Source organism: Taurulus bubalis, assembly GCF_910589615.1.
Source record: "Taurulus bubalis genome assembly, chromosome: 14".
Taxonomy (NCBI): domain Eukaryota; kingdom Metazoa; phylum Chordata; class Actinopteri; order Perciformes; family Cottidae; genus Taurulus; species Taurulus bubalis.
Window position 1 is genome coordinate 21,718,559 of NC_136602.1, and position 72,089 is coordinate 21,790,647.

The window sequence follows — 72,089 nt, forward strand, 5'->3', positions numbered from 1 at the left end:
TTCAAGTTTCATTATAATATAAGAGTACCTGATGCTCTCATCACGTTTTACTGCTTTAAGTTGCATTTCCAACTGTTATGGTCCGAAAAGACGTTTCATCCTCAACAGAGTCCAAAATTGCATTTTGTTGTCGAACACTTAGATTCTATGATTTCCTGCATTTAATGCATCACAGAACACCAGACATTCAAGTTGTACTATATTGTAAGAGTACCTGATGCTCTCATCACGTTTTACTGCTTTAAATGCCATTTCCAACTTTTATGCTCCGAAAAGACGTTTCAGCCTCAACAGAGTCCAAAAGTGCATTTTGTTGTCGAACACTTAGATTCTATGATTTCCTGCATTTAATGCATCATAGAATACCAGACATTCAAGTTTCATTATAATATAAGAGTACCTGATGCTCTCATCACGTTTTACTGCTTTAAGTTGCATTTCCAACTGTTATGGTCCGAAAAGACGTTTCATCCTCAACAGAGTCCAAAATTGCATTTTGTTGTCGAACACTTAGATTCTATGATTTCCTGCATTTAATGCATCACAGAATACCAGACATTCAAGTTGTACTATATTGTAAGAGTACCTGATGCTCTCATCACGTTTTACTGCTTTAAATGCCATTTCCAACTTTTATGCTCCGAAAAGACGTTTCAGCCTCAACAGAGTCCAAAAGTGCATTTTGTTGTCGAACACTTAGATTCTATGATTTCCTGCATTTAATGCATCACAGAATACCAGACATTCAAGTTGTACTGTATTGTAAGAGTACCTGATGCTCTCATCACGTTTTACTGCTTTAAATGCCATTTCCAACTTTTATGCTCCGAAAAGACGTTTCAGCCTCAACATAGTCCAAAAGTGCATTTTGTTGTCGAACACTTAGATTCTATGATTTCCTGCATTTAATGCATCACAGAATACCAGACATTCAAGTTGTACTATATTGTAAGAGTACCTGATGCTCTTCATCACGTTTTACTGCTTTAAATGCCATTTCCAACTTTTATGCTCCGAAAAGACGTTTCAGCCTCAACAGAGTCCAAAAGTGCATTTTGTTGTCGAACACTTAGATTCTATGATTTCCTGCATTTAATGCATCACAGAATACCAGACATTCAAGTTGTACTGTATTGTAAGAGTACCTGATGCTCTCATCACGTTTTACTGCTTTAAATGCCATTTCCAACTTTTATGCTCCGAAAAGACGTTTCAGCCTCATCAGAGTCCAAAAGTGCATTTTGTTGTCGAACACTTAGATTCTATGATTTCCTGCATTTAATGCATCATAGAATACCAGACATTCAAGTTTCATTATAATATAAGAGTATCTGATGCTCTCATCACGTTTTACTGCTTTAAGTTGCATTTCCAACTTTTATGCTCCGAAAAGACGTTTCAGCCTCAACAGAGTCCAAAAGTGCATTTTGTTGTCGAACACTTAGATTCTATGATTTCCTGCATTTAATGCATCATAGAATACCAGATATTCAAATTTCAACATAATATAAGAGTACCTAAAGCTTTCATAACGTTTTACTGCTTTAAGTTGCATTTCCAACTTTTATGCTCCAAAAAGACGTTTCAGCCTCAACAGAGTCCAAAAGTGCATTTTGTTGTCGAACACTTAGATTCTATGATTTCCTGCATTTAATGCATCATAGAATACCAGACATTCAAGTTTCATTATAATATAAGAGTACCTGATGCTCTCATCACGTTTTACTGCTTTAAGTTGCATTTCCAACTGTTATGGTCCGAAAAGACGTTTCATCCTCAACAGAGTCCAAAATTGCATTTTGTTGTCGAACACTTAGATTCTATGATTTCCTGCATTTAATGCATCACAGAACACCAGACATTCAAGTTGTACTATATTGTAAGAGTACCTGATGCTCTCATCACGTTTTACTGCTTTAAATGCCATTTCCAACTTTTATGCTCCGAAAAGACGTTTCAGCCTCAACAGAGTCCAAAAGTGCATTTTGTTGTCGAACACTTAGATTCTATGATTTCCTGCATTTAATGCATCATAGAATACCAGACATTCAAGTTTCATTATAATATAAGAGTACCTGATGCTCTCATCACGTTTTACTGCTTTAAGTTGCATTTCCAACTGTTATGGTCCGAAAAGACGTTTCATCCTCAACAGAGTCCAAAATTGCATTTTGTTGTCGAACACTTAGATTCTATGATTTCCTGCATTTAATGCATCACAGAATACCAGACATTCAAGTTGTACTATATTGTAAGAGTACCTGATGCTCTCATCACGTTTTACTGCTTTAAATGCCATTTCCAACTTTTATGCTCCGAAAAGACGTTTCAGCCTCAACAGAGTCCAAAAGTGCATTTTGTTGTCGAACACTTAGATTCTATGATTTCCTGCATTTAATGCATCACAGAATACCAGACATTCAAGTTGTACTATATTGTAAGAGTACCTGATGCTCTCATCACGTTTTACTGCTTTAAATGCCATTTCCAACTTTTATGCTCCGAAAAGACGTTTCAGCCTCAACAGAGTCCAAAAGTGCATTTTGTTGTCGAACACTTAGATTCTATGATTTCCTGCATTTAATGCATCACAGAATACCAGACATTCAAGTTGTACTATATTGTAAGAGTACCTGATGCTCTCATCACGTTTTACTGCTTTAAATGCCATTTCCAACTTTTATGCTCCGAAAAGACGTTTCAGCCTCAACAGAGTCCAAAAGTGCATTTTGTTGTCGAACACTTAGATTCTATGATTTCCTGCATTTAATGCATCATAGAATACCAGACATTCAAGTTTCATTATAATATAAGAGTACCTGATGCTCTCATCACGTTTTACTGCTTTAAGTTGCATTTCCAACTGTTATGGTCCGAAAAGACGTTTCATCCTCAACATAGTCCAAAATTGCATTTTGTTGTCGAACACTTAGATTCTATGATTTCCTGCATTTAATGCATCACAGAATACCAGACATTCAAGTTGTACTGTATTGTAAGAGTACCTGATGCTCTCATCACGTTTTACTGCTTTAAATGCCATTTCCAACTTTTATGCTCCGAAAAGACGTTTCAGCCTCAACAGAGTCCAAAAGTGCATTTTGTTGTCGAACACTTAGATTCTATGATTTCCTGCATTTAATGCATCACAGAATACCAGACATTCAAGTTGTACTATATTGTAAGAGTACCTGATGCTCTCATCACGTTTTACTGCTTTAAATGCCATTTCCAACTTTTATGCTCCGAAAAGACTTTTCAGCCTCAACAGAGTCCAAAAGTGCATTTTGTTGTCGAACACTTAGATTCTATGATTTCCTGCATTTAATGCATCACAGAATACCAGACATTCAAGTTGTACTATATTGTAAGAGTACCTGATGCTCTCATCACGTTTTACTGCTTTAAATGCCATTTCCAACTTTTATGCTCCGAAAAGACGTTTCAGCCTCAACAGAGTCCAAAAGTGCATTTTGTTGTCGAACACTTAGATTCTATGATTTCCTGCATTTAATGCATCATAGAATACCAGACATTCAAGTTTCATTATAATATAAGAGTACCTGATGCTCTCATCACGTTTTACTGCTTTAAGTTGCATTTCCAACTGTTATGGTCCGAAAAGACGTTTCATCCTCAACAGAGTCCAAAATTGCATTTTGTTGTCGAACACTTAGATTCTATGATTTCCTGCATTTAATGCATCACAGAATACCAGACATTCAAGTTGTACTATATTGTAAGAGTACCTGATGCTCTCATCACGTTTTACTGCTTTAAATGCCATTTCCAATTTTTATGCTCCGAAAAGACGTTTCAGCCTCAACAGAGTCCAAAAGTGCATTTTGTTGTCGAACACTTAGATTCTATGATTTCCTGCATTTAATGCATCATAGAATACCAGACATTCAAGTTTCATTATAATATAAGAGTACCTGATGCTCTCATCACGTTTTACTGCTTTAAGTTGCATTTCCAACTGTTATGGTCCGAAAAGACGTTTCATCCTCAACAGAGTCCAAAATTGCATTTTGTTGTCGAACACTTAGATTCTATGATTTCCTGCATTTAATGCATCACAGAATACCAGACATTCAAGTTGTACTATATTGTAAGAGTACCTGATGCTCTCATCACGTTTTACTGCTTTAAATGCCATTTCCAACTTTTATGCTCCGAAAAGACTTTTCAGCCTCAACAGAGTCCAAAAGTGCATTTTGTTGTCGAACACTTAGATTCTATGATTTCCTGCATTTAATGCATCATAGAATACCAGACATTCAAGTTTCATTATAATATAAGAGTACCTGATGCTCTCATCACGTTTTACTGCTTTAAGTTGCATTTCCAACTGTTATGGTCCGAAAAGACGTTTCATCCTCAACAGAGTCCAAAATTGCATTTTGTTGTCGAACACTTAGATTCTATGATTTTCTGCATTTAATGCATCACAGAATACCAGACATTCAAGTTGTACTATATTGTAAGAGTACCTGATGCTCTCATCACGTTTTACTGCTTTAAATGCCATTTCCAACTTTTATGCTCCGAAAAGACGTTTCAGCCTCAACAGAGTCCAAAAGTGCATTTTGTTGTCGAACACTTAGATTCTATGATTTCCTGCATTTAATGCATCACAGAATACCAGACATTCAAGTTGTACTATATTGTAAGAGTACCTGATGCTCTCATCACGTTTTACTGCTTTAAATGCCATTTCCAACTTTTATGCTCCGAAAAGACGTTTCAGCCTCAACAGAGTCCAAAAGTGCATTTTGTTGTCGAACACTTAGATTCTATGATTTCCTGCATTTAATGCATCATAGAATACCAGACATTCAAGTTTCATTATAATATAAGAGTACCTGATGCTCTCATCACGTTTTACTGCTTTAAGTTGCATTTCCAACTGTTATGGTCCGAAAAGACGTTTCATCCTCAACAGAGTCCAAAATTGCATTTTGTTGTCGAACACTTAGATTCTATGATTTCCTGCATTTAATGCATCACAGAATACCAGACATTCAAGTTGTACTATATTGTAAGAGTACCTGATGCTCTCATCACGTTTTACTGCTTTAAATGCCATTTCCAACTTTTATGCTCCGAAAAGACTTTTCAGCCTCAACAGAGTCCAAAAGTGCATTTTGTTGTCGAACACTTAGATTCTATGATTTCCTGCATTTAATGCATCATAGAATACCAGACATTCAAGTTTCATTATAATATAAGAGTACCTGATGCTCTCATCACGTTTTACTGCTTTAAGTTGCATTTCCAACTGTTATGGTCCGAAAAGACGTTTCATCCTCAACAGAGTCCAAAATTGCATTTTGTTGTCGAACACTTAGATTCTATGATTTCCTGCATTTAATGCATCACAGAATACCAGACATTCAAGTTGTACTATATTGTAAGAGTACCTGATGCTCTCATCACGTTTTACTGCTTTAAATGCCATTTCCAACTTTTATGCTCCGAAAAGACGTTTCAGCCTCAACAGAGTCCAAAAGTGCATTTTGTTGTCGAACACTTAGATTCTATGATTTCCTGCATTTAATGCATCATAGAATACCAGACATTCAAGTTGTACTATATTGTAAGAGTACCTGATGCTCTCATCACGTTTTACTGCTTTAAATGCCATTTCCAACTTTTAAGCTCCGAAAAGACGTTTCAGCCTCAACAGAGTCCAAAAGTGCATTTTGTTGTCCAACACTTAGATTCTATGATTTCCTGCATTTAATGCATCACAGAATACCAGACATTCAAGTTTCATTATAATATAAGAGTACCTGATGCTCTCATCACGTTTTACTGCTTTAAGTTGCATTTCCAACTGTTATGGTCCGACAAGACGTTTCATCCTCAACAGAGTCCAAAATTGCATTTTGTTGTCGAACACTTAGATTCTATGATTTCCTGCATTTAATGCATCATAGAATACCAGACATTCAAGTTGTACTATATTGTAAGAGTACCTGATGCTCTCATCACGTTTTACTGCTTTAAATGCCATTTCCAACTTTTATGCTCCGAAAAGACGTTTCAGCCTCAACAGAGTCCAAAAGTGCATTTTGTTGTCGAACACTTAGATTCTATGATTTCCTGCATTTAATGCATCACAGAATACCAGACATTCAAGTTGTACTATATTGTAAGAGTACCTGATGCTCTTCATCACGTTTTACTGCTTTAAATGCCATTTCCAACTTTTATGCTCCGAAAAGACGTTTCAGCCTCAACAGAGTCCAAAAGTGCATTTTGTTGTCGAACACTTAGATTCTATGATTTCCTGCATTTAATGCATCATAGAATACCAGATATTCAAATTTCAACATAATATAAGAGTACCTAAAGCTTTCATAACGTTTTACTGCTTTAAGTTGCATTTCCAACTTTTATGCTCCAAAAAGACGTTTCAGCCTCAACAGAGTCCAAAAGTGCATTTTGTTGTCGAACACTTAGATTCTATGATTTCCTGCATTTAATGCATCACAGAATACCAGACATTCAAGTTGTACTATATTGTAAGAGTACCTGATGCTCTCATCACGTTTTACTGCTATAAATGCCATTTCCAACTTTTATGCTCCGAAAAGACGTTTCAGCCTCAACAGAGTCCAAAAGTGCATTTTGTTGTCGAACACTTAGATTCTATGATTTCCTGCATTTAATGCATCATAGAATACCAGACATTCAAGTTGTACTATATTGTAAGAGTACCTGATGCTCTCATCACGTTTTACTGCTTTAAATGCCATTTCCAACTTTTATGCTCCGAAAAGACGTTTCAGCCTCAACAGAGTCCAAAACTGCGTTTTGTTGTCGAACACTTAGATTCTATGATTTCCTGCATTTAATGCATCACAGAATACCAGACATTCAAGTTTCATTATAATATAAGAGTACCTGATGCTCTCATCACGTTTTACTGCTTTAAGTTGCATTTCCAACTGTTATGGTCCGACAAGACGTTTCATCCTCAACAGAGTCCAAAATTGCATTTTGTTGTCGAACACTTAGATTCTATGATTTCCTGCATTTAATGCATCACAGAATACCAGACATTCAAGTTGTACTATATTGTAAGAGTACCTGATGCTCTCATCACGTTTTACTGCTTTAAATGCCATTTCCAACTTTTATGCTCCGAAAAGACGTTTCAGCCTCAACAGAGTCCAAAAGTGCATTTTGTTGTCGAACACTTAGATTCTATGATTTCCTGCATTTAATGCATCACAGAATACCAGACATTCAAGTTGTACTATATTGTAAGAGTACCTGATGCTCTCATCACGTTTTACTGCTTTAAATGCCATTTCCAACTTTTAAGCTCCGAAAAGACGTTTCAGCCTCAACAGAGTCCAAAAGTGCATTTTGTTGTCCAACACTTAGATTCTATGATTTCCTGCATTTAATGCATCACAGAATACCAGACATTCAAGTTTCATTATAATATAAGAGTACCTGATGCTCTCATCACGTTTTACTGCTTTAAGTTGCATTTCCAACTGTTATGGTCCGAAAAGACGTTTCATCCTCAACAGAGTCCAAAATTGCATTTTGTTGTCGAACACTTAGATTCTATGATTTCCTGCATTTAATGCATCATAGAATACCAGACATTCAAGTTGTACTATATTGTAAGAGTACCTGATGCTCTCATCACGTTTTACTGCTTTAAATGCCATTTCCAACTTTTATGCTCCGAAAAGACGTTTCAGCCTCAACAGAGTCCAAAAGTGCATTTTGTTGTCGAACACTTAGATTCTATGATTTCCTGCATTTAATGCATCACAGAATACCAGACATTCAAGTTGTACTGTATTGTAAGAGTACCTGATGCTCTCATCACGTTTTACTGCTTTAAATGCCATTTCCAACTTTTATGCTCCGAAAAGACGTTTCAGCCTCATCAGAGTCCAAAAGTGCATTTTGTTGTCGAACACTTAGATTCTATGATTTCCTGCATTTAATGCATCATAGAATACCAGACATTCAAGTTTCATTATAATATAAGAGTATCTGATGCTCTCATCACGTTTTACTGCTTTAAGTTGCATTTCCAACTTTTATGCTCCGAAAAGACGTTTCAGCCTCAACAGAGTCCAAAAGTGCATTTTGTTGTCGAACACTTAGATTCTATGATTTCCTGCATTTAATGCATCATAGAATACCAGATATTCAAATTTCAACATAATATAAGAGTACCTAAAGCTTTCATAACGTTTTACTGCTTTAAGTTGCATTTCCAACTTTTATGCTCCAAAAAGACGTTTCAGCCTCAACAGAGTCCAAAAGTGCATTTTGTTGTCGAACACTTAGATTCTATGATTTCCTGCATTTAATGCATCACAGAATACCAGACATTCAAGTTGTACTATATTGTAAGAGTACCTGATGCTCTCATCACGTTTTACTGCTTTAAATGCCATTTCCAACTTTTAAGCTCCGAAAAGACGTTTCAGCCTCAACAGAGTCCAAAACTGCGTTTTGTTGTCGAACACTTAGATTCTATGATTTCCTGCATTTAATGCATCACAGAATACCAGACATTCAAGTTTCATTATAATATAAGAGTACCTGATGCTCTCATCACGTTTTACTGCTTTAAGTTGCATTTCCAACTGTTATGGTCCGAAAAGACGTTTCATCCTCAACAGAGTCCAAAATTGCATTTTGTTGTCGAACACTTAGATTCTATGATTTCCTGCATTTAATGCATCACAGAATACCAGACATTCAAGTTGTACTATATTGTAAGAGTACCTGATGCTCTCATCACGTTTTACTGCTTTAAATGCCATTTCCAACTTTTATGCTCCGAAAAGACGTTTCAGCCTCAACAGAGTCCAAAACTGCATTTTGTTGTCGAACACTTAGATTCTATGATTTCCTGCATTTAATGCATCACAGAATACCAGACATTCAAGTTGTACTATATTGTAAGAGTACCTGATGCTCTCATCACGTTTTACTGCTTTAAATGCCATTTCCAACTTTTAAGCTCCGAAAAGACGTTTCAGCCTCAACAGAGTCCAAAACTGCGTTTTGTTGTCGAACACTTAGATTCTATGATTTCCTGCATTTAATGCATCACAGAATACCAGACATTCAAGTTTCATTATAATATAAGAGTACCTGATGCTCTCATCACGTTTTACTGCTTTAAGTTGCATTTCCAACTGTTATGGTCCGAAAAGACGTTTCATCCTCAACAGAGTCCAAAATTGCATTTTGTTGTCGAACACTTAGATTCTATGATTTCCTGCATTTAATGCATCACAGAATACCAGACATTCAAGTTGTACTATATTGTAAGAGTACCTGATGCTCTCATCACGTTTTACTGCTTTAAATGCCATTTCCAACTTTTATGCTCCGAAAAGACGTTTCAGCCTCAACAGAGTCCAAAAGTGCATTTTGTTGTCGAACACTTAGATTCTATGATTTCCTGCATTTAATGCATCACAGAATACCAGACATTCAAGTTGTACTATATTGTAAGAGTACCTGATGCTCTCATCACGTTTTACTGCTTTAAATGCCATTTCCAACTTTTATGCTCCGAAAAGACGTTTCAGCCTCAACAGAGTCCAAAAGTGCATTTTGTTGTCGAACACTTAGATTCTATGATTTCCTGCATTTAATGCATCATAGAATACCAGACATTCAAGTTTCATTATAATATAAGAGTACCTGATGCTCTCATCACGTTTTACTGCTTTAAGTTGCATTTCCAACTGTTATGGTCCGAAAAGACGTTTCATCCTCAACAGAGTCCAAAATTGCATTTTGTTGTCGAACACTTAGATTCTATGATTTCCTGCATTTAATGCATCACAGAATACCAGACATTCAAGTTGTACTATATTGTAAGAGTACCTGATGCTCTCATCACGTTTTACTGCTTTAAATGCCATTTCCAACTTTTATGCTCCGAAAAGACTTTTCAGCCTCAACAGAGTCCAAAAGTGCATTTTGTTGTCGAACACTTAGATTCTATGATTTCCTGCATTTAATGCATCATAGAATACCAGACATTCAAGTTTCATTATAATATAAGAGTACCTGATGCTCTCATCACGTTTTACTGCTTTAAGTTGCATTTCCAACTGTTATGGTCCGAAAAGACGTTTCATCCTCAACAGAGTCCAAAATTGCATTTTGTTGTCGAACACTTAGATTCTATGATTTCCTGCATTTAATGCATCACAGAATACCAGACATTCAAGTTGTACTATATTGTAAGAGTACCTGATGCTCTCATCACGTTTTACTGCTTTAAATGCCATTTCCAACTTTTATGCTCCGAAAAGACGTTTCAGCCTCAACAGAGTCCAAAAGTGCATTTTGTTGTCGAACACTTAGATTCTATGATTTCCTGCATTTAATGCATCACAGAATACCAGACATTCAAGTTGTACTATATTGTAAGAGTACCTGATGCTCTCATCACGTTTTACTGCTTTAAATGCCATTTCCAACTTTTAAGCTCCGAAAAGACGTTTCAGCCTCAACAGAGTCCAAAAGTGCATTTTGTTGTCCAACACTTAGATTCTATGATTTCCTGCATTTAATGCATCACAGAATACCAGACATTCAAGTTTCATTATAATATAAGAGTACCTGATGCTCTCATCACGTTTTACTGCTTTAAGTTGCATTTCCAACTGTTATGGTCCGAAAAGACGTTTCATCCTCAACAGAGTCCAAAATTGCATTTTGTTGTCGAACACTTAGATTCTATGATTTCCTGCATTTAATGCATCATAGAATACCAGACATTCAAGTTGTACTATATTGTAAGAGTACCTGATGCTCTCATCACGTTTTACTGCTTTAAATGCCATTTCCAACTTTTATGCTCCGAAAAGACGTTTCAGCCTCAACATAGTCCAAAAGTGCATTTTGTTGTCGAACACTTAGATTCTATGATTTCCTGCATTTAATGCATCACAGAATACCAGACATTCAAGTTGTACTATATTGTAAGAGTACCTGATGCTCTTCATCACGTTTTACTGCTTTAAATGCCATTTCCAACTTTTATGCTCCGAAAAGACGTTTCAGCCTCAACAGAGTCCAAAAGTGCATTTTGTTGTCGAACACTTAGATTCTATGATTTCCTGCATTTAATGCATCATAGAATACCAGATATTCAAATTTCAACATAATATAAGAGTACCTAAAGCTTTCATAACGTTTTACTGCTTTAAGTTGCATTTCCAACTTTTATGCTCCAAAAAGACGTTTCAGCCTCAACAGAGTCCAAAAGTGCATTTTGTTGTCGAACACTTAGATTCTATGATTTCCTGCATTTAATGCATCACAGAATACCAGACTTTCAAGTTGTACTATATTGTAAGAGTACCTGATGCTCTCATCACGTTTTACTGCTATAAATGCCATTTCCAACTTTTATGCTCCGAAAAGACGTTTCAGCCTCAACAGAGTCCAAAAGTGCATTTTGTTGTCGAACACTTAGATTCTATGATTTCCTGCATTTAATGCATCACAGAATACCAGACATTCAAGTTGTACTATATTGTAAGAGTACCTGATGCTCTCATCACGTTTTACTGCTTTAAATGCCATTTCCAACTTTTATGCTCCGAAAAGACTTTTCAGCCTCAACAGAGTCCAAAAGTGCATTTTGTTGTCGAACACTTAGATTATATGATTTCCTGCATTTAATGCATCATAGAATACCAGACATTCAAGTTTCATTATAATATAAGAGTACCTGATGCTCTCATCACGTTTTACTGCTTTAAGTTGCATTTCCAACTGTTATGGTCCGAAAAGACGTTTCATCCTCAACAGAGTCCAAAATTGCATTTTGTTGTCGAACACTTAGATTCTATGATTTCCTGCATTTAATGCATCACAGAATACCAGACATTCAAGTTGTACTATATTGTAAGAGTACCTGATGCTCTCATCACGTTTTACTGCTTTAAATGCCATTTCCAACTTTTATGCTCCGAAAAGACGTTTCAGCCTCAACAGAGTCCAAAACTGCGTTTTGTTGTCGAACACTTAGATTCTATGATTTCCTGCATTTAATGCATCACAGAATACCAGACATTCAAGTTTCATTATAATATAAGAGTACCTGATGCTCTCATCACGTTTTACTGCTTTAAGTTGCATTTCCAACTGTTATGGTCCGACAAGACGTTTCATCCTCAACAGAGTCCAAAATTGCATTTTGTTGTCGAACACTTAGATTCTATGATTTCCTGCATTTAATGCATCACAGAATACCAGACATTCAAGTTGTACTATATTGTAAGAGTACCTGATGCTCTCATCACGTTTTACTGCTTTAAATGCCATTTCCAACTTTTATGCTCCGAAAAGACGTTTCAGCCTCAACAGAGTCCAAAAGTGCATTTTGTTGTCGAACACTTAGATTCTATGATTTCCTGCATTTAATGCATCACAGAATACCAGACATTCAAGTTGTACTATATTGTAAGAGTACCTGATGCTCTCATCACGTTTTACTGCTTTAAATGCCATTTCCAACTTTTAAGCTCCGAAAAGACGTTTCAGCCTCAACAGAGTCCAAAAGTGCATTTTGTTGTCCAACACTTAGATTCTATGATTTCCTGCATTTAATGCATCACAGAATACCAGACATTCAAGTTTCATTATAATATAAGAGTACCTGATGCTCTCATCACGTTTTACTGCTTTAAGTTGCATTTCCAACTGTTATGGTCCGAAAAGACGTTTCATCCTCAACAGAGTCCAAAATTGCATTTTGTTGTCGAACACTTAGATTCTATGATTTCCTGCATTTAATGCATCATAGAATACCAGACATTCAAGTTGTACTATATTGTAAGAGTACCTGATGCTCTCATCACGTTTTACTGCTTTAAATGCCATTTCCAACTTTTATGCTCCGAAAAGACGTTTCAGCCTCAACAGAGTCCAAAAGTGCATTTTGTTGTCGAACACTTAGATTCTATGATTTCCTGCATTTAATGCATCACAGAATACCAGACATTCAAGTTGTACTGTATTGTAAGAGTACCTGATGCTCTCATCACGTTTTACTGCTTTAAATGCCATTTCCAACTTTTATGCTCCGAAAAGACGTTTCAGCCTCATCAGAGTCCAAAAGTGCATTTTGTTGTCGAACACTTAGATTCTATGATTTCCTGCATTTAATGCATCATAGAATACCAGACATTCAAGTTTCATTATAATATAAGAGTATCTGATGCTCTCATCACGTTTTACTGCTTTAAGTTGCATTTCCAACTTTTATGCTCCGAAAAGACGTTTCAGCCTCAACAGAGTCCAAAAGTGCATTTTGTTGTCGAACACTTAGATTCTATGATTTCCTGCATTTAATGCATCATAGAATACCAGATATTCAAATTTCAACATAATATAAGAGTACCTAAAGCTTTCATAACGTTTTACTGCTTTAAGTTGCATTTCCAACTTTTATGCTCCAAAAAGACGTTTCAGCCTCAACAGAGTCCAAAAGTGCATTTTGTTGTCGAACACTTAGATTCTATGATTTCCTGCATTTAATGCATCACAGAATACCAGACATTCAAGTTGTACTATATTGTAAGAGTACCTGATGCTCTCATCACGTTTTACTGCTTTAAATGCCATTTCCAACTTTTAAGCTCCGAAAAGACGTTTCAGCCTCAACAGAGTCCAAAACTGCGTTTTGTTGTCGAACACTTAGATTCTATGATTTCCTGCATTTAATGCATCACAGAATACCAGACATTCAAGTTTCATTATAATATAAGAGTACCTGATGCTCTCATCACGTTTTACTGCTTTAAGTTGCATTTCCAACTGTTATGGTCCGAAAAGACGTTTCATCCTCAACAGAGTCCAAAATTGCATTTTGTTGTCGAACACTTAGATTCTATGATTTCCTGCATTTAATGCATCACAGAATACCAGACATTCAAGTTGTACTATATTGTAAGAGTACCTGATGCTCTCATCACGTTTTACTGCTTTAAATGCCATTTCCAACTTTTATGCTCCGAAAAGACGTTTCAGCCTCAACAGAGTCCAAAAGTGCATTTTGTTGTCGAACACTTAGATTCTATGATTTCCTGCATTTAATGCATCACAGAATACCAGACATTCAAGTTGTACTATATTGTAAGAGTACCTGATGCTCTCATCACGTTTTACTGCTTTAAATGCCATTTCCAACTTTTAAGCTCCGAAAAGACGTTTCAGCCTCAACAGAGTCCAAAACTGCGTTTTGTTGTCGAACACTTAGATTCTATGATTTCCTGCATTTAATGCATCACAGAATACCAGACATTCAAGTTTCATTATAATATAAGAGTACCTGATGCTCTCATCACGTTTTACTGCTTTAAGTTGCATTTCCAACTGTTATGGTCCGAAAAGACGTTTCATCCTCAACAGAGTCCAAAATTGCATTTTGTTGTCGAACACTTAGATTCTATGATTTCCTGCATTTAATGCATCACAGAATACCAGACATTCAAGTTGTACTATATTGTAAGAGTACCTGATGCTCTCATCACGTTTTACTGCTTTAAATGCCATTTCCAACTTTTATGCTCCGAAAAGACGTTTCAGCCTCAACATAGTCCAAAAGTGCATTTTGTTGTCGAACACTTAGATTCTATGATTTCCTGCATTTAATGCATCACAGAATACCAGACATTCAAGTTGTACTATATTGTAAGAGTACCTGATGCTCTTCATCACGTTTTACTGCTTTAAATGCCATTTCCAACTTTTATGCTCCGAAAAGACGTTTCAGCCTCAACAGAGTCCAAAAGTGCATTTTGTTGTCGAACACTTAGATTCTATGATTTCCTGCATTTAATGCATCATAGAATACCAGATATTCAAATTTCAACATAATATAAGAGTACCTAAAGCTTTCATAACGTTTTACTGCTTTAAGTTGCATTTCCAACTTTTATGCTCCAAAAAGACGTTTCAGCCTCAACAGAGTCCAAAAGTGCATTTTGTTGTCGAACACTTAGATTCTATGATTTCCTGCATTTAATGCATCACAGAATACCAGACTTTCAAGTTGTACTATATTGTAAGAGTACCTGATGCTCTCATCACGTTTTACTGCTATAAATGCCATTTCCAACTTTTATGCTCCGAAAAGACGTTTCAGCCTCAACAGAGTCCAAAAGTGCATTTTGTTGTCGAACACTTAGATTCTATGATTTCCTGCATTTAATGCATCACAGAATACCAGACATTCAAGTTGTACTATATTGTAAGAGTACCTGATGCTCTCATCACGTTTTACTGCTTTAAATGCCATTTCCAACTTTTATGCTCCGAAAAGACTTTTCAGCCTCAACAGAGTCCAAAAGTGCATTTTGTTGTCGAACACTTAGATTATATGATTTCCTGCATTTAATGCATCATAGAATACCAGACATTCAAGTTTCATTATAATATAAGAGTACCTGATGCTCTCATCACGTTTTACTGCTTTAAGTTGCATTTCCAACTGTTATGGTCCGAAAAGACGTTTCATCCTCAACAGAGTCCAAAATTGCATTTTGTTGTCGAACACTTAGATTCTATGATTTCCTGCATTTAATGCATCACAGAATACCAGACATTCAAGTTGTACTATATTGTAAGAGTACCTGATGCTCTCATCACGTTTTACTGCTTTAAATGCCATTTCCAACTTTTATGCTCCGAAAAGACGTTTCAGCCTCAACAGAGTCCAAAACTGCGTTTTGTTGTCGAACACTTAGATTCTATGATTTCCTGCATTTAATGCATCACAGAATACCAGACATTCAAGTTTCATTATAATATAAGAGTACCTGATGCTCTCATCACGTTTTACTGCTTTAAGTTGCATTTCCAACTGTTATGGTCCGACAAGACGTTTCATCCTCAACAGAGTCCAAAATTGCATTTTGTTGTCGAACACTTAGATTCTATGATTTCCTGCATTTAATGCATCACAGAATACCAGACATTCAAGTTGTACTATATTGTAAGAGTACCTGATGCTCTCATCACGTTTTACTGCTTTAAATGCCATTTCCAACTTTTATGCTCCGAAAAGACGTTTCAGCCTCAACAGAGTCCAAAAGTGCATTTTGTTGTCGAACACTTAGATTCTATGATTTCCTGCATTTAATGCATCACAGAATACCAGACATTCAAGTTGTACTATATTGTAAGAGTACCTGATGCTCTCATCACGTTTTACTGCTTTAAGTTGCATTTCCAACTGTTATGGTCCGAAAAGACGTTTCATCCTCAACAGAGTCCAAAATTGCATTTTGTTGTCGAACACTTAGATTCTATGATTTCCTGCATTTAATGCATCACAGAATACCAGACATTCAAGTTGTACTATATTGTAAGAGTACCTGATGCTCTCATCACGTTTTACTGCTTTAAATGCCATTTCCAACTTTTATGCTCCGAAAAGACGTTTCAGCCTCAACAGAGTCCAAAAGTGCATTTTGTTGTCGAACACTTAGATTCTATGATTTCCTGCATTTAATGCATCACAGAATACCAGACATTCAAGTTGTACTATATTGTAAGAGTACCTGATGCTCTCATCACGTTTTACTGCTTTAAATGCCATTTCCAACTTTTAAGCTCCGAAAAGACGTTTCAGCCTCAACAGAGTCCAAAACTGCGTTTTGTTGTCGAACACTTAGATTCTATGATTTCCTGCATTTAATGCATCACAGAATACCAGACATTCAAGTTTCATTATAATATAAGAGTACCTGATGCTCTCATCACGTTTTACTGCTTTAAGTTGCATTTCCAACTGTTATGGTCCGAAAAGACGTTTCAGCCTCAACATAGTCCAAAAGTGCATTTTGTTGTCGAACACTTAGATTCTATGATTTCCTGCATTTAATGCATCACAGAATACCAGACATTCAAGTTGTACTATATTGTAAGAGTACCTGATGCTCTTCATCACGTTTTACTGCTTTAAATGCCATTTCCAACTTTTATGCTCCGAAAAGACGTTTCAGCCTCAACAGAGTCCAAAAGTGCATTTTGTTGTCGAACACTTAGATTCTATGATTTCCTGCATTTAATGCATCACAGAATACCAGACATTCAAGTTGTACTGTATTGTAAGAGTACCTGATGCTCTCATCACGTTTTACTGCTTTAAATGCCATTTCCAACTTTTATGCTCCGAAAAGACGTTTCAGCCTCAACATAGTCCAAAAGTGCATTTTGTTGTCGAACACTTAGATTCTATGATTTCCTGCATTTAATGCATCACAGAATACCAGACATTCAAGTTGTACTATATTGTAAGAGTACCTGATGCTCTCATCACGTTTTACTGCTTTAAATGCCATTTCCAACTTTTATGCTCCGAAAAGACGTTTCAGCCTCAACAGAGTCCAAAAGTGCATTTTGTTGTCGAACACTTAGATTCTATGATTTCCTACATTTAATGCATCATAGAATACCAGACATTCAAGTTTCATTATAATATAAGAGTACCTGATGCTCTCATCACGTTTTACTGCTTTAAGTTGCATTTCCAACTGTTATGGTCCGAAAAGACGTTTCATCCTCAACAGAGTCCAAAATTGCATTTTGTTGTCGAACACTTAGATTCTATGATTTCCTGCATTTAATGCATCACAGAATACCAGACATTCAAGTTGTACTATATTGTAAGAGTACCTGATGCTCTCATCACGTTTTACTGCTTTAAATGCCATTTCCAACTTTTATGCTCCGAAAAGACGTTTCAGCCTCAACAGAGTCCAAAAGTGCATTTTGTTGTCGAACACTTAGATTCTATGATTTCCTGCATTTAATGCATCACAGAATACCAGACATTCAAGTTGTACTGTATTGTAAGAGTACCTGATGCTCTCATCACGTTTTACTGCTTTAAATGCCATTTCCAACTTTTATGCTCCGAAAAGACGTTTCAGCCTCATCAGAGTCCAAAAGTGCATTTTGTTGTCGAACACTTAGATTCTATGATTTCCTGCATTTAATGCATCATAGAATACCAGACATTCAAGTTTCATTATAATATAAGAGTATCTGATGCTCTCATCACGTTTTACTGCTTTAAGTTGCATTTCCAACTTTTATGCTCCGAAAAGACGTTTCAGCCTCAACAGAGTCCAAAAGTGCATTTTGTTGTCGAACACTTAGATTCTATGATTTCCTGCATTTAATGCATCATAGAATACCAGATATTCAAATTTCAACATAATATAAGAGTACCTAAAGCTTTCATAACGTTTTACTGCTTTAAGTTGCATTTCCAACTTTTATGCTCCAAAAAGACGTTTCAGCCTCAACAGAGTCCAAAAGTGCATTTTGTTGTCGAACACTTAGATTCTATGATTTCCTGCATTTAATGCATCACAGAATACCAGACTTTCAAGTTGTACTATATTGTAAGAGTACCTGATGCTCTCATCACGTTTTACTGCTATAAATGCCATTTCCAACTTTTATGCTCCGAAAAGACGTTTCAGCCTCAACAGAGTCCAAAAGTGCATTTTGTTGTCGAACACTTAGATTCTATGATTTCCTGCATTTAATGCATCACAGAATACCAGACATTCAAGTTGTACTATATTGTAAGAGTACCTGATGCTCTCATCACGTTTTACTGCTTTAAATGCCATTTCCAACTTTTATGCTCCGAAAAGACTTTTCAGCCTCAACAGAGTCCAAAAGTGCATTTTGTTGTCGAACACTTAGATTCTATGATTTCCTGCATTTAATGCATCATAGAATACCAGACATTCAAGTTTCATTATAATATAAGAGTACCTGATGCTCTCATCACGTTTTACTGCTTTAAGTTGCATTTCCAACTGTTATGGTCCGAAAAGACGTTTCATCCTCAACAGAGTCCAAAAGTGCATTTTGTTGTCGAACACTTAGATTCTATGATTTCCTGCATTTAATGCATCACAGAATACCAGACATTCAAGTTGTACTATATTGTAAGAGTACCTGATGCTCTCATCACGTTTTACTGCTTTAAATGCCATTTCCAACTTTTATGCTCCGAAAAGACGTTTCAGCCTCAACAGAGTCCAAAACTGCGTTTTGTTGTCGAACACTTAGATTCTATGATTTCCTGCATTTAATGCATCACAGAATACCAGACATTCAAGTTTCATTATAATATAAGAGTACCTGATGCTCTCATCACGTTTTACTGCTTTAAGTTGCATTTCCAACTGTTATGGTCCGAAAAGACGTTTCATCCTCAACAGAGTCCAAAATTGCATTTTGTTGTCGAACACTTAGATTCTATGATTTCCTGCATTTAATGCATCACAGAATACCAGACATTCAAGTTGTACTATATTGTAAGAGTACCTGATGCTCTCATCACGTTTTACTGCTTTAAATGCCATTTCCAACTTTTATGCTCCGAAAAGACGTTTCAGCCTCAACAGAGTCCAAAAGTGCATTTTGTTGTCGAACACTTAGATTCTATGATTTCCTGCATTTAATGCATCACAGAATACCAGACATTCAAGTTGTACTATATTGTAAGAGTACCTGATGCTCTCATCACGTTTTACTGCTTTAAATGCCATTTCCAACTTTTAAGCTCCGAAAAGACGTTTCAGCCTCAACAGAGTCCAAAAGTGCATTTTGTTGTCCAACACTTAGATTCTATGATTTCCTGCATTTAATGCATCACAGAATACCAGACATTCAAGTTTCATTATAATATAAGAGTACCTGATGCTCTCATCACGTTTTACTGCTTTAAGTTGCATTTCCAACTGTTATGGTCCGAAAAGACGTTTCATCCTCAACAGAGTCCAAAATTGCATTTTGTTGTCGAACACTTAGATTCTATGATTTCCTGCATTTAATGCATCATAGAATACCAGACATTCAAGTTGTACTATATTGTAAGAGTACCTGATGCTCTCATCACGTTTTACTGCTTTAAATGCCATTTCCAACTTTTATGCTCCGAAAAGACGTTTCAGCCTCAACAGAGTCCAAAAGTGCATTTTGTTGTCGAACACTTAGATTCTATGATTTCCTGCATTTAATGCATCACAGAATACCAGACATTCAAGTTGTACTGTATTGTAAGAGTACCTGATGCTCTCATCACGTTTTACTGCTTTAAATGCCATTTCCAACTTTTATGCTCCGAAAAGACGTTTCAGCCTCATCAGAGTCCAAAAGTGCATTTTGTTGTCGAACACTTAGATTCTATGATTTCCTGCATTTAATGCATCATAGAATACCAGACATTCAAGTTTCATTATAATATAAGAGTATCTGATGCTCTCATCACGTTTTACTGCTTTAAGTTGCATTTCCAACTTTTATGCTCCGAAAAGACGTTTCAGCCTCAACAGAGTCCAAAAGTGCATTTTGTTGTCGAACACTTAGATTCTATGATTTCCTGCATTTAATGCATCATAGAATACCAGATATTCAAATTTCAACATAATATAAGAGTACCTAAAGCTTTCATAACGTTTTACTGCTTTAAGTTGCATTTCCAACTTTTATGCTCCAAAAAGACGTTTCAGCCTCAACAGAGTCCAAAAGTGCATTTTGTTGTCGAACACTTAGATTCTATGATTTCCTGCATTTAATGCATCACAGAATACCAGACATTCAAGTTGTACTATATTATAAGAGTACCTGATGCTCTCATCACGTTTTACTGCTTTAAATGCCATTTCCAACTTTTATGCTCCGAAAAGACGTTTCAGCCTCAACAGAGTCCAAAAGTGCATTTTGTTGTCGAACACTTAGATTCTATGATTTCCTGCATTTAATGCATCACAGAATACCAGACATTCAAGTTGTACTATATTGTAAGAGTACCTGATGCTCTCATCACGTTTTACTGCTTTAAATGCCATTTCCAACTTTTAAGCTCCGAAAAGACGTTTCAGCCTCAACAGAGTCCAAAACTGCGTTTTGTTGTCGAACACTTAGATTCTATGATTTCCTGCATTTAATGCATCACAGAATACCAGACATTCAAGTTTCATTATAATATAAGAGTACCTGATGCTCTCATCACGTTTTACTGCTTTAAGTTGCATTTCCAACTGTTATGGTCCGAAAAGACGTTTCAGCCTCAACATAGTCCAAAAGTGCATTTTGTTGTCGAACACTTAGATTCTATGATTTCCTGCATTTAATGCATCACAGAATACCAGACATTCAAGTTGTACTATATTGTAAGAGTACCTGATGCTCTTCATCACGTTTTACTGCTTTAAATGCCATTTCCAACTTTTATGCTCCGAAAAGACGTTTCAGCCTCAACAGAGTCCAAAAGTGCATTTTGTTGTCGAACACTTAGATTCTATGATTTCCTGCATTTAATGCATCACAGAATACCAGACATTCAAGTTGTACTGTATTGCAAGAGTACCTGATGCTCTCATCACGTTTTACTGCTTTAAATGCCATTTCCAACTTTTATGCTCCGAAAAGACGTTTCAGCCTCAACATAGTCCAAAAGTGCATTTTGTTGTCGAACACTTAGATTCTATGATTTCCTGCATTTAATGCATCACAGAATACCAGACATTCAAGTTGTACTATATTGTAAGAGTACCTGATGCTCTTCATCACGTTTTACTGCTTTAAATGCCATTTCCAACTTTTATGCTCCGAAAAGACGTTTCAGCCTCAACAGAGTCCAAAAGTGCATTTTGTTGTCGAACACTTAGATTCTATGATTTCCTGCATTTAATGCATCACAGAATACCAGACATTCAAGTTGTACTGTATTGTAAGAGTACCTGATGCTCTCATCACGTTTTACTGCTTTAAATGCCATTTCCAACTTTTATGCTCCGAAAAGACGTTTCAGCCTCATCAGAGTCCAAAAGTGCATTTTGTTGTCGAACACTTAGATTCTATGATTTCCTGCATTTAATGCATCATAGAATACCAGACATTCAAGTTTCATTATAATATAAGAGTATCTGATGCTCTCATCACGTTTTACTGCTTTAAGTTGCATTTCCAACTTTTATGCTCCGAAAAGACGTTTCAGCCTCAACAGAGTCCAAAAGTGCATTTTGTTGTCGAACACTTAGATTCTATGATTTCCTGCATTTAATGCATCATAGAATACCAGATATTCAAATTTCAACATAATATAAGAGTACCTAAAGCTTTCATAACGTTTTACTGCCTTAAGTTGCATTTCCAACTTTTATGCTCCAAAAAGACGTTTCAGCCTCAACAGAGTCCAAAAGTGCATTTTGTTGTCGAACACTTAGATTCTATGATTTCCTGCATTTAATGCATCACAGAATACCAGACTTTCAAGTTGTACTATATTGTAAGAGTACCTGATGCTCTCATCACGTTTTACTGCTATAAATGCCATTTCCAACTTTTATGCTCCGAAAAGACGTTTCAGCCTCAACAGAGTCCAAAAGTGCATTTTGTTGTCGAACACTTAGATTCTATGATTTCCTGCATTTAATGCATCACAGAATACCAGACATTCAAGTTGTACTATATTGTAAGAGTACCTGATGCTCTCATCACGTTTTACTGCTTTAAATGCCATTTCCAACTTTTATGCTCCGAAAAGACTTTTCAGCCTCAACAGAGTCCAAAAGTGCATTTTGTTGTCGAACACTTAGATTCTATGATTTCCTGCATTTAATGCATCATAGAATACCAGACATTCAAGTTTCATTATAATATAAGAGTACCTGATGCTCTCATCACGTTTTACTGCTTTAAGTTGCATTTCCAACTGTTATGGTCCGAAAAGACGTTTCATCCTCAACAGAGTCCAAAATTGCATTTTGTTGTCGAACACTTAGATTCTATGATTTCCTGCATTTAATGCATCACAGAATACCAGACATTCAAGTTGTACTATATTGTAAGAGTACCTGATGCTCTCATCACGTTTTACTGCTTTAAATGCCATTTCCAACTTTTATGCTCCGAAAAGACGTTTCAGCCTCAACAGAGTCCAAAAGTGCATTTTGTTGTCGAACACTTAGATTCTATGATTTCCTGCATTTAATGCATCACAGAATACCAGACATTCAAGTTGTACTATATTGTAAGAGTACCTGATGCTCTCATCACGTTTTACTGCTTTAAATGCCATTTCCAACTTTTAAGCTCCGAAAAGACGTTTCAGCCTCAACAGAGTCCAAAACTGCGTTTTGTTGTCGAACACTTAGATTCTATGATTTCCTGCATTTAATGCATCATAGAATACCAGACATTCAAGTTGTACTATATTGTAAGAGTACCTGATGCTCTCATCACGTTTTACTGCTTTAAATGCCATTTCCAACTTCTATGCTCCGAAAAGACGTTTCAGCCTCAACATAGTCCAAAAGTGCATTTTGTTGTCGAACACTTAGATTCTATGATTTCCTGCATTTAATGCATCACAGAATACCAGACATTCAAGTTGTACTGTATTGTAAGAGTACCTGATGCTCTCATCACGTTTTACTGCTTTAAATGCCATTTCCAACTTTTATGCTCCGAAAAGACGTTTCAGCCTCATCAGAGTCCAAAAGTGCATTTTGTTGTCGAACACTTAGATTCTATGATTTCCTGCATTTAATGCATCATAGAATACCAGACATTCAAGTTTCATTATAATATAAGAGTATCTGATGCTCTCATCACGTTTTACTGCTTTAAGTTGCATTTCCAACTTTTATGCTCCGAAAAGACGTTTCAGCCTCAACAGAGTCCAAAAGTGCATTTTGTTGTCGAACACTTAGATTCTATGATTTCCTGCATTTAATGCATCATAGAATACCAGATATTCAAATTTCAACATAATATAAGAGTACCTAAAGCTTTCATAACGTTTTACTGCTTTAAGTTGCATTTCCAACTTTTATGCTCCAAAAAGACGTTTCAGCCTCAACAGAGTCCAAAAGTGCATTTTGTTGTCGAACACTTAGATTCTATGATTTCCTGCATTTAATGCATCACAGAATACCAGACTTTCAAGTTGTACTATATTGTAAGAGTACCTGATGCTCTCATCACGTTTTACTGCTATAAATGCCATTTCCAACTTTTATGCTCCGAAAAGACGTTTCAGCCTCAACAGAGTCCAAAAGTGCATTTTGTTGTCGAACACTTAGATTCTATGATTTCCTGCATTTAATGCATCACAGAATACCAGACATTCAAGTTGTACTATATTGTAAGAGTACCTGATGCTCTCATCACGTTTTACTGCTTTAAATGCCATTTCCAACTTTTATGCTCCGAAAAGACTTTTCAGCCTCAACAGAGTCCAAAAGTGCATTTTGTTGTGGAACACTTAGATTATATGATTTCCTGCATTTAATGCATCATAGAATACCAGACATTCAAGTTTCATTATAATATAAGAGTACCTGATGCTCTCATCACGTTTTACTGCTTTAAGTTGCATTTCCAACTGTTATGGTCCGAAAAGACGTTTCATCCTCAACAGAGTCCAAAATTGCATTTTGTTGTCGAACACTTAGATTCTATGATTTCCTGCATTTAATGCATCACAGAATACCAGACATTCAAGTTGTACTATATTGTAAGAGTACCTGATGCTCTCATCACGTTTTACTGCTTTAAATGCCATTTCCAACTTTTATGCTCCGAAAAGACGTTTCAGCCTCAACAGAGTCCAAAAGTGCATTTTGTTGTCGAACACTTAGATTCTATGATTTCCTGCATTTAATGCATCACAGAATACCAGACATTCAAGTTGTACTATATTGTAAGAGTACCTGATGCTCTCATCACGTTTTACTGCTTTAAATGCCATTTCCAACTTTTAAGCTCCGAAAAGACGTTTCAGCCTCAACAGAGTCCAAAACTGCGTTTTGTTGTCGAACACTTAGATTCTATGATTTCCTGCATTTAATGCATCACAGAATACCAGACATTCAAGTTTCATTATAATATAAGAGTACCTGATGCTCTCATCACGTTTTACTGCTTTAAGTTGCATTTCCAACTGTTATGGTCCGAAAAGACGTTTCATCCTCAACAGAGTCCAAAATTGCATTTTGTTGTCGAACACTTAGATTCTATGATTTCCTGCATTTAATGCATCATAGAATACCAGACATTCAAGTTGTACTATATTGTAAGAGTACCTGATGCTCTCATCACGTTTTACTGCTTTAAATGCCATTTCCAACTTTTATGCTCCGAAAAGACGTTTCAGCCTCAACAGAGTCCAAAAGTGCATTTTGTTGTCGAACACTTAGATTCTATGATTTCCTGCATTTAATGCATCACAGAATACCAGACATTCAAGTTGTACTATATTGTAAGAGTACCTGATGCTCTCATCACGTTTTACTGCTTTAAATGCCATTTCCAACTTTTATGCTCCGAAAAGACGTTTCAGCCTCAACAGAGTCCAAAAGTGCATTTTGTTGTCGAACACTTAGATTCTATGATTTCCTGCATTTAATGCATCACAGAATACCAGACATTCAAGTTTCATTATAATATAAGAGTACCTGATGCTCTCATCACGTTTTACTGCTTTAAGTTGCATTTCCAACTGTTATGGTCCGAAAAGACGTTTCATCCTCAACAGAGTCCAAAATTGCATTTTGTTGTCGAACACTTAGATTCTATGATTTCCTGCATTTAATGCATCATAGAATACCAGACATTCAAGTTGTACTATATTGTAAGAGTACCTGATGCTCTCATCACGTTTTACTGCTTTAAATGCCATTTCCAACTTTTATGCTCCGAAAAGACGTTTCAGCCTCAACATAGTCCAAAAGTGCATTTTGTTGTCGAACACTTAGATTCTATGATTTCCTGCATTTAATGCATCACAGAATACCAGACATTCAAGTTGTACTATATTGTAAGAGTACCTGATGCTCTTCATCACGTTTTACTGCTTTAAATGCCATTTCCAACTTTTATGCTCCGAAAAGACGTTTCAGCCTCAACAGAGTCCAAAAGTGCATTTTGTTGTCGAACACTTAGATTCTATGATTTCCTGCATTTAATGCATCACAGAATACCAGACATTCAAGTTGTACTGTATTGTAAGAGTACCTGATGCTCTCATCACGTTTTACTGCTTTAAATGCCATTTCCAACTTTTATGCTCCGAAAAGACGTTTCAGCCTCAACATAGTCCAAAAGTGCATTTTGTTGTTGAACACTTAGATTCTATGATTTCCTGCATTTAATGCATCATAGAATACCAGACATTCAAGTTGTACTATATTGTAAGAGTACCTGATGCTCTTCATCACGTTTTACTGCTTTAAATGCCATTTCCAACTTTTATGCTCCGAAAAGACGTTTCAGCCTCAACAGAGTCCAAAAGTGCATTTTGTTGTCGAACACTTAGATTCTATGATTTCCTGCATTTAATGCATCACAGAATACCAGACATTCAAGTTGTACTGTATTGTAAGAGTACCTGATGCTCTCATCACGTTTTACTGCTTTAAATGCCATTTCCAACTTTTATGCTCCGAAAAGACGTTTCAGCCTCATCAGAGTCCAAAAGTGCATTTTGTTGTCGAACACTTAGATTCTATGATTTCCTGCATTTAATGCATCATAGAATACCAGACATTCAAGTTTCATTATAATATAAGAGTATCTGATGCTCTCATCACGTTTTACTGCTTTAAGTTGCATTTCCAACTTTTATGCTCCGAAAAGACGTTTCAGCCTCAACAGAGTCCAAAAGTGCATTTTGTTGTCGAACATTTAGATTCTATGATTTCCTGCATTTAATGCATCATAGAATACCAGATATTCAAATTTCATCATAATATAAGAGTACCTAAAGCTTTCATAACGTTTTACTGCTTTAAGTTGCATTTCCAACTTTTATGCTCCAAAAAGACGTTTCAGCCTCAACAGAGTCCAAAATTGCATTTTGTTGTCGAACACTTAGATTCTATGATTTCCTGCATTTAATGCATCACAGAATACCAGACATTCAAGTTGTACTATATTGTAAGAGTACCTGATGCTCTCATCACGTTTTACTGCTTTAAATGCCATTTCCAACTTTTATGCTCCGAAAAGACGTTTCAGCCTCAACAGAGTCCAAAAGTGCATTTTGTTGTCGAACACTTAGATTCTATGATTTCCTGCATTTAATGCATCACAGAATACCAGACATTCAAGTTGTACTATATTGTAAGAGTACCTGATGCTCTCATCACGTTTTACTGCTTTAAATGCCATTTCCAACTTTTATGCTCCGAAAAGACGTTTCAGCCTCATCAGAGTCCAAAAGTGCATTTTGTTGTCGAACACTTAGATTCTATGATTTCCTGCATTTAATGCATCATAGAATACCAGACATTCAAGTTTCATTATAATATAAGAGTACCTGATGCTCTCATCACGTTTTACTGCTTTAAGTTGCATTTCCAACTGTTATGGTCCGAAAAGACGTTTCATCCTCAACAGAGTCCAAAATTGCATTTTGTTGTCGAACACTTAGATTCTATGATTTCCTGCATTTAATGCATCACAGAATACCAGACATTCAAGTTGTACTATATTGTAAGAGTACCTGATGATCTCATCACGTTTTACTGCTTTAAATGCCATTTCCAACTTTTATGCTCCGAAAAGACGTTTCAGCCTCAACAGAGTCCAAAAGTGCATTTTGTTGTCGAACACTTAGATTCTATGATTTCCTGCATTTAATGCATCACAGAATACCAGACATTCAAGTTGTACTATATTGTAAGAGTACCTGATGCTCTCATCACGTTTTACTGCTTTAAATGCCATTTCCAACTTTTATGCTCCGAAAAGACGTTTCAGCCTCAACAGAGTCCAAAAGTGCATTTTGTTGTCGAACACTTAGATTCTATGATTTCCTGCATTTAATGCATCATAGAATACAAGACATTCAAGTTTCATTATAATATAAGAGTACCTGATGCTCTCATCACGTTTTACTGCTTTAAGTTGCATTTCCAACTTTTATGCTCCGAAAAGACGTTTCAGCCTCAACAGAGTCCAAAAGTGCATTTTGTTGTCGAACACTTAGATTCTATGATTTCCTGCATTTAATGCATCACAGAATACCAGACATTCAAGTTGTACTATATTGTAAGAGTACCTGATGCTCTCATCACGTTTTACTGCTTTAAATGCCATTTCCAACTTTTATGCTCCGAAAAGACGTTCCAGCCTCAACAGAGTCCAAAAGTGCATTTTGTTGTCGAACACTTAGATTCTATGATTTCCTGCATTTAATGCATCATAGAATACCAGACATTCAAGTTGTACTATATTGTAAGAGTACCTGATGCTCTCATCACGTTTTACTGCTTTAAATGCCATTTCCAACTTTTATGCTCCGAAAAGACGTTCCAGCCTCAACAGAGTCCAAAAGTGCATTTTGTTGTCGAACACTTAGATTCTATGATTTCCTGCATTTAATGCATCACAGAATACCAGACATTCAAGTTGTACTATATTGTAAGAGTACCTGATGCTCTTCATCACGTTTTACTGCTTTAAATGCCATTTCCAACTTTTATGCTCCGAAAAGACGTTTCAGCCTCAACAGAGTCCAAAAGTGCATTTTGTTGTCGAACACTTAGATTCTATGATTTCCTGCATTTAATGCATCACAGAATACCAGACATTCAAGTTGTACTGTATTGTAAGAGTACCTGATGCTCTCATCACGTTTTACTGCTTTAAATGCCATTTCCAACTTTTATGCTCCGAAAAGACGTTTCAGCCTCAACATAGTCCAAAAGTGCATTTTGTTGTTGAACACTTAGATTCTATGATTTCCTGCATTTAATGCATCACAGAATACCAGACATTCAAGTTGTACTATATTGTAAGAGTACCTGATGCTCTTCATCACGTTTTACTGCTTTAAATGCCATTTCCAACTTTTATGCTCCGAAAAGACGTTTCAGCCTCAACAGAGTCCAAAAGTGCATTTTGTTGTCGAACACTTAGATTCTATGATTTCCTGCATTTAATGCATCACAGAATACCAGACATTCAAGTTGTACTGTATTGTAAGAGTACCTGATGCTCTCATCACGTTTTACTGCTTTAAATGCCATTTCCAACTTTTATGCTCCGAAAAGACGTTTCAGCCTCATCAGAGTCCAAAAGTGCATTTTGTTGTCGAACACTTAGATTCTATGATTTCCTGCATTTAATGCATCATAGAATACCAGACATTCAAGTTTCATTATAATATAAGAGTATCTGATGCTCTCATCACGTTTTACTGCTTTAAGTTGCATTTCCAACTTTTATGCTCCGAAAAGACGTTTCAGCCTCAACAGAGTCCAAAAGTGCATTTTGTTGTCGAACATTTAGATTCTATGATTTCCTGCATTTAATGCATCATAGAATACCAGATATTCAAATTTCATCATAATATAAGAGTACCTAAAGCTTTCATAACGTTTTACTGCTTTAAGTTGCATTTCCAACTTTTATGCTCCAAAAAGACGTTTCAGCCTCAACAGAGTCCAAAATTGCATTTTGTTGTCGAACACTTAGATTCTATGATTTCCTGCATTTAATGCATCACAGAATACCAGACATTCAAGTTGTACTATATTGTAAGAGTACCTGATGCTCTCATCACGTTTTACTGCTTTAAATGCCATTTCCAACTTTTATGCTCCGAAAAGACGTTTCAGCCTCAACAGAGTCCAAAAGTGCATTTTGTTGTCGAACACTTAGATTCTATGATTTCCTGCATTTAATGCATCACAGAATACCAGACATTCAAGTTGTACTATATTGTAAGAGTACCTGATGCTCTCATCACGTTTTACTGCTTTAAATGCCATTTCCAACTTTTATGCTCCGAAAAGACGTTTCAGCCTCATCAGAGTCCAAAAGTGCATTTTGTTGTCGAACACTTAGATTCTATGATTTCCTGCATTTAATGCATCATAGAATACCAGACATTCAAGTTTCATTATAATATAAGAGTACCTGATGCTCTCATCACGTTTTACTGCTTTAAGTTGCATTTCCAACTGTTATGGTCCGAAAAGACGTTTCATCCTCAACAGAGTCCAAAATTGCATTTTGTTGTCGAACACTTAGATTCTATGATTTCCTGCATTTAATGCATCACAGAATACCAGACATTCAAGTTGTACTATATTGTAAGAGTACCTGATGATCTCATCACGTTTTACTGCTTTAAATGCCATTTCCAACTTTTATGCTCCGAAAAGACGTTTCAGCCTCAACAGAGTCCAAAAGTGCATTTTGTTGTCGAACACTTAGATTCTATGATTTCCTGCATTTAATGCATCACAGAATACCAGACATTCAAGTTGTACTATATTGTAAGAGTACCTGATGCTCTCATCACGTTTTACTGCTTTAAATGCCATTTCCAACTTTTATGCTCCGAAAAGACGTTTCAGCCTCAACAGAGTCCAAAAGTGCATTTTGTTGTCGAACACTTAGATTCTATGATTTCCTGCATTTAATGCATCATAGAATACAAGACATTCAAGTTTCATTATAATATAAGAGTACCTGATGCTCTCATCACGTTTTACTGCTTTAAGTTGCATTTCCAACTTTTATGCTCCGAAAAGACGTTTCAGCCTCAACAGAGTCCAAAAGTGCATTTTGTTGTCGAACACTTAGATTCTATGATTTCCTGCATTTAATGCATCATAGAATACCAGATATTCAAGTTTCATCATAATATAAGAGTACCTAAAGCTTTCATAACGTTTTACTGCTTTAAGTTGCATTTCCAACTTTTATGCTCCGAAAAGACGTTTCAGCCTCAACAGAGTCCAAAAGTGCATTTTGTTGTCGAACACTTAGATTCTATGATTTCCTGCATTTAATGCATCACAGAATACCAGACATTCAAGTTGTACTATATTGTAAGAGTACCTGATGCTCTCATCACGTTTTACTGCTTTAAATGCCATTTCCAACTTTTATGCTCCGAAAAGACGTTCCAGCCTCAACAGAGTCCAAAAGTGCATTTTGTTGTCGAACACTTAGATTCTATGATTTCCTGCATTTAATGCATCACAGAATACCAGACATTCAAGTTGTACTATATTGTAAGAGTACCTGATGCTCTCATCACGTTTTACTGCTTTAAATGCCATTTCCAACTTTTATGCTCCGAAAAGACGTTCCAGCCTCAACAGAGTCCAAAAGTGCATTTTGTTGTCGAACACTTAGATTCTATGATTTCCTGCATTTAATGCATCACAGAATACCAGACATTCAAGTTGTACTATATTGTAAGAGTACCTGATGCTCTCATCACGTTTTACTGCTTTAAATGCCATTTCCAACTTTTATGCTCCGAAAAGACGTTTCAGCCTCATCAGAGTCCAAAAGTGCATTTTGTTGTCGAACACTTAGATTCTATGATTTCCTGCATTTAATGCATCACAGAATACCAGACATTCAAGTTGTACTATATTGTAAGAGTACCTGATGCTCTCATCACGTTTTACTGCTTTAAATGCCATTTCCAACTTTTATGCTCCGAAAAGACGTTTCAGCCTCAACAGAGTCCAAAACTGCGTTTTGTTGTCGACCACTTAGATTCTATGATTTCCTGCATTTAATGCATCATAGAATACCAGACATTCAAGTTTCATTATAATATAAGAGTACCTGATGCTCTCATCACGTTTTACTGCTTTAAGTTGCATTTCCAACTGTTATGGTCCGAAAAGACGTTTTATCCTCAACAGAGTCCAAAATTGCATTTTGTTGTCGAACACTTAGATTCTATGATTTCCTGCATTTAATGCATCACAGAATACCAGACATTCAAGTTGTACTATATTGTAAGAGTACCTGATGCTCTCATCACGTTTTACTGCTTTAAATGCCATTTCCAACTTTTATGCTCCGAAAAGACGTTTCAGCCTCAACAGAGTCCAAAAGTGCATTTTGTTGTCGAACACTTAGATTCTATGATTTCCTGCATTTAATGCATCACAGAATACCAGACATTCAAGTTGTACTATATTGTAAGAGTACCTGATGCTCTCATCACGTTTTACTGCTTTAAATGCCATTTCCAACTTTTATGCTCCGAAAAGACGTTTCAGCCTCAACAGAGTCCAAAACTGCGTTTTGTTGTCGACCACTTAGATTCTATGATTTCCTGCATTTAATGCATCATAGAATACCAGACATTCAAGTTTCATTATAATATAAGAGTACCTGATGCTCTCATCACGTTTTACTGCTTTAAGTTGCATTTCCAACTGTTATGGTCCGAAAAGACGTTTCATCCTCAACAGAGTCCAAAATTGCATTTTGTTGTCGAACACTTAGATTCTATGATTTCCTGCATTTAATGCATCACAGAATACCAGACATTCAAGTTGTACTATATTGTAAGAGTACCTGATGCTCTCATCACGTTTTACTGCTTTAAATGCCATTTCCAACTTTTATGCTCCGAAAAGACGTTTCAGCCTCAACAGAGTCCAAAAGTGCATTTTGTTGTCGAACACTTAGATTCTATGATTTCCTGCATTTAATGCATCACAGAATACCAGACATTCAAGTTGTACTATATTGTAAGAGTACCTGATGCTCTCATCACGTTTTACTGCTTTAAATGCCATTTCCAACTTTTATGCTCCGAAAAGACGTTTCAGCCTCATCAGAGTCCAAAAGTGCATTTTGTTGTCGAACACTTAGATTCTATGATTTCCTGCATTTAATGCATCATAGAATACCAGACATTCAAGTTTCATTATAATATAAGAGTACCTGATGCTCTCATCACGTTTTACTGCTTTAAGTTGCATTTCCAACTGTTATGGTCCGAAAAGACGTTTCATCCTCAACAGAGTCCAAAATTGCATTTTGTTGTCGAACACTTAGATTCTATGATTTCCTGCATTTAATGCATCACAGAATACCAGACATTCAAGTTGTACTATATTGTAAGAGTACCTGATGATCTCATCACGTTTTACTGCTTTAAATGCCATTTCCAACTTTTATGCTCCGAAAAGACGTTTCAGCCTCAACAGAGTCCAAAAGTGCATTTTGTTGTCGAACACTTAGATTCTATGATTTCCTGCATTTAATGCATCACAGAATACCAGACATTCAAGTTGTACTATATTGTAAGAGTACCTGATGCTCTCATCACGTTTTACTGCTTTAAATGCCATTTCCAACTTTTATGCTCCGAAAAGACGTTTCAGCCTCAACAGAGTCCAAAAGTGCATTTTGTTGTCGAACACTTAGATTCTATGATTTCCTGCATTTAATGCATCATAGAATACAAGACATTCAAGTTTCATTATAATATAAGAGTACCTGATGCTCTCATCACGTTTTACTGCTTTAAGTTGCATTTCCAACTTTTATGCTCCGAAAAGACGTTTCAGCCTCAACAGAGTCCAAAAGTGCATTTTGTTGTCGAACACTTAGATTCTATGATTTCCTGCATTTAATGCATCATAGAATACCAGATATTCAAGTTTCATCATAATATAAGAGTACCTAAAGCTTTCATAACGTTTTACTGCTTTAAGTTGCATTTCCAACTTTTATGCTCCGAAAAGACGTTTCAGCCTCAACAGAGTCCAAAAGTGCATTTTGTTGTCGAACACTTAGATTCTATGATTTCCTGCATTTAATGCATCACAGAATACCAGACATTCAAGTTGTACTATATTGTAAGAGTACCTGATGCTCTCATCACGTTTTACTGCTTTAAATGCCATTTCCAACTTTTATGCTCCGAAAAGACGTTCCAGCCTCAACAGAGTCCAAAAGTGCATTTTGTTGTCGAACACTTAGATTCTATGATTTCCTGCATTTAATGCATCACAGAATACCAGACATTCAAGTTGTACTATATTGTAAGAGTACCTGATGCTCTCATCACGTTTTACTGCTTTAAATGCCATTTCCAACTTTTATGCTCCGAAAAGACGTTCCAGCCTCAACAGAGTCCAAAAGTGCATTTTGTTGTCGAACACTTAGATTCTATGATTTCCTGCATTTAATGCATCACAGAATACCAGACATTCAAGTTGTACTATATTGTAAGAGTACCTGATGCTCTCATCACGTTTTACTGCTTTAAATGCCATTTCCAACTTTTATGCTCCGAAAAGACGTTTCAGCCTCATCAGAGTCCAAAAGTGCATTTTGTTGTCGAACACTTAGATTCTATGATTTCCTGCATTTAATGCATCACAGAATACCAGACATTCAAGTTGTACTATATTGTAAGAGTACCTGATGCTCTCATCACGTTTTACTGCTTTAAATGCCATTTCCAACTTTTATGCTCCGAAAAGACGTTTCAGCCTCAACAGAGTCCAAAACTGCGTTTTGTTGTCGACCACTTAGATTCTATGATTTCCTGCATTTAATGCATCATAGAATACCAGACATTCAAGTTTCATTATAATATAAGAGTACCTGATGCTCTCATCACGTTTTACTGCTTTAAGTTGCATTTCCAACTGTTATGGTCCGAAAAGACGTTTCATCCTCAACAGAGTCCAAAATTGCATTTTGTTGTCGAACACTTAGATTCTATGATTTCCTGCATTTAATGCATCACAGAATACCAGACATTCAAGTTGTACTATATTGTAAGAGTACCTGATGATCTCATCACGTTTTACTGCTTTAAATGCCATTTCCAACTGTTATGGTCCGAAAAGACGTTTTATCCTCAACAGAGTCCAAAAGTGCATTTTGTTGTCGAACACTTAGATTCTATGATTTCCTGCATTTAATGCATCACAGAATACCAGACATTCAAGTTGTACTATATTGTAAGAGTACCTGATGCTCTCATCACGTTTTACTGCTTTAAATGCCATTTCCAACTTTTATGCTCCGAAAAGACGTTCCAGCCTCAACAGAGTCCAAAAGTGCATTTTGTTGTCGAACACTTAGATTCTATGATTTCCTGCATTTAATGCATCACAGAATACCAGACATTCAAGTTGTACTATATTGTAAGAGTACCTGATGCTCTCATCACGTTTTACTGCTTTAAATGCCATTTCCAACTTTTATGCTCCGAAAAGACGTTTCAGCCTCATCAGAGTCCAAAAGTGCATTTTGTTGTCGAACACTTAGATTCTATGATTTCCTGCATTTAATGCATCACAGAATACCAGACATTCAAGTTGTACTATATTGTAAGAGTACCTGATGCTCTCATCACGTTTTACTGCTTTAAATGCCATTTCCAACTTTTATGCTCCGAAAAGACGTTTCAGCCTCAACAGAGTCCAAAACTGCGTTTTGTTGTCGACCACTTAGATTCTATGATTTCCTGCATTTAATGCATCATAGAATACCAGACATTCAAGTTTCATTATAATATAAGAGTACCTGATGCTCTCATCACGTTTTACTGCTTTAAGTTGCATTTCCAACTGTTATGGTCCGAAAAGACGTTTTATCCTCAACAGAGTCCAAAATTGCATTTTGTTGTCGAACACTTAGATTCTATGATTTCCTGCATTTAATGCATCACAGAATACCAGACATTCAAGTTGTACTATATTGTAAGAGTACCTGATGCTCTCATCACGTTTTACTGCTTTAAATGCCATTTCCAACTTTTATGCTCCGAAAAGACGTTTCAGCCTCAACAGAGTCCAAAAGTGCATTTTGTTGTCGAACACTTAGATTCTATGATTTCCTGCATTTAATGCATCACAGAATACCAGACATTCAAGTTGTACTATATTGTAAGAGTACCTGATGCTCTCATCACGTTTTACTGCTTTAAATGCCATTTCCAACTTTTATGCTCCGAAAAGACGTTTCAGCCTCAACAGAGTCCAAAACTGCGTTTTGTTGTCGACCACTTAGATTCTATGATTTCCTGCATTTAATGCATCATAGAATACCAGACATTCAAGTTTCATTATAATATAAGAGTACCTGATGCTCTCATCACGTTTTACTGCTTTAAGTTGCATTTCCAACTGTTATGGTCCGAAAAGACGTTTCATCCTCAACAGAGTCCAAAATTGCATTTTGTTGTCGAACACTTAGATTCTATGATTTCCTGCATTTAATGCATCACAGAATACCAGACATTCAAGTTGTACTATATTGTAAGAGTACCTGATGCTCTCATCACGTTTTACTGCTTTAAATGCCATTTCCAACTTTTATGCTCCGAAAAGACGTTTCAGCCTCAACAGAGTCCAAAAGTGCATTTTGTTGTCGAACACTTAGATTCTATGATTTCCTGCATTTAATGCATCACAGAATACCAGACATTCAAGTTGTACTATATTGTAAGAGTACCTGATGCTCTCATCACGTTTTACTGCTTTAAATGCCATTTCCAACTTTTATGCTCCGAAAAGACGTTTCAGCCTCATCAGAGTCCAAAAGTGCATTTTGTTGTCGAACACTTAGATTCTATGATTTCCTGCATTTAATGCATCATAGAATACCAGACATTCAAGTTTCATTATAATATAAGAGTACCTGATGCTCTCATCACGTTTTACTGCTTTAAGTTGCATTTCCAACTGTTATGGTCCGAAAAGACGTTTCATCCTCAACAGAGTCCAAAATTGCATTTTGTTGTCGAACACTTAGATTCTATGATTTCCTGCATTTAATGCATCACAGAATACCAGACATTCAAGTTGTACTATATTGTAAGAGTACCTGATGATCTCATCACGTTTTACTGCTTTAAATGCCATTTCCAACTTTTATGCTCCGAAAAGACGTTTCAGCCTCAACAGAGTCCAAAAGTGCATTTTGTTGTCGAACACTTAGATTCTATGATTTCCTGCATTTAATGCATCACAGAATACCAGACATTCAAGTTGTACTATATTGTAAGAGTACCTGATGCTCTCATCACGTTTTACTGCTTTAAATGCCATTTCCAACTTTTATGCTCCGAAAAGACGTTCCAGCCTCAACAGAGTCCAAAAGTGCATTTTGTTGTCGAACACTTAGATTCTATGATTTCCTGCATTTAATGCATCACAGAATACCAGACATTCAAGTTGTACTATATTGTAAGAGTACCTGATGCTCTCATCACGTTTTACTGCTTTAAATGCCATTTCCAACTTTTATGCTCCGAAAAGACGTTTCAGCCTCATCAGAGTCCAAAAGTGCATTTTGTTGTCGAACACTTAGATTCTATGATTTCCTGCATTTAATGCATCACAGAATACCAGACATTCAAGTTGTACTATATTGTAAGAGTACCTGATGCTCTCATCACGTTTTACTGCTTTAAATGCCATTTCCAACTTTTATGCTCCGAAAAGACGTTTCAGCCTCAACAGAGTCCAAAACTGCGTTTTGTTGTCGACCACTTAGATTCTATGATTTCCTGCATTTAATGCATCATAGAATACCAGACATTCAAGTTTCATTATAATATAAGAGTACCTGATGCTCTCATCACGTTTTACTGCTTTAAGTTGCATTTCCAACTGTTATGGTCCGAAAAGACGTTTTATCCTCAACAGAGTCCAAAATTGCATTTTGTTGTCGAACACTTAGATTCTATGATTTCCTGCATTTAATGCATCACAGAATACCAGACATTCAAGTTGTACTATATTGTAAGAGTACCTGATGCTCTCATCACGTTTTACTGCTTTAAATGCCATTTCCAACTTTTATGCTCCGAAAAGACGTTTCAGCCTCAACAGAGTCCAAAAGTGCATTTTGTTGTCGAACACTTAGATTCTATGATTTCCTGCATTTAATGCATCACAGAATACCAGACATTCAAGTTGTACTATATTGTAAGAGTACCTGATGCTCTCATCACGTTTTACTGCTTTAAATGCCATTTCCAACTTTTATGCTCCGAAAAGACGTTTCAGCCTCAACAGAGTCCAAAACTGCGTTTTGTTGTCGACCACTTAGATTCTATGATTTCCTGCATTTAATGCATCATAGAATACCAGACATTCAAGTTTCATTATAATATAAGAGTACCTGATGCTCTCATCACGTTTTACTGCTTTAAGTTGCATTTCCAACTGTTATGGTCCGAAAAGACGTTTCATCCTCAACAGAGTCCAAAATTGCATTTTGTTGTCGAACACTTAGATTCTATGATTTCCTGCATTTAATGCATCACAGAATACCAGACATTCAAGTTGTACTATATTGTAAGAGTACCTGATGCTCTCATCACGTTTTACTGCTTTAAATGCCATTTCCAACTTTTATGCTCCGAAAAGACGTTTCAGCCTCAACAGAGTCCAAAAGTGCATTTTGTTGTCGAACACTTAGATTCTATGATTTCCTGCATTTAATGCATCACAGAATACCAGACATTCAAGTTGTACTATATTGTAAGAGTACCTGATGCTCTCATCACGTTTTACTGCTTTAAATGCCATTTCCAACTTTTATGCTCCGAAAAGACGTTTCAGCCTCATCAGAGTCCAAAAGTGCATTTTGTTGTCGAACACTTAGATTCTATGATTTCCTGCATTTAATGCATCATAGAATACCAGACATTCAAGTTTCATTATAATATAAGAGTACCTGATGCTCTCATCACGTTTTACTGCTTTAAGTTGCATTTCCAACTGTTATGGTCCGAAAAGACGTTTCATCCTCAACAGAGTCCAAAATTGCATTTTGTTGTCGAACACTTAGATTCTATGATTTCCTGCATTTAATGCATCACAGAATACCAGACATTCAAGTTGTACTATATTGTAAGAGTACCTGATGATCTCATCACGTTTTACTGCTTTAAATGCCATTTCCAACTTTTATGCTCCGAAAAGACGTTTCAGCCTCAACAGAGTCCAAAAGTGCATTTTGTTGTCGAACACTTAGATTCTATGATTTCCTGCATTTAATGCATCACAGAATACCAGACATTCAAGTTGTACTATATTGTAAGAGTACCTGATGCTCTCATCACGTTTTACTGCTTTAAATGCCATTTCCAACTTTTATGCTCCGAAAAGACGTTTCAGCCTCAACAGAGTCCAAAAGTGCATTTTGTTGTCGAACACTTAGATTCTATGATTTCCTGCATTTAATGCATCATAGAATACAAGACATTCAAGTTTCATTATAATATAAGAGTACCTGATGCTCTCATCACGTTTTACTGCTTTAAGTTGCATTTCCAACTTTTATGCTCCGAAAAGACGTTTCAGCCTCAACAGAGTCCAAAAGTGCATTTTGTTGTCGAACACTTAGATTCTATGATTTCCTGCATTTAATGCATCATAGAATACCAGATATTCAAGTTTCATCATAATATAAGAGTACCTAAAGCTTTCATAACGTTTTACTGCTTTAAGTTGCATTTCCAACTTTTATGCTCCGAAAAGACGTTTCAGCCTCAACAGAGGCCAAAAGTGCATTTTGTTGTCGAACACTTAGATTCTATGATTTCCTGCATTTAATGCATCACAGAATACCAGACATTCAAGTTGTACTATATTGTAAGAGTACCTGATGCTCTCATCACGTTTTACTGCTTTAAATGCCATTTCCAACTTTTATGCTCCGAAAAGACGTTCCAGCCTCAACAGAGTCCAAAAGTGCATTTTGTTGTCGAACACTTAGATTCTATGATTTCCTGCATTTAATGCATCACAGAATACCAGACATTCAAGTTGTACTATATTGTAAGAGTACCTGATGCTCTCATCACGTTTTACTGCTTTAAATGCCATTTCCAACTTTTATGCTCCGAAAAGACGTTTCAGCCTCAACAGAGTCCAAAACTGCGTTTTGTTGTCGAACACTTAGATTCTATGATTTCCTGCATTTAATGCATCATAGAATACCAGACATTCAAGTTTCATTATAATATAAGAGTACCTGATGCTCTCATCACGTTTTACTGCTTTAAATGCCATTTCCAACTTTTATGCTCCGAAAAGACGTTTCAGCCTCATCAGAGTCCAAAAGTGCATTTTGTTGTCGAACACTTAGATTCTATGATTTCCTGCATTTAATGCATCATAGAATACCAGACATTCAAGTTTCATTATAATATAAGAGTACCTGATGCTCTCATCACGTTTTACTGCTTTAAGTTGCATTTCCAACTGTTATGGTCCGAAAAGACGTTTCATCCTCAACAGAGTCCAAAATTGCATTTTGTTGTCGAACACTTAGATTCTATGATTTCCTGCATTTAATGCATCACAGAATACCAGACATTCAAGTTGTACTATATTGTAAGAGTACCTGATGCTCTCATCACGTTTTACTGCTTTAAATGCCATTTCCAACTTTTATGCTCCGAAAAGACGTTTCAGCCTCAACAGAGTCCAAAAGTGCATTTTGTTGTCGAACACTTAGATTCTATGATTTCCTGCATTTAATGCATCACAGAATACCAGACATTCAAGTTGTACTATATTGTAAGAGTACCTGATGCTCTCATCACGTTTTACTGCTTTAAATGCCATTTCCAACTTTTATGCTCCGAAAAGACGTTTCAGCCTCATCAGAGTCCAAAAGTGCATTTTGTTGTCGAACACTTAGATTCTATGATTTCCTGCATTTAATGCATCATAGAATACCAGACATTCAAGTTTCATTATAATATAAGAGTACCTGATGCTCTCATCACGTTTTACTGCTTTAAGTTGCATTTCCAACTGTTATGGTCCGAAAAGACGTTTCATCCTCAACAGAGTCCAAAATTGCATTTTGTTGTCGAACACTTAGATTCTATGATTTCCTGCATTTAATGCATCACAGAATACCAGACATTCAAGTTGTACTATATTGTAAGAGTACCTGATGCTCTCATCACGTTTTACTGCTTTAAATGCCATTTCCAACTTTTATGCTCCGAAAAGACGTTTCAGCCTCAACAGAGTCCAAAAGTGCATTTTGTTGTCGAACACTTAGATTCTATGATTTCCTGCATTTAATGCATCACAGAATACCAGACATTCAAGTTGTACTATATTGTAAGAGTACCTGATGCTCTCATCACGTTTTACTGCTTTAAATGCCATTTCCAACTTTTATGCTCCGAAAAGACGTTTCAGCCTCATCAGAGTCCAAAAGTGCATTTTGTTGTCGAACACTTAGATTCTATGATTTCCTGCATTTAATGCATCATAGAATACCAGACATTCAAGTTTCATTATAATATAAGAGTACCTGATGCTCTCATCACGTTTTACTGCTTTAAGTTGCATTTCCAACTGTTATGGTCCGAAAAGACGTTTCATCCTCAACAGAGTCCAAAATTGCATTTTGTTGTCGAACACTTAGATTCTATGATTTCCTGCATTTAATGCATCACAGAATACCAGACATTCAAGTTGTACTATATTGTAAGAGTACCTGATGCTCTCATCACGTTTTACTGCTTTAAATGCCATTTCCAACTTTTATGCTCCGAAAAGACGTTTCAGCCTCAACAGAGTCCAAAAGTGCATTTTGTTGTCGAACACTTAGATTCTATGATTTCCTGCATTTAATGCATCACAGAATACCAGACATTCAAGTTGTACTATATTGTAAGAGTACCTGATGCTCTCATCACATTTTACTGCTTTAAATGCCATTTCCAACTTTTATGCTCCGAAAAGACGTTTCAGCCTCATCAGAGTCCAAAAGTGCATTTTATTGTCGAACACTTAGATTCTATGATTTCCTGCATTTAATGCATCATAGAATACCAGACATTCAAGTTTCATAATAATATAAGAGTACCTGATGCTCTCATCACGTTTTACTGCTTTAAGTTGCATTTCCAACTGTTATGGTCCGAAAAGACGTTTCATCCTCAACAGAGTCCAAAATTGCATTTTGTTGTCGAACACTTAGATTCTATGATTTCCTGCATTTAATGCATCACAGAATACCAGACATTCAAGTTGTACTGTATTGTAAGAGTACCTGATGCTCTCATCACGTTTTACTCCTTTAAATGCCATTTCCAACTTGTATGCTCCGAAAAGACGTTTCAGCCTCATCAGAGTCCAAAAGTGCATTTTGTTGTCGAACACTTAGATTCTATGATTTCCTGCATTTAATGCATCATAGAATACCAGATATTCAAGTTTCATCATAATATAAGAGTACCTGATGCTCTCATCTCGTTTTACTGCTTTAAGTTGCATTTCCAACTGTTATGGTCCGAAAAGACTTTTCAGCCTTAACAGAGTCCAAAAGTGCATTTTGTTGTCAAACACTTAGATTCTATGATTTCCTGCATTTAATGCATCACAGAATACCAGACATTCAAGTTGTACTATATTGTAAGAGTACCTGATGCTCTCATCACGTTTTACTGCTTTAAATGCCATTTCCAACTTTTATGCTCCGAAAAGACGTTTCAGCCTCAACAGAGTCCAAAAGTGCATTTTGTTGTCGAACACTTAGATTCTATGATTTCCTGCATTTAATGCATCACAGAATACCAGACATTCAAGTTGTACTATATTGTAAGAGTACCTGATGCTCTCATCACGTTTTACTGCTTTAAATGCCATTTCCAACTTTTATGCTCCGAAAAGACGTTTCAGCCTCATCAGAGTCCAAAAGTGCATTTTATTGTCGAACACTTAGATTCTATGATTTCCTGCATTTAATGCATCATAGAATACCAGACATTCAAGTTTCATAATAATATAAGAGTACCTGATGCTCTCATCACGTTTTACTGCTTTAAGTTGCATTTCCAACTGTTATGGTCCGAAAAGACGTTTCATCCTCAACAGAGTCCAAAATTGCATTTTGTTGTCGAACACTTAGATTCTATGATTTCCTGCATTTAATGCATCACAGAATACCAGACATTCAAGTTGTACTGTATTGTAAGAGTACCTGATGCTCTCATCACGTTTTACTCCTTTAAATGCCATTTCCAACTTGTATGCTCCGAAAAGACGTTTCAGCCTCATCAGAGTCCAAAAGTGCATTTTGTTGTCGAACACTTAGATTCTATGATTTCCTGCATTTAATGCATCACAGAATACCAGACATTCAAGTTGTACTATATTGTAAGAGTACCTGATGCTCTCATCACGTTTTACTGCTTTAAGTTGCATTTCCAACTTTTATGCTCCGAAAAGACGTTTCAGCCTCAACAGAGTCCAAAAGTGCATTTTGTTGTCGAACACTTAGATTCTATGATTTCCTGCATTTAATGCATCATAGAATACCAGATATTCAAGTTTCATCATAATATAAGAGTACCTGATGCTCTCATCTCGTTTTACTGCTTTAAGTTGCATTTCCAACTGTTATGGTCCGAAAAGACTTTTCAGCCTTAACAGAGTCCAAAAGTGCATTTTGTTGTCAAACACTTAGATTCTATGATTTCCTGCATTTAATGCATCATAGAATACCAGACATTCAAGTTTCATTATAATATAAGAGTACCTGATGCTCTCATCACGTTTTACTGCTTTAAGTTGCATTTCCAACTGTTATGGTCCGAAAAGACGTTTCATCCTCAACGGAGTCCAAAAGTGCATTTTGTTGTCGAACACTTAGATTCTATGATTTCCTGCATTTAATGCATCACAGAATACCAGACATTCAAGTTGTACTATATTGTAAGAGTACCTGATGCTCTCATCACGTTTTACTGCTTTAAATGCCATTTCCAACTTTTATGCTCCGAAAAGACGTTTCAGCCTCAACAGAGTCCAAAAGTGCATTTTGTTGTCGAACACTTAGATTCTATGATTTCCTGCATTTAATGCATCACAGAATACCAGACATTCAAGTTGTACTATATTGTAAGAGTACCTGATGCTCTCATCACGTTTTACTGCTTTAAATGCCATTTCCAACTTTTATGCTCCGAAAAGACGTTTCAGCCTCATCAGAGTCCAAAAGTGCATTTTATTGTCGAACACTTAGATTCTATGATTTCCTGCATTTAATGCATCATAGAATACCAGACATTCAAGTTTCATAATAATATAAGAGTACCTGATGCTCTCATCACGTTTTACTGCTTTAAGTTGCATTTCCAACTGTTATGGTCCGAAAAGACGTTTCAGCTTCATCAGAGTCCAAAAGTGCATTTTGTTGTCGAACACTTAGATTCTATGATTTCCTGCATTTAATGCATCATAGAATACCAGACATTCAAGTTTCATTATAATATAAGAGTACCTGATGCTCTCATCACGTTTTACTGCTTTAAGTTGCATTTCCAACTGTTATGGTCCGAAAAGACGTTTCAGCCTCAACAGAGTCCAAAATTGCATTTTGTTGTCGAACACTTAGATTCTATGATTTCCTGCATTTAATGCATCACAGAATACCAGACATTCAAGTTGTACTATATTGTAAGAGTACCTGATGCTCTCATCACGTTTTACTGCTTTAAATGCCATTTCCAACTTTTATGCTCCGAAAAGACGTTTCAGCCTCAACAGAGTCCAAAAGTGCATTTTGTTGTCGAACACTTAGATTCTATGATTTCCTGCATTTAATGCATCATAGAATACCAGACAATCAAGTTTCATTATAATATAAGAGTACCTGATGCTCTCATCACGTTTTACTGCTTTAAGTTGCATTTCCAACTGTTATGGTCCGAAAAGACGTTTCAGCCTCAACAGAGTCCAAAAGTGCATTTTGTTGTCGAACACTTAGATTCTATGATTTCCTGCATTTAATGCATCACAGAATACCAGACATTCAAGTTGTACTATATTGTAAGAGTACCTGATGCTCTCATCACGTTTTACTGCTTTAAATGCCATTTCCAACTTTTATGCTCCGAAAAGACGTTTCAGCCTCAACAGAGTCCAAAAGTGCATTTTGTTGTCAAACACTTAGATTCTATGATTTCCTGCATTTAATGCATCATAGAACACCAGACATTCAAGTTTCATTATAATAAAAGAGTACCTGGTGCTCTCATCACGTTTTACTGCTTTAAGTTGCATTTCCAACTTTTATGCTCCGAAAAGACTTTTCAGCCTTAACAGAGTCCAAAAGTGCATTTTGTTGTCAAACACTTAGATTCTATGATTTCCTGCATTTAATGCATCATAGAAGACCAGACATTCAAGTTGTACTATATTGTAAGAGTACCTGATGCTCTCATCACGTTTTACTGCTTTAAGTTGCATTTCCAACTTTTATGCTCCGAAAAGACTTTTCAGCCTCAACAGAGTCCAAAAGTGCATTTTGTTGTCGAACACTTAGATTCTATGATTTCCTGCATTTAATGCATCATAAAAAACCAGACATTCATGTTTCATTATAATAAAAGAGTACCTGGTGCTCTCATCACGTTTTACTGCTTTAAGTTGCATTTCCAACTTTTATGCTCCGAAAAGACTTTTCAGCCTTAACAGAGTCCAAAAGTGCATTTTGTTGTCAAACACTTAGATTCTATGATTTCCTGCATTTAATGCATCATAGAATACCAGACATTCAAGTTTCATTATAATAAAAGAGTACCGGTGCTCTCATCACGTTTTACTGCTTTAAGTTGCATTTCCAACTTTTATGCTCCGAAAAGACTTTTCAGCCTTAACAGAGTCCAAAAGTGCATTTTGTTGTCAAACACTTAGATTCTATGATTTCCTGCATTTAATGCATCATAGAAGACCAGACATTCAAGTTGTACTATATTGTAAGAGTACCTGATGCTCTCATCATGTTTTACTGCTTTAAGTTGCATTTCCAACTTTTATGCTCCGAAAAGACTTTTCAGCCTCAACAGAGTCCAAAAGTGCATTTTGTTGTCGAACACTTAGATTCTATGATTTCCTGCATTTAATGCATCATAGAATACCAGACATTCAAGTTGTACTATATTGTAAGAGTACCTGATGCTCTCATCATGTTTTACTGCTTTAAGTTGCATTTCCAACTTTTATGCTCCGAAAAGACTTTTCAGCCTTAACAGAGTCCAAAAGTGCATTTTGTTGTCAAACACTTAGATTCTATGATTTCCTGCATTTAATGCATCATAGAAGACCAGACATTCAAGTTTCATTATAATAAAAGAGTACCTGGTGCTCTCATCACGTTTTACTGCTTTAAGTTGCATTTCCAACTTTTATGCTCCGAAAAGACTTTTCAGCCTTAACAGAGTCCAAAATTGCATTTTGTTGTCGAACACTTAGATTCTATGATTTCCTGCATTTAATGCATCACAGAATACCAGACATTCAAGTTGTACTATATTGTAAGAGTACCTGATGCTCTCATCACGTTTTACTGCTTTAAGTTGCATTTCCAACTTTTATGCTCCGAAAAGACTTTTCAGCCTTAACAGAGTCCAAAAGTGCATTTTGTTGTCAAACACTTAGATTCTATGATTTCCTGCATTTAATGCATCATAGAAGACCAGACATTCAAGTTGTACTATATTGTAAGAGTACCTGATGCTCTCATCATGTTTTACTGCTTTAAGTTGCATTTCCAACTTTTATGCTCCGAAAAGACTTTTCAGCCTCAACAGAGTCCAAAAGTGCATTTTGTTGTCGAACACTGAGATTCTATGATTTCCTGCATTTAATGCATCATAGAATACCAGACATTCAAGTTGTACTATATTGTAAGAGTACCTGATGCTCTCATCATGTTTTACTGCTTTAAGTTGCATTTCCAACTTTTATGCTCCGAAAAGACTTTTCAGCCTTAACAGAGTCCAAAAGTGCATTTTGTTGTCAAACACTTAGATTCTATGATTTCCTGCATTTAATGCATCATAGAAGACCAGACATTCAAGTTTCATTATAATAAAAGAGTACCTGGTGCTCTCATCACGTTTTACTGCTTTAAGTTGCATTTCCAACTTTTATGCTCCGAAAAGACTTTTCAGCCTTAACAGAGTCCAAAAGTGCATTTTGTTGTCAAACACTTAGATTCTATGATTTCCTGCATTTAATGCATCATAGAAGACCAGACATTCAAGTTGTACTATATTGTAAGAGTATCTGATGCTCTCATCACGTTTTACTGCTTTAAGTTGCATTTCCAACTTTTATGCTCCGAAAAGACTTTTCAGCCTCAACAGAGTCCAAAAGTGCATTTTGTTGTCGAACACTTAGATTCTATGATTTCCTGCATTTAATGCATCATAAAAAACCAGACATTCATGTTTCATTATAATAAAAGAGTACCTGGTGCTCTCATCACGTTTTACTGCTTTAAGTTGCATTTCCAACTTTTATGCTCCGAAAAGACTTTTCAGCCTTAACAGAGTCCAAAAGTGCATTTTGTTGTCAAACACTTAGATTCTATGATTTCCTGCATTTAATGCATCATAGAATACCAGACATTCAAGTTTCATTATAATAAAAGAGTTCCGGTGCTCTCATCACGTTTTACTGCTTTAAGTTGCATTTCCAACTTTTATGCTCCGAAAAGACTTTTCAGCCTTAACAGAGTCCAAAAGTGCATTTTGTTGTCAAACACTTAGATTCTATGATTTCCTGCATTTAATGCATCATAGAATACCAGACATTCAAGTTTCATTATAATAAAAGAGTACCGGTGCTCTCATCACGTTTTACTGCTTTAAGTTGCATTTCCAACTTTTATGCTCCGAAAAGACTTTTCAGCCTTAACAGAGTCCAAAAGTGCATTTTGTTGTCAAACACTTAGATTCTATGATTTCCTGCATTTAATGCATCACAGAATACCAGACATTCAAGTTGTACTATATTGTAAGAGTACCTGATGCTCTCATCACGTTTTACTGCTTTAAGTTGCATTTCCAACTTTTATGCTCCGAAAAGACTTTTCAGCCTTAACAGAGTCCAAAAGTGCATTTTGTTGTCAAACACTTAGATTCTATGATTTCCTGCATTTAATGCATCATAGAAGACCAGACATTCAAGTTGTACTATATTGTAAGAGTACCTGGTGCTCTCATCACGTTTTACTGCTTTAAGTTGCATTTCCAACTTTTATGCTCCGAAAAGACCTTTCAGCCTTAACAGAGTCCAAAAGTGCATTTTGTTGTCAAACACTTAGATTCTATGATTTCCTGCATTTAATGCATCATAGAATACCAGACATTCAAGTTGTACTATATTGTAAGAGTACCTGATGCTCTCATCATGTTTTACTGCTTTAAGTTGCATTTCCAACTTTTATGCTCCGAAAAGACTTTTCAGCCTTAACAGAGTCCAAAAGTGCATTTTGTTGTCAAACACTTAGATTCTATGATTTCCTGCATTTAATGCATCATAGAAGACCAGACATTCAAGTTTCATTATAATAAAAGAGTACCTGGTGCTCTCATCACGTTTTACTGCTTTAAGTTGCATTTCCAACTTTTATGCTCCGAAAAGACGTTTCAGCCTCAACAGAGTCCAAAAGTGCATTTTGTTGTCAAACACTTAGATTCTATGATTTCCTGCATTTAATGCATAATAGAAGACCAGACATTCAAGTTGTACTATATTGTAAGAGTACCTGATGCTCTCATCACGTTTTACTGCTTTAAGTTGCATTTCCAACTTTTATGCTCCGAAAAGACTTTTCAGCCTTAACAGAGTCCAAAAGTGCATTTTGTTGTCAAACACTTAGATTCTATGATTTCCTGCATTTAATGCATCATAAAAAACCAGACATTCATGTTTCATTATAATAAAAGAGTACCTGGTGCTCTCATCACGTTTTACTGCTTTAAGTTGCATTTCCAACTTTTATGCTCCGAAAAGACTTTTCAGCCTTAACAGAGTCCAAAAGTGCATTTTGTTGTCAAACACTTAGATTCTATGATTTCCTGCATTTAGTGCATCATAGAATACCAGACATTTAAGTTGTACTATGTTGTAAGAGTACCTGATGCTCTCATCACGTTTTACTGCTTTAAGTTGCATTTCCAACTTTTATGCTCCGAAAAGACTTTTCAGCCTCAACAGAGTCCAAAAGTGCATTTTGTTGTCAAACACTTAGATTCTATGATTTCCTGCATTTAATGCATCATAGAATACCAGACATTCAAGTTGTACTATATTGTAAGAGTACCTGATGCTCTCATCATGTTTTACTGCTTTAAGTTGCATTTCCAACTTTTATGCTCCGAAAAGACTTTTCAGCCTTAACAGAGTCCAAAAGTGCATTTTGTTGTCAAACACTTAGATTCTATGATTTCCTGCATTTAATGCATCATAGAAGACCAGACATTCAAGTTGTACTATATTGTAAGAGTACCTGATGCTCTCATCACGTTTTACTGCTTTAAGTTGCATTTCCAACTTTTATGCTCCGAAAAGACTTTTCAGCCTCAACAGAGTCCAAAAGTGCATTTTGTTGTCGAACACTTAGATTCTATGATTTCCTGCATTTAATGCATCATAAAAAACCAGACATTCATGTTTCATTATAATAAAAGAGTACCTGGTGCTCTCATCACGTTTTACTGCTTTAAATGCCATTTCCAACTTTTATGCTCCGAAAAGACTTTTCAGCCTTAACAGAGTCCAAAAGTGCATTTTGTTGTCAAACACTTAGATTCTATGATTTCCTGCATTTATTGCATCATAAAAAACCAGACATTCATGTTTCATTATAATAAAAGAGTACCTGGTGCTCTCATCACGTTTTACTGCTTTAAGTTGCATTTCCAACTTTTATGCTCCGAAAAGACTTTTCAGCCTTAACAGAGTCCAAAAGTGCATTTTGTTGTCAAACACTTAGATTCTATGATTTCCTGCATTTAATGCATCATAGAATACCAGACATTCAAGTTGTACTATATTGTAAGAGTACCTGATGCTCTCATCATGTTTTACTGCTTTAAGTTGCATTTCCAACTTTTATGCTCCGAAAAGACTTTTCAGCCTCAACAGAGTCCAAAAGTGCATTTTGTTGTCAAACACTTAGATTCTATGATTTCCTGCATTTAATGCATCATAGAATACCAGACATTCAAGTTGTACTATATTGTAAGAGTACCTGATGCTCTCATCATGTTTTACTGCTTTAAGTTGCATTTCCAACTTTTATGCTCCGAAAAGACTTTTCAGCCTTAACAGAGTCCAAAAGTGCATTTTGTTGTCGAACACTTAGATTCTATGATTTCCTGCATTTAATGCATCATAAAAAACCAGACATTCATGTTTCATTATAATAAAAGAGTACCTGGTGCTCTCATCACGTTTTACTGCTTTAAGTTGCATTTCCAACTTTTATGCTCCGAAAAGACTTTTCAGCCTTAACAGAGTCCAAAAGTGCATTTTGTTGTCAAACACTTAGATTCTATGATTTCCTGCATTTAGTGCATCATAGAATACCAGACATTTAAGTTGTACTATGTTGTAAGAGTACCTGATGCTCTCATCACGTTTTACTGCTTTAAGTTGCATTTCCAACTTTTATGCTCCGAAAAGACTTTTCAGCCTCAACAGAGTCCAAAAGTGCATTTTGTTGTCGAACACTTAGATTCTATGATTTCCTGCATTTAATGCATCATAAAAAACCAGACATTCATGTTTCATTATAATAAAAGAATACCTGGTGCTCTCATCACGTTTTACTGCTTTAAGTTGCATTTCCAACTTTTATGCTCCGAAAAGACTTTTCAGCCTTAACAGAGTCCAAAAGTGCATTTTGTTGTCAAACACTTAGATTCTATGATTTCCTGCATTTAATGCATCATAAAAAACCAGACATTCATGTTTCATTATAATAAAAGAGTACCTGGTGCTCTCATCACGTTTTACTGCTTTAAGTTGCATTTCCAACTTTTATGCTCCGAAAAGACGTTTCAGCCTTAACAGAGTCCAAAAGTGCATTTTGTTGTCAAACACTTAGATTCTATGATTTCCTGCATTTAATGCATCATAGAATACCAGACATTCAAGTTGTACTATATTGTAAGAGTACCTGATGCTCTCATCATGTTTTACTGCTTTAAGTTGCATTTCCAACTTTCATGCTCCGAAAAGACTTTTCAGCCTTAACAGAGTCCAAAAGTGTATTTTGTTGTCGAACACTTAGATTCTATGATTTCCTGCATTTAATGCATCATAAAAAACCAGACATTCATGTTTCATTATAATAAAAGAGTACCTGGTGCTCTCATCACGTTTTACTGCTTTAAGTTGCATTTCCAACTTTTATGCTCCGAAAAGACGTTTCAGCCTCAACAGAGTCCAAAAGTGCATTTTGTTGTCAAACACTTAGATTCTATGATTTCCTGCATTTAATGCATCATAGAATACCAGACATTCAAGTTGTACTATATTGTAAGAGTACCTGATGCTCTCATCATGTTTTACTGCTTTAAGTTGCATTTCCAACTTTCATGCTCCGAAAAGACTTTTCAGCCTTAACAGAGTCCAAAAGTGTATTTTGTTGTCGAACACTTAGATTCTATGATTTCCTGCATTTAATGCATCATAAAAAACCAGACATTCATGTTTCATTATAATAAAAGAGTACCTGGTGCTCTCATCACGTTTTACTGCTTTAAGTTGCATTTCCAACTTTTATGCTCCGAAAAGACTTTTCAGCCTTAACAGAGTCCAAAAGTGCATTTTGTTGTCAAACACTTAGATTCTATGATTTCCTGCATTTAGTGCATCATAGAATACCAGACATTTAAGTTGTACTATGTTGTAAGAGTACCTGATGCTCTCATCACGTTTTACTGCTTTAAGTTGCATTTCCAACTTTTATGCTCCGAAAAGACTTTTCAGCCTCAACAGAGTCCAAAAGTGCATTTTGTTGTCGAACACTTAGATTGTATGATTTCCTGCATTTAATGCATCATAGAATACCAGACATTCAAGTTTCATTATAATATAAGAGTACCTGATGCTCTCATCATGTTTTACTGCTTTAAGTTGCATTTCCAACTTTTATGCTCCGAAAAGACTTTTCAGCCTTAACAGAGTCCAAAAGTGCATTTTGTTGTCGAACACTTAGATTCTATGATTTCCTGCATTTAATGCATCATAAAAAACCAGACATTCATGTTTCATTATAATAAAAGAGTACCTGGTGCTCTCATCACGTTTTACTGCTTTAAGTTGCATTTCCAACTTTTATGCTCTGAAAAGACTTTTCAGCCTTAACAGAGTCCAAAAGTGCATTTTGTTGTCAAACACTTAGATTCTATGATTTCCTGCATTTAATGCATCACAGAATACCAGACATTCAAGTTGTACTATATTGTAAGAGTACCTGATGCTCTCATCACGTTTTACTGCTTTAAATGCCATTTCCAACTTTTATGCTCCGAAAAGACGTTTCAGCCTCAACAGAGTCCAAAAGTGCATTTTGTTGTCGAACACTTAGATTATATGATTTCCTGCATTTAATGCATCATAGAATACCAGACATTCAAGTTTCATTATAATATAAGAGTACCTGATGCTCTCATCACGTTTTACTGCTTTAAGTTGCATTTCCAACTGTTATGGTCCGAAAAGACGTTTCATCCTCAACAAAGTCCAAAATTGCATTTTGTTGTCAAACACTTAGATTCTATGATTTCCTGCATTTAATGCATCATAGAATACCAGACATTCAAGTTGTACTATATTGTAAGAGTACCTGATGCTCTCATCACGTTTTACTGCTTTAAGTTGCATTTCCAACTTTTATGCTCCGAAAAGACTTTTCAGCCTTAACAGAGTCCAAAAGTGCATTTTGTTGTCAAACACTTAGATTCTATGATTTCCTGCATTTAATGCATCATAGAATACCAGACATTCAAGTTGTACTATATTGTAAGAGTACCTGATGCTCTCATCACGTTTTACTGCTTTAAGTTGCATTTCCAACTTTTATGCTCCGAAAAGACTTTTCAGCCTTAACAGAGTCCAAAAGTGCATTTTGTTGTCAAACACTTAGATTCTATGATTTCCTGCATTTAATGCATCACAGAATACCAGACATTCAAGTTGTACTATATTATAAGAGTACCTGATGCTCTCATCACGTTTTACTGCTTTAAATGCCATTTCCAACTTTTATGCTCCGAAAAGACAATTCAGCCTCAACAGAGTCCAAAAGTGCATTTTGTTGTCGAACACTTAGATTCTATGATTTCCTGCATTTAATGCATTATAAAAAACCAGACATTCATGTTTCATTATAATAAAAGAGTACCTGGGCTCTCATCACGTTGTACTGCTTTAAGTTGCATTTCCAACTTTTATGCTCCGAAAAGACTTTTCAGCCTTAACAGAGTCCAAAATTGCATTTTGTTGTCGAACACTTAGATTCTATGATTTCCTGCATTTAATGCATCATAAAAAACCAGACATTCATGTTTCATTATAATAAAAGAGTACCTGGTGCTCTCATCACGTTTTACTGCTTTAAGTTGCATTTCCAACTTTTATGCTCCGAAAAGACTTTTCAGCCTTAACAGAGTCCAAAAGTGCATTTTGTTGTCAAACACTTAGATTCTATGATTTCCTGCATTTAATGCATCATAGAATACCAGACATTCAAGTTGTACTATATTGTAAGAGTACCTGATGCTCTCATCACGTTTTACTGCTTTAAGTTGCATTTCCAACTTTTATGCTCCGAAAAGACTTTTCAGCCTTAACAGAGTCCAAAAGTGCATTTTGTTGTCAAACACTTAGATTCTATGATTTCCTGCATTTAATGCATCACAGAATACCAGACATTCAAGTTGTACTATATTATAAGAGTACCTGATGCTCTCATCACGTTTTACTGCTTTAAATGCCATTTCCAACTTTTATGCTCCGAAAAGACGTTTCAGCCTCAACAGAGTCCAAAAGTGCATTTTGTTGTCGAACACTTAGATTCTATGATTTCCTGCATTTAATGCATTATAAAAAACCAGACATTCATGTTTCATTATAATAAAAGAGTACCTGGGCTCTCATCACGTTGTACTGCTTTAAGTTGCATTTCCAACTTTTATGCTCCGAAAAGACTTTTCAGCCTTAACAGAGTCCAAAATTGCATTTTGTTGTCGAACACTTAGATTCTATGATTTCCTGCATTTAATGCATCATAAAAAACCAGACATTCATGTTTCATTATAATAAAAGAGTACCTGGTGCTCTCATCACGTTTTACTGCTTTAAGTTGCATTTCCAACTTTTATGCTCCGAAAAGACTTTTCAGCCTTAACAGAGTCCAAAAGTGCATTTTGTTGTCAAACACTTAGATTCTATGATTTCCTGCATTTAATGCATCACAGAATACCAGACATTCAAGTTGTACTATATTGTAAGAGTACCTGATGCTCTCATCACGTTTTACTGCTTTAAGTTGCATTTCCAACTTTTATGCTCCGAAAAGACTTTTCAGCCTTAACAGAGTCCAAAAGTGCATTTTGTTGTCGAACACTTAGATTCTATGATTTCCTGCATTTAATGTATCATAAAAAACCAGACATTCATGTTTCATTATAATAAAAGAGTACCTGGTGCTCTCATCACGTTTTACTGCTTTAAGTTGCATTTCCAACTTTTATGCTCTGAAAAGACTTTTCAGCCTTAACAGAGTCCAAAAGTGCATTTTGTTGTCAAACACTTAGATTCTATGATTTCCTGCATTTAATGCATCACAGAATACCAAACATTCAAGTTGTACTATATTGTAAGAGTACCTGATGCTCTCATCACGTTTTACTGCTTTAAGTTGCATTTCCAACTTTTATGCTCCGAAAAGACTTTTCAGCCTCAACAGAGTCCAAAAGTGCATTTTGTTGTCGAACACTTAGATTCTATGATTTCCTGCATTTAATGCATCATAAAAAAACAGACATTCATGTTTCATTATAATAAAAGAGTACCTGGTGCTCTCATCACGTTTTACTGCTTTAAGTTGCATTTCCAACTTTTATGCTCCGAAAAGACTTTTCAGCCTTAACAGAGTCCAAAAGTGCATTTTGTTGTCAAACACTTTGATTCTATGATTTCCTGCATTTAATGCATCATAGAATACCAGACATTCAAGTTGTACTATATTGTAAGAGTACCTGATGCTCTCATCATGTTTTACTGCTTTAAGTTGCATTTCCAACTTTTATGCTCCGAAAAGACTTTTCAGCCTTAACAGAGTCCAAAAGTGCATTTTGTTGTCAAACACTTAGATTCTATGATTTCCTGCATTTAATGCATCATAGAATACCAGACATTCAAGTTGCACTATATTGTAAGAGTACCTGATGCTCTCATCACGTTTTACTGCTTTAAATGCCATTTCCAACTTTTATGCTCCGAAAAGACGTTTCAGCCTCAACAGAGTCCAAAAGTGCATTTTGTTGTCGAACACTTAGATTATATGATTTCCTGCATTTAATGCATCATAGAATACCAGACATTCAAGTTTCATTATAATAAAAGAGTACCTGATGCTCTCATCACGTTTTACTGCTTTAAGTTGCATTTCCAACTTTTATGCTCCGAAAAGACTTTTCAGCCTTAACAGAGTCCAAAAGTGCATTTTGTTGTCAAACACTTAGATTCTATGATTTCCTGCATTTAATGCATCATAGAATACCAGACATTCAAGTTGTACTATATTGTAAGAGTACCTGATGCTCTCATCATGTTTTACTGCTTTAAGTTGCATTTCCAACTTTTATGCTCCGAAAAGACTTTTCAGCCTTAACAGAGTCCAAAAGTGCATTTTGTTGTCAAACACTTAGATTCTATGATTTCCTGCATTTAATGCATCACAGAATACCAGACATTCAAGTTGTACTATATTGTAAGAGTACCTGATGCTCTCATCATGTTTTACTGCTTTAAGTTGCATTTCCAACTTTTATGCTCCGAAAAGACTTTTCAGCCTTAACAGAGTCCAAAAGTGCATTTTGTTGTCGAACACTTAGATTGTATGATTTCCTGCATTTAATGCATCATAGAATACCAGACATTCAAGTTTCATTATAATATAAGAGTACCTGATGCTCTCATCACGTTTTACTGCTTTAAGTTGCATTTCCAACTTTTATGCTCCGAAAAGACTTTTCAGCCTTAACAGAGTCCAAAAGTGCATTTTGTTGTCAAACACTTAGATTCTATGATTTCCTGCATTTAATGCATCATAGAATACCAGACATTCAAGTTGTACTATATTGTAAGAGTACCTGATGCTCTCATCATGTTTTACTGCTTTAAGTTGCATTTCCAACTTTTATGCTCCGAAAAGACGTTTCAGCCTCAACAGAGTCCAAAAGTGCATTTTGTTGTCGAACACTTAGATTATATGATTTCCTGCATTTAATGCATCATAGAATACCAGACATTCAAGTTTCATTATAATATAAGAGTACCTGATGCTCTCATCACGTTTTACTGCTTTAAGTTGCATTTCCAACTTTTATGCTCCGAAAAGACTTTTCAGCCTTAACAGAGTCCAAAAGTGCATTTTGTTGTCAAACACTTAGATTCTATGATTTCCTGCATTTAATGCATCATAGAATACCAGACATTCAAGTTGTACTATATTGTAAGAGTACCTGATGCTCTCATCATGTTTTACTGCTTTAAGTTGCATTTCCAACTTTTATGCTCCGAAAAGACTTTTCAGCCTTAACAGAGTCCAAAAGTGCATTTTGTTGTCAAACACTTAGATTCTATGATTTCCTGCATTTAATGCATCATAGAATACCAGACATTCAAGTTGTACTATATTGTAAGAGTACCTGATGCTCTCATCATGTTTTACTGCTTTAAGTTGCATTTCCAACTTTTATGCTCCGAAAACACTTTTCAGCCTCAACAGAGTCCAAAAGTGCATTTTGTTGTCGAACACTTAGATTCTATGATTTCCTGCATTTAATGCATCATAAAAAACCAGACATTCATGTTTCATTATAATAAAAGAGTACCTGGTGCTCTCATCACGTTTTACTGCTTTAAGTTGCATTTCCAACTTTTATGCTCCGAAAAGACTTTTCAGCCTTAACAGAGTCCAAAAGTGCATTTTGTTGTCGAACACTTAGATTCTATGATTTCCTGCATTTAATGCATCATAAAAAACCAGACATTCATGTTTCATTATAATAAAAGAGTACCTGGTGCTCTCATCACGTTTTACTGCTTTAAGTTGCATTTCCAACTTTTATGCTCTGAAAAGACTTTTCAGCCTTAACAGAGTCCAGAAGTGCATTTTGTTGTCAAACACTTAGATTCTATGATTTCCTGCATTTAATGCATCACAGAATACCAGACATTCAAGTTGTACTATATTGTAAGAGTACCTGATGCTCTCATCATGTTTTACTGCTTCAAGTTGCATTTCCAACTTTTATGCTCCGAAAAGACTTTTCAGCCTTAACAGAGTCCAAAAGTGCATTTTGTTGTCAAACACTTAGATTCTATGATTTCCTGCATTTAATGCATCATAGAATACCAGACATTCAAGTTGTACTATATTGTAAGAGTACCTGATGCTCTCATCATGTTTTACTGCTTTAAGTTGCATTTCCAACTTTTATGCTCCGAAAAGACTTTTCAGCCTTAACAGAGTCCAAAAGTGCATTTTGTTGTCAAACACTTAGATTCTATGATTTCCTGCATTTAATGCATCATAGAATACCAGACATTCAAGTTGTACTATATTGTAAGAGTACCTGATGCTCTCATCATGTTTTACTGCTTTAAGTTGCATTTCCAACTTTTATGCTCCGAAAAGACTTTTCAGCCTCAACAGAGTCCAAAAGTGCATTTTGTTGTCGAACACTTAGATTCTATGATTTCCTGCATTTAATGCATCGTAAAAAACCAGACATTCATGTTTCATTATAATAAAAGAGTACCTGGTGCTCTCATCACGTTTTACTGCTTTAAGTTGCATTTCCAACTTTTATGCTCCGAAAAGACTTTTCAGCCTTAACAGAGTCCAAAAGTGCATTTTGTTGTCGAACACTTAGATTCTATGATTTCCTGCATTTAATGCATCATAAAAAACCAGACATTCATGTTTCATTATAATAAAAGAGTACCTGGTGCTCTCATCATGTTTTACTGCTTTAAGTTGCATTTCCAACTTTTATGCTCCGAAAAGACTTTTCAGCCTTAACAGAGTCCAAAAGTGCATTTTGTTGTCAAACACTTAGATTCTATGATTTCTTGCATTTAATGCATCATAGAATACCAGACATTCAAGTTGTACTATATCGTAAGAGTACCTGATGCTCTCATCATGTTTTACTGCTTTAAGTTGCATTTCCAACTTTTATGCTCCGAAAAGACTTTTCAGCCTTAACAGAGTCCAAAAGTGCATTTTGTTGTCAAACACTTAGATTCTATGATTTCCTGCATTTAATGCATCATAGAATACCAGACATTCAAGTTGTACTATATTGTAAGAGTACCTGATGCTCTCATCACGTTTTACTGCTTTAAGTTGCATTTCCAACTTTTATGCTCCGAAAAGACTTTTCAGCCTTAACAGAGTCCAAAAGTGCATTTTGTTGTCGAACACTTAGATTCTATGATTTCCTGCATTTAATGCATCATAAAAAACCAGACATTCATGTTTCATTATAATAAAAGAGTACCTGGTGCTCTCATCACGTTTTACTGCTTTAAGTTGCATTTCCAACTTTTATGCTCTGAAAAGACTTTTCAGCCTTAACAGAGTCCAAAAGTGCATTTTGTTGTCAAACACTTAGATTCTATGATTTCCTGCATTTAATGCATCATAGAATACCAGACATTCAAGTTGTACTATATTGTAAGAGTACCTGATGCTCTCATCATGTTTTACTGCTTTAAGTTGCATTTCCAACTTTTATGCTCCGAAAAGACTTTTCAGCCTCAACAGAGTCCAAAAGTGCATTTTGTTGTCGAACACTTAGATTCTATGATTTCCTGCATTTAATGCATCATAAAAAACCAGACATTCATGTTTCATTATAATAAAAGAGTACCTGGTGCTCTCATCACGTTTTACTGCTTTAAGTTGCATTTCCAACTTTTATGCTCCGAAAAGACTTTTCAGCCTTAACAGAGTCCAAAAGTGCATTTTGTTGTCGAACACTTAGATTCTATGATTTCCTGCATTTAATGCATCATAAAAAACCAGACATTCATGTTTCATTATAATAAAAGAGTACCTGGTGCTCTCATCATGTTTTACTGCTTTAAGTTGCATTTCCAACTTTTATGCTCCGAAAAGACTTTTCAGCCTTAACAGAGTCCAAAAGTGCATTTTGTTGTCAAACACTTAGATTCTATGATTTCTTGCATTTAATGCATCATAGAATACCAGACATTCAAGTTGTACTATATCGTAAGAGTACCTGATGCTCTCATCATGTTTTACTGCTTTAAGTTGCATTTCCAACTTTTATGCTCCGAAAAGACTTTTCAGCCTTAACAGAGTCCAAAAGTGCATTTTGTTGTCAAACACTTAGATTCTATGATTTCCTGCATTTAATGCATCATAGAATACCAGACATTCAAGTTGTACTATATTGTAAGAGTACCTGATGCTCTCATCATGTTTTACTGCTTTAAGTTGCATTTCCAACTTTTATGCTCCGAAAAGACTTTTCAGCCTTAACAGAGTCCAAAAGTGCATTTTGTTGTCGAACACTTAGATTCTATGATTTCCTGCATTTAATGCATCATAAAAAACCAGACATTCATGTTTCATTATAATAAAAGAGTACCTGGTGCTCTCATCACGTTTTACTGCTTTAAGTTGCATTTCCAACTTTTATGCTCTGAAAAGACTTTTCAGCCTTAACAGAGTCCAAAAGTGCATTTTGTTGTCAAACACTTAGATTCTATGATTTCCTGCATTTAATGCATCATAGAATACCAGACATTCAAGTTTCATTATAATATGAGAGTACCTGATGCTCTCATCACGTTTTACTGCTTTAAGTTGCATTTCCAACTTTTATGCTCCGAAAAGACTTTTCAGCCTTAACAGAGTCCAAAAGTGCATTTTGTTGTCAAACACTTAGATTCTATGATTTCCTGCATTTAATGCATCATAGAATACCAGACATTCAAGTTGTACTATATTGTAAGAGTACCTGATGCTCTCATCATGTTTTACTGCTTTAAGTTGCATTTCCAACTTTTATGCTCCGAAAAGACTTTTCAGCCTTAACAGAGTCCAAAAGTGCATTTTGTTGTCAAACACTTAGATTCTATGATTTCCTGCATTTAATGCATCATAGAATACCAGACATTCAAGTTTCATTATAATATAAGAGTACCTGATGCTCTCATCACGTTTTACTGCTTTAAGTTGCATTTCCAACTTTTATGCTCCGAAAAGACTTTTCAGCCTTAACAGAGTCCAAAAGTGCATTTTGTTGTCAAACACTTAGATTCTATGATTTCCTGCATTTAATGCATCATAGAATACCAGACATTCAAGTTGTACTATATTGTAAGAGTACCTGATGCTCTCATCATGTTTTACTGCTTTAAGTTGCATTTCCAACTTTTATGCTCCGAAAAGACTTTTCAGCCTCAACAGAGTCCAAAAGTGCATTTTGTTGTCGAACACTTAGATTCTATGATTTCCTGCATTTAATGCATCGTAAAAAACCAGACATTCATGTTTCATTATAATAAAAGAGTACCTGGTGCTCTCATCACGTTTTACTGCTTTAAGTTGCATTTCCAACTTTTATGCTCCGAAAAGACTTTTCAGCCTTAACAGAGTCCAAAAGTGCATTTTGTTGTCAAACACTTAGATTCTATGATTTCCTGCATTTAATGCATCATAGAATACCAGACATTCAAGTTGTACTATATTGTAAGAGTACCTGATGCTCTCATCATGTTTTACTGCTTTAAGTTGCATTTCCAACTTTTATGCTCCGAAAAGACTTTTCAGCCTTAACAGAGTCCAAAAGTGCATTTTGTTGTCGAACACTTAGATTCTATGATTTCCTGCATTTAATGCATCATAAAAAACCAGACATTCATGTTTCATTATAATAAAAGAGTACCTGGTGCTCTCATCATGTTTTACTGCTTTAAGTTGCATTTCCAACTTTTATGCTCCGAAAAGACTTTTCAGCCTTAACAGAGTCCAAAAGTGCATTTTGTTGTCAAACACTTAGATTCTATGATTTCTTGCATTTAATGCATCATAGAATACCAGACATTCAAGTTGTACTATATCGTAAGAGTACCTGATGCTCTCATCATGTTTTACTGCTTTAAGTTGCATTTCCAACTTTTATGCTCCGAAAAGACTTTTCAGCCTTAACAGAGTCCAAAAGTGCATTTTGTTGTCAAACACTTAGATTCTATGATTTCCTGCATTTAATGCATCATAGAATACCAGACATTCAAGTTGTACTATATTGTAAGAGTACCTGATGCTCTCATCATGTTTTACTGCTTTAAGTTGCATTTCCAACTTTTATGCTCCGAAAAGACTTTTCAGCCTTAACAGAGTCCAAAAGTGCATTTTGTTGTCGAACACTTAGATTCTATGATTTCCTGCATTTAATGCATCATAAAAAACCAGACATTCATGTTTCATTATAATAAAAGAGTACCTGGTGCTCTCATCACGTTTTACTGCTTTAAGTTGCATTTCCAACTTTTATGCTCTGAAAAGACTTTTCAGCCTTAACAGAGTCCAAAAGTGCATTTTGTTGTCAAACACTTAGATTCTATGATTTCCTGCATTTAATGCATCGTAAAAAACCAGACATTCATGTTTCATTATAATAAAAGAGTACCTGGTGCTCTCATCACGTTTTACTGCTTTAAGTTGCATTTCCAACTTTTATGCTCCGAAAAGACTTTTCAGCCTTAACAGAGTCCAAAAGTGCATTTTGTTGTCAAACACTTAGATTCTATGATTTCCTGCATTTAATGCATCATAGAATACCAGACATTCAAGTTGTACTATATTGTAAGAGTACCTGATGCTCTCATCATGTTTTACTGCTTTAAGTTGCATTTCCAACTTTTATGCTCCGAAAAGACTTTTCAGCCTTAACAGAGTCCAAAAGTGCATTTTGTTGTCGAACACTTAGATTCTATGATTTCCTGCATTTAATGCATCATAAAAAACCAGACATTCATGTTTCATTATAATAAAAGAGTACCTGGTGCTCTCATCACGTTTTACTGCTTTAAGTTGCATTTCCAACTTTTATGCTCCGAAAAGACTTTTCAGCCTTAACAGAGTCCAAAAGTGCATTTTGTTGTCGAACACTTAGATTCTATGATTTCCTGCATTTAATGCATCATAAAAAACCAGACATTCATGTTTCATTATAATAAAAGAGTACCTGGTGCTCTCATCATGTTTTACTGCTTTAAGTTGCATTTCCAACTTTTATGCTCCGAAAAGACTTTTCAGCCTTAACAGAGTCCAAAAGTGCATTTTGTTGTCAAACACTTAGATTCTATGATTTCTTGCATTTAATGCATCATAGAATACCAGACATTCAAGTTGTACTATATCGTAAGAGTACCTGATGCTCTCATCATGTTTTACTGCTTTAAGTTGCATTTCCAACTTTTATGCTCCGAAAAGACTTTTCAGCCTTAACAGAGTCCAAAAGTGCATTTTGTTGTCAAACACTTAGATTCTATGATTTCCTGCATTTAATGCATCATAGAATACCAGACATTCAAGTTGTACTATATTGTAAGAGTACCTGATGCTCTCATCATGTTTTACTGCTTTAAGTTGCATTTCCAACTTTTATGCTCCGAAAAGACTTTTCAGCCTTAACAGAGTCCAAAAGTGCATTTTGTTGTCGAACACTTAGATTCTATGATTTCCTGCATTTAATGCATCATAAAAAACCAGACATTCATGTTTCATTATAATAAAAGAGTACCTGGTGCTCTCATCACGTTTTACTGCTTTAAGTTGCATTTCCAACTTTTATGCTCTGAAAAGACTTTTCAGCCTTAACAGAGTCCAAAAGTGCATTTTGTTGTCAAACACTTAGATTCTATGATTTCCTGCATTTAATGCATCATAGAATACCAGACATTCAAGTTGTACTATATTGTAAGAGTACCTGATGCTCTCATCATGTTTTACTGCTTTAAGTTGCATTTCCAACTTTTATGCTCCGAAAAGACTTTTCAGCCTCAACAGAGTCCAAAAGTGCATTTTGTTGTCGAACACTTAGATTCTATGATTTCCTGCATTTAATGCATCATAAAAAACCAGACATTCATGTTTCATTATAATAAAAGAGTACCTGGTGCTCTCATCACGTTTTACTGCTTTAAGTTGCATTTCCAACTTTTATGCTCCGAAAAGACTTTTCAGCCTTAACAGAGTCCAAAAGTGCATTTTGTTGTCGAACACTTAGATTCTATGATTTCCTGCATTTAATGCATCATAAAAAACCAGACATTCATGTTTCATTATAATAAAAGAGTACCTGGTGCTCTCATCATGTTTTACTGCTTTAAGTTGCATTTCCAACTTTTATGCTCCGAAAAGACTTTTCAGCCTTAACAGAGTCCAAAAGTGCATTTTGTTGTCAAACACTTAGATTCTATGATTTCTTGCATTTAATGCATCATAGAATACCAGACATTCAAGTTGTACTATATCGTAAGAGTACCTGATGCTCTCATCATGTTTTACTGCTTTAAGTTGCATTTCCAACTTTTATGCTCCGAAAAGACTTTTCAGCCTTAACAGAGTCCAAAAGTGCATTTTGTTGTCAAACACTTAGATTCTATGATTTCCTGCATTTAATGCATCATAGAATACCAGACATTCAAGTTGTACTATATTATAAGAGTACCTGATGCTCTCATCATGTTTTACTGCTTTAAGTTGCATTTCCAACTTTTATGCTCCGAAAAGACTTTTCAGCCTTAACAGAGTCCAAAAGTGCATTTTGTTGTCGAACACTTAGATTCTATGATTTCCTGCATTTAATGCATCATAAAAAACCAGACATTCATGTTTCATTATAATAAAAGAGTACCTGGTGCTCTCATCACGTTTTACTGCTTTAAGTTGCATTTCCAACTTTTATGCTCTGAAAAGACTTTTCAGCCTTAACAGAGTCCAAAAGTGCATTTTGTTGTCAAACACTTAGATTCTATGATTTCCTGCATTTAATGCATCATAGAATACCAGACATTCAAGTTTCATTATAATATGAGAGTACCTGATGCTCTCATCACGTTTTACTGCTTTAAGTTGCATTTCCAACTTTTATGCTCCGAAAAGACTTTTCAGCCTTAACAGAGTCCAAAAGTGCATTTTGTTGTCAAACACTTAGATTCTATGATTTCCTGCATTTAATGCATCATAGAATACCAGACATTCAAGTTGTACTATATTGTAAGAGTACCTGATGCTCTCATCATGTTTTACTGCTTTAAGTTGCATTTCCAACTTTTATGCTCCGAAAAGACTTTTCAGCCTTAACAGAGTCCAAAAGTGCATTTTGTTGTCAAACACTTAGATTCTATGATTTCCTGCATTTAATGCATCATAGAATACCAGACATTCAAGTTTCATTATAATATAAGAGTACCTGATGCTCTCATCACGTTTTACTGCTTTAAGTTGCATTTCCAACTTTTATGCTCCGAAAAGACTTTTCAGCCTTAACAGAGTCCAAAAGTGCATTTTGTTGTCAAACACTTAGATTCTATGATTTCCTGCATTTAATGCATCATAGAATACCAGACATTCAAGTTGTACTATATTGTAAGAGTACCTGATGCTCTCATCATGTTTTACTGCTTTAAGTTGCATTTCCAACTTTTATGCTCCGAAAAGACTTTTCAGCCTTAACAGAGTCCAAAAGTGCATTTTGTTGTCAAACACTTAGATTCTATGATTTCCTGCATTTAATGCATCATAGAATACCAGACATTCAAGTTGTACTATATTGTAAGAGTACCTGATGCTCTCATCATGTTTTACTGCTTTAAGTTGCATTTCCAACTTTTATGCTCCGAAAAGACTTTTCAGCCTTAACAGAGTCCAAAAGTGCATTTTGTTGTCAAACACTTAGATTCTATGATTTCCTGCATTTAATGCATCATAGAATACCAGACATTCAAGTTGTACTATATTGTAAGAGTACCTGATGCTCTCATCATGTTTTACTGCTTTAAGTTGCATTTCCAACTTTTATGCTCCGAAAAGACTTTTCAGCCTTAACAGAGTCCAAAAGTGCATTTTGTTGTCAAACACTTAGATTCTATGATTTCCTGCATTTAATGCATCACAGAATACCAGACATTCAAGTTGTACTATATTGTAAGAGTACCTGATGCTCTCATCACGTTTTACTGCTTTAAGTTGCATTTCCAACTTTTATGCTCTGAAAAGACTTTTCAGCCTTAACAGAGTCCAAAAGTGCATTTTGTTGTCAAACACTTAGATTCTATGATTTCCTGCATTTAATGCATCACAGAATACCAGACATTCAAGTTGTACTATATTGTAAGAGTACCTGATGCTCTCATCACGTTTTACTGCTAAGTTGCATTTCCAACTTTTATGCTCTGAAAAGACTTTTCAGCCTTAACAGAGTCCAAAAGTGCATTTTGTTGTCGAACACTTAGATTCTATGATTTCCTGCATTTAATGCATCATAAAAAACCAGACATTCATGTTTCATTATAATAAAAGAGTACCTGGTGCTCTCATCACGTTTTACTGCTTTAAGTTGCATTTCCAACTTTTATGCTCTGAAAAGACTTTTCAGCCTTAACGGAGTCCAAAAGTGCATTTTGTTGTCAAACACTTAGATTCTATGATTTCCTGCATTTAATGCATCATAGAATACCAGACATTCAAGTTGTACTATATTGTAAGAGTACCTGATGCTCTCATCATGTTTTACTGCTTTAAGTTGCATTTCCAACTTTTATGCTCCGAAAAGACTTTTCAGCCTTAACAGAGTCCAAAAGTGCATTTTGTTGTCAAACACTTAGATTCTATGATTTCCTGCATTTAATGCATCATAGAATACCAGACATTCAAGTTTCATTATAATATAAGAGTACCTGATGCTCTCATCACGTTTTACTGCTTTAAGTTGCATTTCCAACTTTTATGCTCCGAAAAGACTTTTCAGCCTTAACAGAGTCCAAAAGTGCATTTTGTTGTCAAACACTTAGATTCTATGATTTCCTGCATTTAATGCATCATAGAATACCAGACATTCAAGTTGTACTATATTGTAAGAGTACCTGATGCTCTCATCATGTTTTACTGCTTTAAGTTGCATTTCCAACTTTTATGCTCCGAAAAGACTTTTCAGCCTTAACAGAGTCCAAAAGTGCATTTTGTTGTCAAACACTTAGATTCTATGATTTCCTGCATTTAATGCATCATAGAATACCAGACATTCAAGTTGTACTATATTGTAAGAGTACCTGATGCTCTCATCATGTTTTACTGCTTTAAGTTGCATTTCCAACTTTTATGCTCCGAAAAGACTTTTCAGCCTTAACAGAGTCCAAAAGTGCATTTTGTTGTCAAACACTTAGATTCTATGATTTCCTGCATTTAATGCATCATAGAATACCAGACATTCAAGTTGTACTATATTGTAAGAGTACCTGATGCTCTCATCATGTTTTACTGCTTTAAGTTGCATTTCCAACTTTTATGCTCCGAAAAGACTTTTCAGCCTTAACAGAGTCCAAAAGTGCATTTTGTTGTCAAACACTTAGATTCTATGATTTCCTGCATTTAATGCATCACAGAATACCAGACATTCAAGTTGTACTATATTGTAAGAGTACCTGATGCTCTCATCACGTTTTACTGCTTTAAGTTGCATTTCCAACTTTTATGCTCTGAAAAGACTTTTCAGCCTTAACAGAGTCCAAAAGTGCATTTTGTTGTCAAACACTTAGATTCTATGATTTCCTGCATTTAATGCATCACAGAATACCAGACATTCAAGTTGTACTATATTGTAAGAGTACCTGATGCTCTCATCACGTTTTACTGCTAAGTTGCATTTCCAACTTTTATGCTCTGAAAAGACTTTTCAGCCTTAACAGAGTCCAAAAGTGCATTTTGTTGTCGAACACTTAGATTCTATGATTTCCTGCATTTAATGCATCATAAAAAACCAGACATTCATGTTTCATTATAATAAAAGAGTACCTGGTGCTCTCATCACGTTTTACTGCTTTAAGTTGCATTTCCAACTTTTATGCTCTGAAAAGACTTTTCAGCCTTAACGGAGTCCAAAAGTGCATTTTGTTGTCAAACACTTAGATTCTATGATTTCCTGCATTTAATGCATCATAGAATACCAGACATTCAAGTTTCATTATAATATAAGAGTACCTGATGCTCTCATCACGTTTTACTGCTTTAAGTTGCATTTCCAACTTTTATGCTCCGAAAAGACTTTTCAGCCTTAACAGAGTCCAAAAGTGCATTTTGTTGTCAAACACTTAGATTCTATGATTTCCTGCATTTAATGCATCATAGAATACCAGACATTCAAGTTGTACTATATTGTAAGAGTACCTGATGCTCTCATCATGTTTTACTGCTTTAAGTTGCATTTCCAACTTTTATGCTCCGAAAAGACTTTTCAGCCTCAACAGAGTCCAAAAGTGCATTTTGTTGTCGAACACTTAGATTCTATGATTTCCTGCATTTAATGCATCATAAAAAACCAGACATTCATGTTTCATTATAATAAAAGAGTACCTGGTGCTCTCATCACGTTTTACTGCTTTAAGTTGCATTTCCAACTTTTATGCTCCGAAAAGACTTTTCAGCCTTAACAGAGTCCAAAAGTGCATTTTGTTGTCGAACACTTAGATTCTATGATTTCCTGCATTTAATGCATCATAAAAAACCAGACATTCATGTTTCATTATAATAAAAGAGTACCTGGTGCTCTCATCACGTTTTACTGCTTTAAGTTGCATTTCCAAGTTTTATGCTCTGAAAAGACTTTTCAGCCTTAACGGAGTCCAAAAGTGCATTTTGTTGTCAAACACTTAGATTCTATGATTTCCTGCATTTAATGCATCATAGAATACCAGACATTCAAGTTTCATTATAATATAAGAGTACCTGATGCTCTCATCACGTTTTACTGCTTTAAGTTGCATTTCCAACTTTTATGCTCCGAAAAGACTTTTCAGCCTTAACAGAGTCCAAAAGTGCATTTTGTTGTCAAACACTTAGATTCTATGATTTCCTGCATTTAATGCATCATAGAATACCAGACATTCAAGTTGTACTATATTGTAAGAGTACCTGATGCTCTCATCATGTTTTACTGCTTTAAGTTGCATTTCCAACTTTTATGCTCCGAAAAGACTTTTCAGCCTTAACAGAGTCCAAAAGTGCATTTTGTTGTCAAACACTTAGATTCTATGATTTCCTGCATTTAATGCATCACAGAATACCAGACATTCAAGTTGTACTATATTGTAAGAGTACCTGATGCTCTCATCACGTTTTACTGCTTTAAGTTGCATTTCCAACTTTTATGCTCCGAAAAGACTTTTCAGCCTTAACAGAGTCCAAAAGTGCATTTTGTTGTCAAACACTTAGATTCTATGATTTCCTGCATTTAATGCATCACAGAATACCAGACATTCAAGTTGTACTATATTGTAAGAGTACCTGATGCTCTCATCACGTTTTACTGCTAAGTTGCATTTCCAACTTTTATGCTCTGAAAAGACTTTTCAGCCTTAACAGAGTCCAAAAGTGCATTTTGTTGTCGAACACTTAGATTCTATGATTTCCTGCATTTAATGCATCATAAAAAACCAGACATTCATGTTTCATTATAATATAAGAGTACCTGATGCTCTCATCACGTTTTACTGCTTTAAGTTGCATTTCCAACTTTTATGCTCCGAAAAGACTTTTCAGCCTTAACAGAGTCCAAAAGTGCATTTTGTTGTCAAACACTTAGATTCTATGATTTCCTGCATTTAATGCATCATAGAATACCAGACATTCAAGTTGTACTATATTGTAAGAGTACCTGATGCTCTCATCATGTTTTACTGCTTTAAGTTGCATTTCCAACTTTTATGCTCCGAAAAGACTTTTCAGCCTCAACAGAGTCCAAAAGTGCATTTTGTTGTCGAACACTTAGATTCTATGATTTCCTGCATTTAATGCATCATAAAAAACCAGACATTCATGTTTCATTATAATAAAAGAGTACCTGGTGCTCTCATCACGTTTTACTGCTTTAAGTTGCATTTCCAACTTTTATGCTCCGAAAAGACTTTTCAGCCTTAACAGAGTCCAAAAGTGCATTTTGTTGTCGAACACTTAGATTCTATGATTTCCTGCATTTAATGCATCATAAAAAACCAGACATTCATGTTTCATTATAATAAAAGAGTACCTGGTGCTCTCATCACGTTTTACTGCTTTAAGTTGCATTTCCAACTTTTATGCTCTGAAAAGACTTTTCAGCCTTAACGGAGTCCAAAAGTGCATTTTGTTGTCAAACACTTAGATTCTATGATTTCCTGCATTTAATGCATCATAGAATACCAGACATTCAAGTTTCATTATAATATAAGAGTACCTGATGCTCTCATCACGTTTTACTGCTTTAAGTTGCATTTCCAACTTTTATGCTCCGAAAAGACTTTTCAGCCTTAACAGAGTCCAAAAGTGCATTTTGTTGTCAAACACTTAGATTCTATGATTTCCTGCATTTAATGCATCATAGAATACCAGACATTCAAGTTGTACTATATTGTAAGAGTACCTGATGCTCTCATCATGTTTTACTGCTTTAAGTTGCATTTCCAACTTTTATGCTCCGAAAAGACTTTTCAGCCTTAACAGAGTCCAAAAGTGCATTTTGTTGTCAAACACTTAGATTCTATGATTTCCTGCATTTAATGCATCATAGAATACCAGACATTCAAGTTGTACTATATTGTAAGAGTACCTGATGCTCTCATCACGTTTTGCTGCTTTAAATGCCATTTCCAACTTTTATGCTCCGAAAAGACTTTTCAGCCTTAACAGAGTCCAAAAGTGCATTTTGTTGTCGAACACTTAGATTCTATGATTTCCTGCATTTAATGCATCATAAAAAACCAGACATTCATGTTTCATTATAATAAAAGAGTACCTGGTGCTCTCATCACGTTTTACTGCTTTAAGTTGCATTTCCAACTTTTATGCTCTGAAAAGACTTTTCAGCCTTAACAGAGTCCAAAAGTGCATTTTGTTGTCAAACACTTAGATTCTATGATTTCCTGCATTTAATGCATCACAGAATACCAGACATTCAAGTTGTACTATATTGTAAGAGTACCTGATGCTCTCATCACGTTTTACTGCTTTAAGTTGCATTTCCAACTTTTATGCTCCGAAAAGACTTTTCAGCCTCAACAGAGTCCAAAAGTGCATTTTGTTGTCGAACACTTAGATTCTATGATTTCCTGCATTTAATGCATCATAAAAAACCAGACATTCATGTTTCATTATAATAAAAGAGTACCTGGTGCTCTCATCACGTTTTACTGCTTTAAATGCCATTTCCAACTTTTATGCTCCGAAAAGACGTTTCAGCCTCAACAGAGTCCAAAAGTGCATTTTGTTGTCGAACACTTAGATTATATGATTTCCTGCATTTAATGCATCATAGAATACCAGACATTCAAGTTTCATTATAATATAAGAGTACCTGATGCTCTCATCACGTTTTACTGCTTTAAGTTGCATTTCCAACTGTTATGGTCCGAAAAGACGTTTCATCCTCAACAGAGTCCAAAATTGCATTTTGTTGTCAAACACTTAGATTCTATGATTTCCTGCATTTAATGCATCATAGAATACCAGACATTCAAGTTGTACTATATTGTAAGAGTACCTGATGCTCTCATCATGTTTTACTGCTTTAAGTTGCATTTCCAACTTTTATGCTCCGAAAAGACTTTTCAGCCTTAACAGAGTCCAAAAGTGCATTTTGTTGTCAAACACTTAGATTCTATGATTTCCTGCATTTAATGCATCATAGAATACCAGACATTCAAGTTGTACTATATTGTAAGAGTACCTGATGCTCTCATCATGTTTTACTGCTTTAAGTTGCATTTCCAACTTTTATGCTCCGAAAAGACTTTTCAGCCTTAACAGAGTCCAAAAGTGCATTTTGTTGTCGAACACTTAGATTCTATGATTTCCTGCATTTAATGCATCATAGAATACCAGACATTCAAGTTTCATTATAATAAAAGAGTACCTGGTGCTCTCATCACGTTTTACTGCTTTAAGTTGCATTTCCAACTTTTATGCTCTGAAAAGACTTTTCAGCCTTAACAGAGTCCAAAAGTGCATTTTGTTGTCAAACACTTAGATTCTATGATTTCCTGCATTTAATGCATCATAGAATACCAGACATTCAAGTTGTACTATATTGTAAGAGTACCTGATGCTCTCATCACGTTTTACTGCTTTAAATGCCATTTCCAACTTTTATGCTCCGAAAAGACTTTTCAGCCTCAACAGAGTCCAAAAGTGCATTTTGTTGTCGAACACTTAGATTATATGATTTCCTGCATTTAATGCATCATAGAATACCAGACATTCAAGTTTCATTATAATATAAGAGTACCTGATGCTCTCATCACGTTTTACTGCTTTAAGTTGCATTTCCAACTGTTATGGTCCGAAAAGACGTTTCATCCTCAACAGAGTCCAAAATTGCATTTTGTTGTCAAACACTTAGATTCTATGATTTCCTGCATTTAATGCATCATAAAAAACCAGACATTCATGTTTCATTATAATAAAAGAGTACCTGATGCTCTCATCACGTTTTACTGCTTTAAATGCCATTTCCAACTTTTATGCTCCGAAAAGACGTTTCAGCCTCAACAGAGTCCAAAAGTGCATTTTGTTGTCAAACACTTAGATTCTATGATTTCCTGCATTTAATGCATCATAGAATACCAGACATTCAAGTTGTACTATATTGTAAGAGTACCTGATGCTCTCATCATGTTTTACTGCTTTAAGTTGCATTTCCAACTTTTATGCTCCGAAAAGACTTTTCAGCCTTAACAGAGTCCAAAAGTGCATTTTGTTGTCGAACACTTAGATTCTATGATTTCCTGCATTTAATGCATCATAGAATACCAGACATTCAAGTTTCATTATAATAAAAGAGTACCTGGTGCTCTCATCACGTTTTACTGCTTTAAGTTGCATTTCCAACTTTTATGCTCTGAAAAGACTTTTCAGCCTTAACA